This window comes from Peromyscus maniculatus, chromosome 20 (assembly GCF_049852395.1).
Source record: "Peromyscus maniculatus bairdii isolate BWxNUB_F1_BW_parent chromosome 20, HU_Pman_BW_mat_3.1, whole genome shotgun sequence".
Classification (NCBI taxonomy): domain Eukaryota; kingdom Metazoa; phylum Chordata; class Mammalia; order Rodentia; family Cricetidae; genus Peromyscus; species Peromyscus maniculatus.
In genome coordinates, this window is record NC_134871.1 from 45333249 (window position 1) to 45384759 (window position 51511).

The following is a 51511-nucleotide window of genomic DNA, read 5'->3' on the forward strand; positions in this document are numbered from 1 at the left end:
CACAGTGGATCACAGCCATCCGTAACTCCTGTTCCAGGTTATCTGATACCCTCTTCTGATCTCCCTGGGGACCAGGCACACATGTGGGAAATAAACATACATGCAAGGCAAAGCATTCATATAATAAAAGCAAATAAAGATATAAATGATAATAAATAAAATTAAAATAAAAATGAGTTTTTTCCCCCCAGATTTATTTTACTTTATGTCTATGAGTGTTTTGCCTACATGCATATATGTGTGCTACCTGTGACCTGGCACCCTTGGAAGTTAGAAGAGGGTTTTGAACCCATTTGAACTGGAGCTGTGGATGGTGGTTATGAGTCACCCTCTGAGAACAGCCAAGTGCTCTCAGCCTCTGAAGCATCTCTCCAGGCCCTGCTGCTTTGTCCTTGTAGCTTTCTTGGGCTGTCCTGCTCCCCACTTTAGAACTCTGCCAGCAGGAAAGCCATGACCACAGGAAGACCTTGCCCTTGAATCTTTTAAACTTGAAGTTAAAATAAACCATTTTCTCTAAAACAAACAAAACAAAGGTTGGGGATTTAGCTCAGTGGTAGAGCGCTTGCCTAGCAAGCGCAAAGCCCTGGGTTCGGTCCTCAGCTCTGGAAATAAAAAACCAAAACAACAAAACAAAAGCAAAGCCTCAATTCATTCAAGATAATGGGAATTCAGGCCACATATAAACAGATCCTGGCCAATTATCTGCCAGGGCAGTTGGTTAGCTAGTCCCTACTGGGGGGGGGGGCGACCCACAAGACTGAGTGGCACACAGGACATCATAAGAAGCAGATGGTTGCTGCTCGGCACACAATGAGGGTTCCATTAATACAGGCGCAAGTAGTACAGCCATGAACTAAAACAGAGAAGTTAGCTGAGGGGAAATGAGTTCCTACAAAATTCATTTTATTGTCAGAAATTCGTTTATTATCAAAAGACATGTATGCACTAAAAACCATAACTGCTGAGATGATTCAGTAGAATATGGAGAAAGGGTAAGCAACATCACACAACATACAGAAGGCAAGTCAAGACAGATCACATACAAAGTGCCCATATTTTAAGTGCGGAAGATCTTTGTGAAGTATGGTGGCTTACACCCACAATCCCAGTGCTTAAGAGACCAAGGAAGGAAGATCACCAGTGGGTTTGAGAGCAGTGTACACTGCATGGCCAGAGCTCATGGTACAGTCTAGAACATAATAAGAGCATGTATTAGAAGACCATTCCTTCCAAGTCCTTGCTCCCACTAAAACACACACACACACATACACACACACACACACACACACACAGACACAGACACACACACACACACACACACACACACACACACACACACACACACAGACACACAGACACACAGACACACAGAGATTGTAGTAAAAAAACAAACAAACAAACCAAAAAACACAAGAAGTCTGTAGAGGAAAAACAACAAAAACAGGGAAGCGATACATGGGAAAACAAAACCAGAAACCATAGAAAAAAATGAGCATAACCTAAAATTAAACCCTGATAAAGAAGAGATAGAAGTATACAGAGATGATGAATATCTACCTAAAGGACTAGGAATGCCCGGAAGTACCTTTGAGAAAGTAAAATAAAAATATTCAGCGCTTAGAGATGGAGAGAAACAATAAGCCAGTCTCTGGGTCAGGAGTGGCTCTCTGCAACAGCTGTAGGTAAGTGAGATTCTCATGTGTGTTGGGGTCAAAGAAGCCCTTGGTATCATCACCAGGATCTGCCAAAATGCTGTTCATCTCCTCATCAAAGTAGCCACGTTGGTAGGCCACATCCACGGGCACACGGTGGCTGTGTACGGGGTCGATGACGCCACCCGTGGCAATCTGAGCCTCCAGCAGGCGAATGCCATGATTCTTGACTATGAGGTCCCTCTGCATGGCCTGGAAGAGGGAGATCTGTTCCCCAGTGTAGGGGTCTGTGTAGCCAGTGACAGCGCGCTCAGCGGACAGCAGCTTCTCTTGGATCTCGCCACCCACCACGCCTGCTGCCACAGCTTCCCTCACAGACAGTCTGCGGTTGAGCACTGGGTCAATGATAAAGCCGGTGGCTGCCTGAGCCTCCAACAATACCAGGGCTGTGCCAGGCCTCAGTACACCCTTCCACATGGCCTGATAGATGCTCATCTTCTCCTGATGGCCAGGCTTTCCCCGGACGGGCACCAGGACACCCGCAATGCAGCTGGTTCCTTCTAGGTAGCGCTTGACAGAATCCATCTCAGTCACCTCTTGCAGGGTCTTGGTCCCTTGTGCCAGTTCCCGCAGGGTCTCGGGGTCTATGATCCCAGATGTTTGCATCTCAGATGCAGATACCTGGCGCCTCAGACCCCGGAAAGACACCCTGCTGAGCCGATCTTCTGTCTCCTCGATGACCTGGGTAAGAATGGTGATGAGGTCATGCAGACCCAGGGTACCAGCCAGGTGCTGGGCAAGGAGTTCCTCTCGGCGGGTCTCACTCAGGTATGAGGAGAATAGGACCTGCCACACTGAAACTGGCTTGCCACGGAACTGCCCACGCTGCACCTCCATGGTGGCGGCACGCAGAGCCTGCTCCTGATTCTGCCTGGCAATGTCCTCCACCTTGTCCTTGTCTGGGAAGGTGCCTGAGCATCTGGCCCCAGTCTCCTGTTGCTTAAGTGAGGCAACAGTCAGCTTTGGATTGGACTCCTGAGTCTCCTCGGCTTCCTCAATGATGGTGGTCAGTCTTCGGGTCAGCATGGGCAGAGTCAGGTTCCCAGAGCTGAACTGGGCCAGAAGATCCTTCCGGGTGTCCATGTTCACATAGTTGGATGTCAGAACATCCCAAACTGGCACCCCTTGTCCCTGGAGATGACCCACTTTTACCTCCATGGTGGCCTTACCCAGGGTCCCTTGGGGATCTACAGGTGGGCTGCCATCCTTGGTTCCCCGGGCCAGCAGTGAGATGAGGGTGGTACTCATATCCTGAACGGTGAGCCCACCAGCTTGGTAGCGGCGCAGCAGGTCCTGGCGCAGGCTCTCGGGCACCTCGCGGTAGAAGAGAAGCTCCCAGACAGAGATGCTTTGGCCCTGGAAGTCGCCTGTGCCTGGGGTCACTTGGGCTTCACGAAGGGCACGTCTCAGTTCCTCACTCAGCTGGTGCACAGTGGATCCCTTCTCTGCCAGCTGCAGCATGTAGAAACCAGTCTCTGGATCCCGCACGCAGCGCCGAAGCAGCTGTAGGTAAGTGAGGTTCTCGTGTGTGTTGGGGTCAAAGAAGCCCTTGGTATCATCACCAGGATCTGCCAAAATGCTGTTCATCTCCTGGTCAAAGTAGCCACGTTGGTAGGCCACGTCCACGGGCACACGGTGGCTGTGCACTGGGTCAATGACACCACCCGTGGCAATCTGGGCCTCCAGCAGGCGGATGCCATGGTCCTTGACGATGAGGTCCCTCTGCATGGCCTGGAAGAGGGAGATCTGCTCCCCAGAGTAGGGGTCCCTGTAACCAGTGACAGCGCGCTCAGCGGACAGCAGCTTCTCTTGGACCTCGCCACCCACCACGCCTGCTGCCACGGCCTCCTCCACAGAGAGTTTGCGGTTGAGCACTGGATCGATGATGAAGCCTGTGGCCGCCTGTGCCTCCAGCAGTACCAGGGATGTCCCAGGCCTCAGCAAGCCCTTCCACATGGCCTGGTAGATGCTCATCTTCTGCTGACGGCCAGGCTCTCCCTGGACGGGCACCAGGACACCCGCAATGCAGCTGGTGCCTTCCAGGTAGCGCTTGACAGAATCCATCTCAGTCACCTCTTGCAGGGTCTTGGTCCCTTGTGCCAGTTCCCGCAGGGTCTCAGGGTCTATGATCCCAGATGTTTGCATCTCAGATGCAGATACCTGGCGCCTCAGACCCCGGAAAGACACCCTGCTGAGCCGATCTTCTGTCTCCTCGATGACCTGGGTAAGAATGGTGATGAGGTCATGTAGACCCAGGGTACCAGCCAGGTGCTGGGCAAGGAGTTCCTCTCGGCGGGTCTCACTCAGGTATGAGGAGAATAGGACCTGCCACACTGAAACTGGCTTGCCACGGAACTGCCCACGCTGCACCTCCATGGTGGCGGCACGCAGAGCCTGCTCCTGATTCTGCCTGGCAATGTCCTCCACCTTGTCCTTGTCTGGGAAGGTGCCTGAGCTTCTGGCCCCAGTCTCCTGTTGCTTAAGTGAGGCAACAGTCAGCTTTGGATTGGACTCCTGAGTCTCCTCGGCTTCCTCAATGATGGTGGTCAGTCTTCGGGTCAGCATGGGCAGAGTCAGTTTCCCAGAGCTGAACTGGGCCAGAAGATCCTTCCGCGTGTCCATGCTCACATAGTTGGATGTCAGAACGTCCCAAACTGGCACCCCTTGTCCCCGGAGATGACCCACTTTTACCTCCATGGTGGCCTTACCCAGGGTCCCTTGGGGATCTACAGGTGGGCTCCCATCCTTGGTTCCCCGGGCCAGCAGTGAGATGAGGGTGGTACTCATATCCTGAACGGTGAGCCCACCAGCTTGGTAGCGGCGCAGCAGGTCCTGGCGCAGGCTCTCGGGCACCTCGCGGTAGAAGAGAAGCTCCCAGACAGAGATGCTTTGGCCCTGGAAGTCGCCTGTGCCTGGGGTCACTCGGGCTTCACGAAGGGCACGTCTCAGTTCCTCACTCAGCTGGTGCACAGTGGATCCCTTCTCTGCCAGCTGCAGCATGTAGAAGCCAGTCTCTGGATCCCGCACGCAGCGCCGAAGCAGCTGTAGGTAGGTGAGGTTCTCGTGTGTGTTGGGGTCGAAGAAGCCTTTGGTATCATCACCAGGATCTGCCAAAATGCTGTTCATCTCCTGGTCAAAGTAGCCACGTTGGTAGGCCACGTCCACGGGCACTCGGTGGCTGTGTACGGGGTCAATGACGCCACCCGTGGCAATCTGAGCCTCCAGCAGGCGAATACCATGGTCCTTGACGATGAGGTCCCTCTGCATGGCCTGGAAGAGGGAGATCTGCTCCCCAGTGTAGGGGTCCCTGTAGCCAGTGACAGCGCGCTCAGCGGACAGCAGCTTCTCTTGGACCTCGCCACCCACCACGCCTGCTGCCACGGCCTCCTCCACAGAGAGTTTGCGGTTGAGCACTGGATCGATGATGAAGCCTGTGGCCGCCTGTGCCTCCAGCAGTACCAGGGATGTCCCAGGCCTCAGCAAGCCCTTCCACATGGCCTGGTAGATGCTCATCTTCTGCTGACGGCCAGGCTCTCCCTGGACGGGCACCAGGACACCCGCAATGCAGCTGGTGCCTTCCAGGTAGCGCTTGACAGAATCCATCTCAGTCACCTCTTGCAGGGTCTTGGTCCCTTGTGCCAGTTCCCGCAGGGTCTCGGGGTCTATGATCCCAGATGTTTGCATCTCAGATGCAGATACCTGGCGCCTCAGACCCCGGAAAGACACCCTGCTGAGCCGATCTTCTGTCTCCTCGATGACCTGGGTAAGAATGGTGATGAGGTCATGTAGACCCAGGGTACCAGCCAAGTGCTGGGCAAGGAGTTCCTCTCGGCGGGTCTCACTCAGGTATGAGGAGAATAGGACCTGCCACACTGAAACTGGCTTGCCACGGAACTGCCCACGCTGCACCTCCATGGTGGCGGCACGCAGAGCCTGCTCCTGATTCTGCCTGGCAATGTCCTCCACCTTGTCCTTGTCTGGGAAGGTGCCTGAGCTTCTGGCCCCAGTCTCCTGTTGCTTAAGTGAGGCAACAGTCAGCTTTGGATTGGACTCCTGAGTCTCCTCGGCTTCCTCAATGATGGTGGTCAGTCTTCGGGTCAGCATGGGCAGAGTCAGTTTCCCAGAGCTGAACTGGGCCAGAAGATCCTTCCGGGTGTCCATGCTCACATAGTTGGATGTCAGAACGTCCCAAACTGGCACCCTTTGTCCCCGGAGATGACCCACTTTTACCTCCATGGTGGCCTTACCCAGGGTCCCTTGGGGATCTACAGGTGGGCTCCCATCCTTGGTTCCCCGGGCCAGCAGTGAGATGAGGGTGGTACTCATATCCTGAACGGTGAGCCCACCAGCTTGGTAGCGGCGCAGCAGGTCCTGGCGCAGGCTCTCGGGCACCTCGCGGTACAAGAGAAGCTCCCAGACAGAGATGCTTTGGCCCTGGAAGTCGCCTGTGCCTGGGGTCACTCGGGCTTCACGAAGGGCACGTCTCAGTTCCTCACTCAGCTGGTGCACAGTGGATCCCTTCTCTGCCAGCTGCAGCATGTAGAAGCCAGTCTCTGGATCCCGCACGCAGCGCCGAAGCAGCTGTAGGTAGGTGAGGTTCTCGTGTGTGTTGGGGTCGAAGAAGCCCTTGGTATCATCACCAGGATCTGCCAAAATGCTGTTCATCTCCTGGTCAAAGTAGCCACGTTGGTAGGCCACATCCACGGGCACACGGTGGCTGTGTACGGGGTCGATGACGCCACCCGTGGCAATCTGGGCCTCCAGCAGGCGGATGCCATGGTCCTTGACGATGAGGTCCCTCTGCATGGCCTGGAAGAGGGAGATCTGCTCCCCAGTGTAGGGGTCCCTGTAACCAGTGACAGCCCGCTCCGCTGACAGCAGCTTCTCTTGGACCTCGCCACCCACCACGCCTGCTGCCACGGCCTCCTCCACAGAGAGTTTGCGGTTGAGCACTGGATCGATGATAAAGCCGGTGGCCGCCTGTGCCTCCAGCAGTACCAGGGATGTCCCAGGCCTCAGCAAGCCCTTCCACATGGCCTGATAGATGCTCATCTTCTGCTGACGGCCAGGCTCTCCCTGGACGGGCACCAGGACACCCGCAATGCAGCTGGTGCCTTCCAGGTAGCGCTTGACAGAATCCATCTCAGTCACCTCTTGCAGGGTCTTGGTCCCTTGTGCCAGTTCCCGCAGGGTCTCAGGGTCTATGATCCCAGATGTTTGCATCTCAGATGCAGATACCTGGCGCCTCAGACCCCGGAAAGACACCCTGCTGAGCCGATCTTCTGTCTCCTCGATGACCTGGGTAAGAATGGTGATGAGGTCATGCAGACCCAGGGTACCAGCCAGGTGCTGGGCAAGGAGTTCCTCTCGGCGGGTCTCACTCAGGTATGAGGAGAATAGGACCTGCCACACTGAAACTGGCTTGCCACGGAACTGCCCACGCTGCACCTCCATGGTGGCGGCACGCAGAGCCTGCTCCTGATTCTGCCTGGCAATGTCCTCCACCTTGTCCTTGTCTGGGAAGGTGCCTGAGCTTCTGGCCCCAGTCTCCTGTTGCTTAAGTGAGGCAACAGTCAGCTTTGGATTGGACTCCTGAGTCTCCTCGGTTTCCTCAATGATGGTGGTCAGTCTTCGGGTCAGCATGGGCAGAGTCAGGTTCCCAGAGCTGAACTGGGCCAGCAGCTCCTTCCGGGTGTCCATGTTCACATAGTTGGATGTCAGAACATCCCAAACTGGCACCCCTTGTCCCCGGAGATGACCCACTTTTACCTCCATGGTGGCCTTACCCAGGGTCCCTTGGGGATCTACAGGTAGGTTCCCATCTTTGGTTCGCCGGGCCAGCAGTGAGATGAGGGTGGTACTCATATCCTGAACGGTGAGCCCACCAGCTTGGTAGCGGCGCAGCAGGTCCTGGCGCAGGCTCTCGGGCACCTCGCGGTAGAAGAGAAGCTCCCAGACAGAGATGCTTTGGCCCTGGAAGTCGCCTGTGCCTGGGGTCACTCGGGCTTCACGAAGGGCACGTCTCAGTTCCTCACTCAGCTGGTGCACAGTGGATCCCTTCTCTGCCAGCTGCAGCATGTAGAAGCCAGTCTCTGGATCCCGCACGCAGCGCCGAAGCAGCTGTAGGTAGGTGAGGTTCTCGTGTGTGTTGGGGTCGAAGAAGCCCTTGGTATCATCACCAGGATCTGCCAAAATGCTGTTCATCTCCTGGTCAAAGTAGCCACGTTGGTAGGCCACGTCCACGGGCACTCGGTGGCTGTGTACGGGGTCGATGACGCCACCCGTGGCAATCTGGGCCTCCAGCAGGCGGATGCCATGGTCCTTGACGATGAGGTCCCTCTGCATGGCCTGGAAGAGGGAGATCTGCTCCCCAGTGTAGGGGTCCCTGTAACCAGTGACAGCACGCTCAGCTGACAGCAGTTTCTCTTGGACCTCGCCACCCACCACGCCTGCTGCCACGGCCTCCTCCACAGACATTCTGCGGTCATGCACTGGATCGATGATGAATCCAGTGGCCGCCTGAGCCTCCAGCAGTACCAGGGCTGTCCCAGGCCTCAGCAAGCCCTTCCACATGGCCTGATAGATGCTCATCTTCTCCTGACGGCCAGGCTCTCCCCGGACGGGCACCAGGACACCCGCAATGCAGCTGGTGCCCTTGAGGTATTTTTTTACATCTTCATTTCTTTCGATCTGGTCTACTGTGGTTCTTCCTTCCTCCAGGTCCTTCAGAGTCTGTCTTGTGATGACAGCTGAGCTGAGCAATTCCTCTGCTGTGACCTGGGTTCGTAGTCCTCGGAACCAGAGCTGCCTGTTTTTTCCTTCCTTCTGTGCAATCATTTGCAGGATAACTTCTACCACTTTCTTCAGGGCCCGGGCTGTGTTCTCTTTGTACAACTTCACCAGTTCAATCTTTTTCTCCTCTGACACATACTCCGAGTTCAGCAGCTCCCACACTGATCGCCTCTGCCCTCTGTACCTCCCCACCGTCACCTCCACCTGCTCTGCCTCCAGAGCCCTTCTGGTGGCCTCGTCAACATACTCCATGTCCTTTTTGTCCTTGACCACTGGGAACAGAGCCCAGCCTGACTTCTCCTCCCTCTGGCACCTGTCCTGGAGCTGCTGGTACGTGACCTTCTCCTGGGTGTTGGGATCCACAAACCTTTTCCTCATGAGCTTCTGATCAGCTATGAGTACCACTGTGTCATCACCCAGACAGCCGCGCCTGCAGGCCGTGTCCAAGGGGACTCGGTGGTGGTGGGCAGGGTCAATGACCCCGCCTGTGGCCACCTGTACCTCCAGCAGCCTCAGGGCCTCCTCCCTCCTAACCAACTTCTTCTCCATGGCCTGGAAGAGTGGGATGGTCTCCCCTGTGGCTGGGTCTTTGTAGCCCTTAGCTGCCTTCTCGGCATTCAAAAGCCTTTCTCTCAGGTCTTCGCCCACCAGGCCAGCTGCTATGGCCTCGTCCACCCCCAGCCTCTGGTGGCTGCGGGGGTCCATGAGATACCCAGTAGCAGCCTGCGCCTCCAGCAACTGGGCTGCAAATCCTGCTGGGATGAGTTCTTCCTTGCTGGCCTCATAGAAGCTCATTACCTCCTGGGTGAGGGGTGCCGTCACCCCAGCAATGCAGCTGCTGCCTTCCAGGTAGGGCTTGACCTGCTCCAGCTGGCGGAGATCCCGGCACCCTCTGTCTCCACTGTGCAGCCCATCCAGGGTCTTCTTATCAAGGATCCCAGAGTTGAACAGTTCCGCAGCGGTCACGTCACCATGGATGCCTGCCACCTTGAATACTTGGTTTTGCTTCTCTGTTTCTTCCACGGTGGTGGTGATAACCTCCAGCAGTTCCTCTAGGCTTTTGTTCTGGGCTCTGTACTCCTGCAAAAGCTTCCTTTTCCTTCCTTCTGTGAAGTACTGTGACGACAGCAGGTCCCACACAGACACCGTCTGGCCTGCAAACTTCCCGACGTACATTTCCACGGTTCTGGATCGCAGAGCTTGTCTTGTGGCCTCGTCAACATACGCATAGTTTTCTCCCTTCTTTACAATTTCCAACATGTACAGGCCCGTCTCGGGGTCCTCCACACAGCGCTCCAGCAGCTGCAGGTAGGTGAGGTTCTCGTGCGTGTTGGGGTCGAAGAAGCCCTTGGTGTCATCACTCGGGTCAGCCAAGATGCGGTTCATCTCCTCATCGAAGTAGCCACGCTGGTAGGCCACGTCCACGGGCACACGGTGGCTGTGTACGGGGTCGATGATGCCACCCGTGGCAATCTGGGCCTCCAGCAGGCGGATGCCATGGTCCCTGACGATGAGCTCCCTCTGCATGGCCTGGAAGAGGGAGATCTGCTCCCCAGTGTAGGGGTCTGTGTAGCCGGTGACAGCGCGCTCAGCGGACAGCAGCTTCATATAGGTTTCCTTGCCAAACATCCCTGCCTGGAAGGCCTGCTCTACCGTTAGCTTCCGGTTCTCCACAGGGTCGATGATGTAACCGGTGGCTGCCTGGGCCTCTAGCAGCACCAGGGCTGTGCCTGGCCTCAGAATGTGCCTTCTCAAGGCCTCTGGGATACTCATCTTCTCTTTTGTACCCCGAATAAGGACCCCAGCGATGAAGTTGCCACCTTCCAGGGACCTCTTCACACTGTCCATCTCTGTCACCTCCTGGACCGTCCTCTTCCCCTGATTGAGCTCATCCAGCGTCTGCTTGTTGATCAGCTGGGACCTAAACAAGTCCCCAGCTGAAACCTGTTTCCGGAGCCCTTTGAAGGTGGCCTGTGGGGGCTGCTTCTCCGCAGCCTCCACCAGAGTGGTGACCATGCTGATGACCTGCCGCAGGGCAGCAGCCCGCCCGGAACAACAAAGTGCCACCAGTTCCCGCCGCTTTTCAGCTCCAACATACTCAGAGTGTAGCAGGTCCCAGAGGGACACGCTGTGTCCTTGGAACCTCCCCATGCTGATGGGCACCTTCATCGCCCTCAGCGCCACTGCGGTGTGGTCGTCCACCTCGAGCACAGTCTCCTGGGGCAGTGGTAGCAGCCACAGGCCAGTGTCAGCATCCAGCACGCAGAGTCCCTTGAGCTGCTGGTACGTCACCTTTTCCCGGGCGTTGGGATCAAAGAAGAGCTTGTTTTCCTCCTCAGGGGCAGTCAGCACCCGGCTTGTCTGCTCATCCAGGAGGCCAAGCTTGCAGGCCACTGCCTGGGGCAGGTGCACTCCATGGACAGGGTCCACAACACCCCCCGTGGCCAGCTGGACTTGTAGGAGAGGAAAGGCCTCACTCTTGGGGACAAGTCCCTTCTCCATGGCCTGCCATAGAGAAAGGGAGCCTCCCGAGTAAGGGTCTGAGTATCCTGTGACAGCTCTCTCTGCCTGCTGAAGCTGTTCACTCAGCTCCCGGCCTACCAGGCCGGCCTTCACTGCACCCTCCACTGACAATATCTGGTTGGTTAGTGGGTTGACGAGGAAGCCAGATGCCACTTGGGCCTCCAGCAGCTGCTGGCCCAGGCCTGTGGGCAGGAGGCCATCCCTTACAGCCTGGGCAATGCTCAACTTGGTCCCCGAGGGCTGCAGAAGCACACCGGCCACACAGCCTGTGCCCCAGAGGCAGGCCTTCAGAGCAGGCTGTTTGGCTACCTCGGCAGGTGATTCTATGCCCTGGGCCAATGCTTCCAGTGTCTCTTGAGTAATAATACCAGTATCTCGTAGCCAAATGGCAGGGACCTCACCCCGTGGGCCTGGCACAGTGATGCGGGCCTGGGCCAGGAGCTTTGCTTCGTGCACCCAGCTTTGCACGGTGTCCTGTAGCTGTGACACTGACATCTTCCCAACCCTCACATCCTCAAGGAAGCCCTTCCGCTGTTCCTCGGTAAAGTGGCAAGAGGTAAGCAGATCCCAGAGGGACAAACCATCCTCAGTGCCAGCTGATGCTTGCAGGGTCTCCTGGATCTCTGTGTCAGTGGGGATAACAGGAGCATCTTCCGTCAGGGGCAGGAGGTGAAGCCCGGAGGCTTTATCCTGGAGACACTGTTGCAGAAGCTGGGCGTAACTGGTGTGTCCCCGGCCATCAGGGGTGGGAAAGGTCTCAGGAGAGCTGGACAAGGCCACCTCCATCTCTTGATCAAGGCAGCCACGCTCGACTGCCACGGGCATGGGGAGGTGGAGGTGGGTTGTGGGGTCAATGACTCCTCCTGTGGACACCTGGGCCTCTAACAGGCGGGTTGCCTGCTCCATAGGAACAAGGCCCTTCTTCATGGCCCTGAACAGGGGCACCTTTTTTCCAGAAAAGGGGTCTCTGTAGCCAGTGATAGACTGCTCTGCCCGCTTCAGCTTGCCATATACCTCTGCCCCCACCACTCCCCTGCTCACAGCCTCATCTACTGACAGGGTCTCCATACCGCAGGGGTCTGTGATGGCTCCGGTGGCCGCTTGGGCCTCCAGCAAGGCCAGTGCTACACCAGGGGCCAGCAGCTTCTGCTTCATGGCCTGGTAGAGACTGACCCGCTGGTTGGAGGGCTGTAGCAGCACACCGCCCACGGTGCCTGAGCCCTGAAGGGACCTGTGAACATCATCCCTGTGAAGGAGGGAATCTGGGCTGAGCGCCCCGGTCAGCACCTGGTCCAGGAGCTCCTGGGTGATGATGCGGGCTTCAAAGAGCTGGTAGGCAGTGACCTGGCCCCTCAGTGCGGGCAACGTGACATCCGCCCACCTCTTCATCTCTTTCTCCAGCAGCTGAGCGACCTGCTCCAGGGTGACCTTGCGCTGCCGATAACGCCGCAGCAGCTGCCTCCTCTGGTCCTCTCTGAAGTATTCCGAGTTAATGAGCTCCCATGCAGACACTCGCTGCCCCCGGAACCGTCCGTATTTCACAGAGAGCAGTAGGTTCTGGAGGGCCTGCCGAGTGGAGCTATCTACCAGCTGGGGCCGTGTGCTGCTAAGCGGCAGGAGGTGCAGGCCCGTCTCGGAGTCGTGTACACAGCGCTCCAGCAGCTGCAGGTAGGTGAGGTTCTCGTGCGTGTTGGGGTCGAAGAAGCCCTTGGTGTCATCAGATGGGTCCAACAGGATAGAGTTCAGCATCTGATCGAAGTAGCCGCGCTGGTAGGCCACCTCCACGGGCACACGGTGGCTGTGCACAGGGTCGATGACACCACCGGTGGCGATCTGGGCCTCCAGCAGGCGGATGCCATGGTCTTTGACAATAAGCTCCCTCTGCATGGCCTGGAAGAGGGAGATCTGCTCCCCAGAGTAGGGGTCCGTGTAGCCGGTGACAGCGCGCTCAGCGGACAGCAGCTTTGCATATACATCAGGTCCGATGACACCAGCCCTTAGTGCCTCCTCCACAGAGTATCTCTTGTTCTCTTTTGGGTCAATGATAAAGCCTGTGGCGGCCTGGGCCTCAAGCAAGATCAGGGCAGTACCGGGTCTGAGGAGCCCCTTGCTACGGGCCTCATAGATACTGAGGCGTTCCTGGGAGTCAGGTAGCAGTAGACCTGCAATGCATCCTGTGCCCTGCAGGTACCTCTGCACCGAGTCCAGGCTGCCCACATCCTGGGCTGAGGTCTGTCCTCGTTCCAGCTGCTCAAACAGGTCCTGGTTGATTATCTCAGCCTCCAACAGGTCTCCCGGGGTCACCGTGTCCCTCAACCCAGCAAAGGTGACTTTGGCAGTGGCTGCGGCCTGCTCAACAATGGCCTTCAGCTCAGCGGCCAGCGCCTCCACTGACAGGGCCCCTTTCTGGAACTGCTGGGCAAGCATTGCCCTCTGTTTAACGGGCACTGCCTCAGAAAAGAGCACTTCCCAGAGGGATACAGGCCGGCCCTGGAACCTCCCTACAGAGACAGAGGTTGTGGCCTTGCTCAAGGCCTGTCGAGTACAGTGATCAATAAATGTGGGTCCCTGGGGTTCCTTTGCATGGGGCTCTCCAGGGAGAGGCAGGAAAGCCAGCCCCGTCTCTGGGTCAGTGACAGAGCGGGCCAACAGCTGTTCATAGCGAAGGCTGTCATGTGTGGTGGGATCTGAAAAGCTCATTGCCTGAGAGAGACGTTGCTGAGTCTCTTCATCCAGGCAGCCAAAGCGCAGGGCAGCCTCCAGGGGCAGCCGGAATCTGCGGGCGGGGCATACAAGCCCACCTGTGGCCAGCTGGGCGTCCAGGAGGCGCAGAGCCAGCGGCTGGTCCACAAGCTCCTTCTTCATTGCCTGGAAGAGGGGGATGCGGGAGCCGCTGAAGGGGTCGCAATACCCAGTTACTGCCTGCTCTGCAACCAGGAGCTGCTCATGGAGTTCTGGGCCAACCAGACCTTCCCTAACTGCCTCTTCCACCCACAGTCGCTGACCTGTGGCGGGGTGCACAAGGGTGCGGGTAGCGGCCTGAGCCTCTAAGAGTTGTAGTGCAATGCTCTTGGAGAGCAAGTGTTCCCCTGCAGCCTGGAAGAAGCTCTTCTTGTGGCCTCCAGGCAGCAGGACAACCCCGGCCAACCCTCCAACGCCCTCCAGATAGCGTTGCACCTCTGGGCGTGTGCCCACATCTGACACCACCAGTGTGCCCTCCTGCAGGCCGCGGACTGTCTCCTCATCCAGTACTCCTGCCTCCAGCAGCATGGAGGCGCTGGCTGCTCCCCCCAGGGTGTGGAAGGTGGTCTTCAAGGGCAATAGGAGCAGCCCTGAGCTGGGGTCTTGCACACACCTACCCAACAGCATGCTGTATGGCAGCTGTTCCAGGGTATTGGGGTCAAGAAAACCTGGGGCATCCATGCTGGGCTCTGACTCCACCAGGCTGAGCCATGTCTCCTTGTCTAAAAGGCCCTGCTGGCAGGCTACCTCTGGGGGCACTCGTACACCTTGGGTTGGGTCCACCAGGCCCCCAGTAGCTAATTGGGCCTCCAGCCATCTCCTCCCCAGGGTCTTATCCACAATTTCCTTCCTGATGGCCTGGAAGAGGGCCAGCTTTCCACCCCCATAGGGGTCAGGATAGCCAGTAACTGCACGCTCAGCAGCCAACAATTTCTCCTTTAGCTCCAGTCCCACCAGACCCTGCCTTAGGGCCTCAGACACAGGAAGCATCTGGCCCTGGGCGAGGTCCACAAGGCCCCCAGTGGCTGCCTGGGATTCAAGCAAGGCCAGCCCAAGCCCAGTAGGCAGGAGGCCCTGCTTCATGGCATCATAGAAGCTCTGGGTCTGCCCTGAGGCCTCCACGTACACCCCAGCAATACTTCCGGCTGTGGTAGGTGGGGCAGCCTCTGCTTGGGGCCTGGAATGGGTGCCGGCTCCCAACTGGTGCTTCATGATTTTAGGGGCAATGGGCTGCTCAATGCCGTTGGCAATCACGACATCACGGGGAGGGGGTTGGCCGTTCATCACGGACAACTGGTGAGTGCAGAACTTGCTGAAGGTTCACGTGTGACCTGTAGGGAAAAGAAAGACTCAGTCAGGGACCCTGAGCGGCTGGGCAGGTGGGAAAGATATGGTTATGGGAATCAGGCACAGGTCCATTTAAACTGAGAGAGTCCCGAATCCACGTCCAGATGTGAGGACGGGAGGACCCCTGAGCAGCCACAGAGGTCCATGGTAGCCAAGGGCCTTCCAAGGGCATGAGCAACTCTCATTGTTGGGGGGAGAACATCCAGACCTGTAAGTCCCTTCAAGAGGGATTAAGCCAGGCTGCCCAAAGAACTCAGTATGGTCACAGTTTTGAGATCAGGCTGTGCCCTACTTTGAAGTTACACCATATTGTACAAAACAGTGTTTTGTTTTTTTTCAGGTTGTGCCTTGCCCTAGGAGACTCCATTTTACAATTTGGCTTTTGCCATTTTGAGGGAAGCAGATTGCAGGCCCTGGGCGGATCCACAAACAGCACCATCTGTCTGTCAGGCACAGACTGGAATGACTTATTCCTGGGAGTAGAAAGGAAGGCACCTTGTAAATTTACCAGAGTGAACTGAGACTCTAGGCACACACGGGTATATTAAAACCATAGCAGGGAAACCAGGCCCAAGAACTTATCAGACACACCACTCTGAGAAAAGGGTATAATTCCCTCACCCAGGTCCCACAAAGCGATGGGCGCCTAACACTGTGACGACCTGGCCTCACATCAACCAGTCACTGGATATCAAGGACCGGCAAGCAGAGGATGCCCCAACTGTGGCTGCAGCTTTGGCTTGGCTCCACCCTCTGTCGTGGATGCGCCCTACTTGACTCCGTGCCCATCCATCTTTTTGTCCCTCAGGACCCAGACCTGAACCTGCCATTTCCTGGTTTTGGACCCTGCCTTGGCCTTTCCCCTTGCTGACTCGACAGCTTTGTTCTCAAACCCTGCCTACAGCAGGCTCCCGCCTGGTCTCATTTGGCATCTTATCGATAGACTCTCAGAACTTGGGGGACTCTCTCTGAATCCAGCTGCAGCCCCTTTATCTTGCATTCGCTCTCTAAACCACACATATACGTATAAATACATAAAGAGATTTACTTCGTGCTGGGTGACAGGCGATAAAAGTTGCTTTAGCAACTAAGATCGGAGTATCTTGATTGCCTCCACCTTGGCCAGATTGTGGAGTCAGTGGGATTATAGGGCAAATTCTTTGCATTTTGAAACTGCTGAGCCTTGTGGAATTTGTTGTCATTCACTAAATTTTGACATTGTAGAAAGACACAGACATGTTTGTCCACATTTCTGGCATAGTGTCCTCATAACACACAGGGACCTGAGGTCAGCCAGGAGCTCTACTCTCAGGACTCCCTGTGGATCATCTGGCCTCTACTCCAAGCCTCCAGGCTTCTAGTGCATAGGTCTTGGGGCCTTCCTAGTCACCCTCTTCCCCAGCCCTGCCTTAAACTCAGATGTGTGTTGGATCTTCATGCCTGCATGTGTCCTGGGTCACTTGGATCCAGACCTCTAAGCGTCTGCCAAGGCTTAGGGTTTTGAGCTGGGCTGAATTGATTGCCCAGAAAGGCAACTCAAAGTCCTAACCTGCTGGACACAACTGTAACCTTATTTGGAAGCAGGATCTCTGTGGATGTAACTAAGATGAGATCATCCTGGAGCCCTGCTGGCCCCAATCCAATGCACCTGGCATCTCTAGACGATGGCAGACTTGCTCAGGGAGAAGACAACCACCCTGTAAACGGAGCCTGTGCACTGTGCGCTCTTAGTCCACAGCCTCAGCACTGCCAGAACATTCTCTCTGCTTAGGAGTTCGTCCAGGCTGGTCCTTGCATGAACTTTGGGAGGGGCCTGTCTACCCCTCCCCAACCAAACACACATTGGTAATGTGGAACTTAACAGACTCTGAATCTGTCACTGAGGTCAGATTCCTCCTGTAACAAGATTCTGCTCTGTCCTCATGTGACCAACGAATCAAGAGATTCTTGGCCTGTCCTTGGACAGCTGGCTGTCGCTTGAGCCAGTCAGTCCTAAAGTCTCAGCCTGTTCTGTGTCCCTCTGGACACAGATCATCTAGTGCCCTTACACATCACCGCCCCCCCCCCCACACACACACTCTGTTCTTTAAGATGCTTCAATGGGTACAGCTGCCTGCTGGCTGCCCACTGGTCCATCTCACACCCATCTAAGTCCTCATGGCTTTGCCACGGCACCTCAAAGCTCATCCGGTCACTTCTCAGGCAGACTTCCTGCTCCTGTGGCCCAGGATTCTGCACCATGCACACAGGAACCCTCCATGTTATCATCAGCTACCTTCAAAGTTCCTCACCAATGTCTACACCACACACGAAATGGAGAAGACAGGGAAATGGGAGCAAGGTTGACGGGGTGGGCAGCATGGCCAAGGCGGGTGCACAGCCTATCCTGTGGATGATAAGTCAGGCTTTGAGATCACATGATTCGGTAGAATAGACACTGTCCAGCTTAGGGAGGCTTATGGGCAGATGGTCCCTCTAATCCCTTCGAGAATTGCCCTACCTGAGGGCCTGTGACAGGTTCAGCCCCTTGACTTGATTTGGGGGAGACTCTGCAGGCTATCAAGTCATGGCCCTTAGGGTTACTACTGAGATGGCATTCCAGCCACAGCTTTGGTAAAATGCCACTCTTCATTCCCTCCCTCAGGCTGGTCCTGAGCCTTCTGGGGTCGGGTAGGTATCCTAGTGCCAAGCTGCTGCTCAGAGTCTCAGGCCTCAGGCCTCCAACCAGGCAGATACCCAGACAGGGTCAGCAGTGCCCACCACCAACCTGCAGCAGAGCAGCCAGAGACCAGGCTGCCAGCATCGGGGCCACCGTTCAGCTCTTCAGGGGTGGGAGGTGTTTTCAGGGTGCAGTGTGGAGCAAGGAACAAGGGGTAAGATCACGAAAGACGGGGAGTGACCAGTTGGACAGCGGTGGAGGAAGACCCAGGCAGCTACATTGTTAGGGGCCCCAAATGAGACCAGTAAACCTCAACACGGCAGAACCCTTTGCCAAGGATACGTCCTGAGGCAGGGTGGTCAGGGCTCTAACGTGGGATGAATGTCTTGATTAATACATCCTAAACTCAAACCCATAGATTCCCTGGATGCCCATGAACTGTGAGAGAGTTCCTCCTCACAGTCAGTCTACATCCTGCAGTGGCCAATGCCTCCTGCCTCCCACAACTTAGCCTAGGGGTCCGAAAGGAGGTCCAGGAACCAACCCAAGAGGGTGGCAGGGGATGAGCTAAGAATCAGATTGGCCAGGGAAGGGTTTCCCAGAACAGGGGACAGACAGAACACAGTGGTAAGGACCCTTGGACGCATAAACCTTTACCAGGCTGACTCGGAAGCCCGTGGAAAGCTGTGCTTCTCTAAAGAAAGCAACCCAGGCTTTGGCAGTGTGCTTGTAGCAGAGACTGACCCCAGGGCTCCCAGGCTCGCCTTGACTTATCCATTAGGAAGGAAGTAGTAGGGGGCCCGCACACAGGACAACAAAATCCAGGTGCTGATGATGACCTGAGGAGTCTGAGGAGGGGCAGTCAGATGGGTCCAGCCACACAGAGTCCCAGAAAGAGCTAGAAGATCAGGTATCCCTAGACCAGGTGAAGGGGCTATCGACAGACTCATGAGTGAGTAAGATCCCAAATCCAGTGCCTGGGGTACAGCTGCCACCAGCCTCCAACTCCTGGACAAGAATGGACATCAAGTGAAATGGGTGTAAGGTCAGGCCAACTCTGGTGGAGGGGAGGTCACTCACTGACCATGCTTTGACAGTGACGTGGACCCTAGGACACCCACCAGCTCCTACAGCCTGAGAGTACTAGGGCCTCGTATCAGCCTGGGGTGGCCACAGGGCTACTTTATGGTTGTCTCATGTCTTTAGGGAGAATAAATTAAGGAGTTCCTTGGCCATGGAGGATGAGGTAAGCCTCATGGAGGGGGAAAGCCAAGAGGACAGTAGAACTGGCCATGGCTCTTTTCACTGTCCAACAGAAGCTGTGGCAGACAGGGTGTAGGGACAGCTGCTAAAGGCACAGCCTAGACCCTGGCTCCCAGGTGACACCCTGCTGTCTAGGCACCATCCCTAGGACATAGTATTTCTGTTCTAACAATTTATTTTATTTCATGTGCATTGGTGTTTTGCCTGCATGTATGTCTGTGTGAGCGTGTTGGGTCCCCTGGAACTGGAGTTACAGACAGTTGTGAACTGCCATGTGGGTGCTGGGAATTGAACCCGGGTCCTCCAGAAGAGCAATCAGTGCTCTTAACCACTGAGCCATCTCCCCAGTCCCAGTATTTCTATTCTAAAACATAGATCTCCCTAGTGCTGGGTCCCAGAAGAGCTGCTCCGGCCCAGGAAGCAAGGCCTAGGAACAGTGGCCTACTCCCTGGGAAAGTGAGTTCCAGGGTCCATAGAAAAAGGAACACTTGTGAGGGCAGACCTGACTGGCAGGGGAGAGGGGCCACTACACCATGGATGTAGCGGTCCTCGTTGCCACGTGGCGGCTGACAATAAATGAGAGTATACAGCTACTCTGGCCAAAGAGAAGACTCCCAGCGAAGAGGGTCTGGATGCCCCAGTGACCCCAACCAAACGGTTGCAGTGAGTCAATGGTATTTTTTTTTCTAGATGATTGGAAGAGATAACAAATGCCCAGCATGGCCTGAAAGCCACAACAGGACCAGGCCCATCCCACAGACTTTCTCCTCCTGCACTTCCTCAAGAAGGCACCCAATGGCATCGGAGGGACTGGTCCTGAGGCACAGTGTGACCATGGTAGACACAGGGGACAAGTTAGACAACACAGCAGGACCAGCCTCTCCCACCAACTTGCCTCCTGTCCCCTCCACGGCCGTGTCCTGAGACCACCCTTAATGACTCATCCCAGACTCTGCTTCGCAACATGGCTTTAAGGTACCTTTGTCGCCCACCTACGAAGCACTGAGTTGGAGGAAACCATGCATGTGCTGCCCAGGACAGGGAAGAGCACAGGGAGAGGCCCACGGGTGGTAGAGCCTGGGTCCCTGTCCCTTGACATGTGGCTGGATGAAGGGGGGAATCCAGGACAAGCCGTTTGCTGGCCAGCAAAGGTGGGACACAGAACCTTAGGGCGGTAGAAGACACAGAAACTGCCAGACAGGCATGGTCTTGAGTGGCTCCTGACCTGGTCACGGACAGCCAGCCCTAACAAGCATGCTCTGTGCGGAAGGGCAAGGCCCCGTGTGAAAAGCCAACACAAGCTTAAGCAAGCCGCTCGAGTTCACTGAACAAAGAGGAGATTCAGGGTGGGAAGCCACTGACAAAGATCCAGAGAGCGAGGACTCTGGGGAAGGGGTGGGGCCCAGAGACTGAGTCCTGGTGTGTGAGATGCAGCCTGTGGTTGGCAGCCACTCCCTGTTGGCTTGTGGGTGACCTTGGACCTGGTATGACTCTCCCTGGGCCCTGCCCCTTTCCAGGAGGGTAGGGGAGTAGACACTTGGCAACCGCAGTGGTTGCCTGGGAAGACAACCAGATATATGGGTCAAGAATTTGAGGGGTATACAGAGCTCCATCAAGAAGGGCAAGAGATCCAGGAAGTGTCAATAAAAGCAAAGGATCGGGGTCCCAGGTCTGTGACTGTAGTCGAAGTCCCCAAAAACTCCCCTGGCAAAAAGAGCTGTAAGTCCTTCCTGCCTCCCTAGAGGCCCACCACAGGCTACCCCAGCTGCCGAGAGGAAAAAGGGTCATTTCTGAGCCGGGTGGGGCAGCATCCCAGGGGCATCAGATACCACCTGTCACCACACTGAAGGGTGGGCTCTGCCCCCAGGCCATGACAAAGATAGGCACAAGGTCCTCCTCCTGCTGCTGCTGCTGCTGCACTGAGCTAGATCAGAAGAGAATGAGGAGGCCGGGCAGACTCAGCCCAGCGCACATGGCGACAGAAAACGTGGCCTCTGCCCCACTGTGAGCAGCACGAGGAAGGACATCAACTGTACCTTGCCCGAAAGACAGACGGCAACGACCCTGCGCAAGCTTGGCGTGAGAAGCGAGTGTGTGTGTGTGTGTGGGGGGGTAGGAACACAGCCCTGCCTCTTCTTCCCAGGGTCCTGATACCACCACCCAAGGGGCCATCCCTGTGGCTGCTCACCCTGGACAGCTGGTAGCTCCTCCTGGAGCCCGCATGGCCTCCCTCAGCCAATCAGGGCTGCCAGGAGCCTCTAGGTGGTCAGACCAATTGCCTCTCATAGGATTCCCCACCACTAACCTCACTTCTCGCAAAAGGGGTACAAGGAGTACCCCACCTTGCAGGGCGAAACAGCACACTACGTATTCTGCTGGAAACACTAGACACTCCCCCGCCACACACACACACACACACACACACACACACACACACACACACACACACGCCCCGACTTCACAGCAGCCTGGCAAGGGCCTCAGTTTCCCCACCCCAAGGGCTCAGGGGCTTCCCACCTCTAATCCTGAGCTCAGATTGCCCAGAAGTCTGGGCCCCTGGGTCGCTCACTATGTCTGCCTGGGGGGCCGCTGGCCTCTGGCTCCCGCAGGTGTTTCAGTTTCGTTTCCCCAACCTGCCCTTATTTTTCCCCACCTGCTGCGTGTGACAAGGGCTGGTGCGGCGGCGTCCGCGGTCTCTCTGCTCCCTCCACACCCGAGCCCCGCGCCACAGGCATTTAAATCTGCGTGGCCCCTCCTTATGGTGACCCAAGTCCCTTCCCCATTGAGGGCGGTGGGCGGGGCTGAGGCCCGGCTGGGCACGGACCAGACAGGTGGAGTGGGCAGGTGAGCGCGAACCATGGCACGGGGCGGGGCTCCCTCTGAGCGGCTCCTGCTGGAGAGGCTGCTGAGTTGCGAAGTCCCTCCCCTCCCTCCCTCCCTCCGCGAAAGTCACTGAACAAGAATTCAGGGCAGGCGCGGGTGGGGGTGGGGAGCCACCGGCTTCGGCCCTGTGGCTTTTGAATGGAGTTTGCAAGGGAAATGAAGGCCCACCGGAGAGAGTTTCAGTTCCCCAAACTCCGCTTTTATTGCTGAGGGCGCAAAGCCACAACCCCGCCCCGGGTGGCCCCCAGCTCCTGCTCAGTCCCTGAACGAGTTCTGCCGCTGTTTCTTGTCCCGGTCTGCGGGATCTTGGAGTCTTCGCCGTTTCTCCTCAGTGGGCTGCTCCGAGTGTTTGACCTTGTAGGAGCTGGGGTCTCTGTGTTCTCTGCCAATCGGCAGCCCTGTCTGAAAGGGGTGGCCAGGCTTCCTCAGTTCAGTTACTCCACCTGGGCTCAAAGGAGGTCCTCAGTCCATCGCGAGGACCTGATTCCTAGCTCCGAAGCCCATGCTAGCTCTCACCTTCCGAGACAGGGGTCTGCTGGAGCCCATTCGGATGGAGGTCCAGAGCCTCAGGGTAATGACTTCAGGGGCCGGCACACTAGGAGTCCAGCACAGGAATCTTTCGTGGATCTTCTGGCTGGTCCTCCCCTTGGCTGCTCAGAGATCCCAGGTCGCTGGGCCGAAGCGGATGCCAAACCGCTCCTACCCACCACCCACCTCCAGGCCCTGACGACTGGCATGTCCCTTCCTCTCCCCGCATCTCTCACCTCTGACTGGGTCATTTTTGATCAAAAATTCATCCAGAGCTGCCCAGCCACCTCCAACACGAACCATCAAAGCTCCTCTTGCCGCCTGTGGAGAACAGGGGTGTCTGGCCTTCCGTGTAGGGGTTGGGGGGCAGTTCCTGAGGCTCTGTCCTCCCCACTATCACCGGCCCACACTCACACCTGCTCACCAAGGCTCCTTGGACCTGGGGCCTGCCTCCGGCCACTGGTGTCCGTGTGCCTTCCGTGTTCCTGGCTCTGACCATGCTGTGTGGCTGCTTCTGGCCATTGGGGAGCCCTGGCTCCAACACGGCCGGGCGCTGGTGGTCAGGCCCACCTTTCCCCCAGGTATAGCCAGGCCAGCCTTGCCCATCCCTGTCCCGCTGCCCAGCTGCCGGGAAACTGTCCACAAGCTCCTACTGGGGAAAGTTTGAGTGCTGTCTGTGGCTTGGGGTGTGAAGGACACCCTGGGCCACTTTATTCCATGACCAAGGCAATATAGGTGGCGCTCCCACAAGACCCAAGGGTATGTTGGCCCCTTGCTGTGAGGTGACGCCAAGTCCCCCCCCCCTTTTTTTTTTTTTTTTTTTTTTTTGGTTTTTCGAGACAGGGTTTCTCTGTGTAGCTTTGCGCCTTTTCCTGGGACTCACTTGGTAGCCCAGGCTGGCCTCAAACTCACAGAGATCAGCCTGCCTCTGCCTCCCGAGTGCTGGGATTAAAGGCGTGCGCCACCACCGCCCGGCTCGCCAAATCCCTTTTACATGCCCAGGAGTGAAGAGAGTATGTATCTGTCTGCCCTTACCTGTTCCTGGTGGCCCTGTTCCATCAGTTCCCACTGGTCCCTTTTCTCCTGGTTCCTCTTGCTATGCTCTGGCTTCCTATGGCTCCAGTTCTCCATGATGACGTCTGCCCACCAAGGCCTCCAGCTCTGTTCTTCTGAAATCTTCCCCAGGAGGCAAGCCTTAGCTCTACTCCCCAGATCCCCAGGCGGCCCCTGGTCAAGACTGCTCAGAGTCAGTACCTCCCTTGGGGCTTGAGTCCAGCAGCATTTCAGGCTCAGGGCCCCAGGCATCTCCTCTAGCACCCAGCTCTGGGCTTGTACCGCCTACGTATTAGGGAGCAATGTTAGGGGACCAGAGGAGCCCATGCCCAAAACTGCCCACCACGCCACCACCTCTCCTGAGTCAGTGCCCCCATCCTCCAGAGCCTCTCAGCAGTCCCACCCAGAACTTTAGGCCTTCCAGCTAGCTCCTCCTAGAGATCAAATGGTCTCACTGAGGCAGTGGCCCTAGGACAGAGGGTCCAGGGCACTAACGCCAGTGTCATTAAGCTAACCCTGGCCTGGTCCACAGTTACTGCACAGGCCAAAGCCTCTGGCCACTGGTCCCACCTTGGCCCCCAAGGGTTCAGCCTGGCTCAGCCTATGGGAGCACGAGATCAGCTTCTCAACAAGGTGGCCCACAAGCAGCAGCATCCCTCCCAGGGGATGTATCCTGGAGAAGAGATGGACAGATATAAGCAGGGTAGCGGGCCAGTGTGAGTGGGGTGCGGACAGCTGGCATGCAGGCTCACCTCTCACAGGAGGGGCTAGACATGGCAGCCCGGCAGCCCAGCAGGTCCATCAGCAGGCCCAAGTGGCAGGTGCTCCCATAGCCAGCGTCTCCGCTTCTCCGTGGCCATGACACCACCAGGGTTTGCTGTCCCCAGAGGAACTCCTGCCATCAGAGTAGCCTGGTGTACGGTTGGCTCTCCCAGTGGGAAAAGCTGAAGGGGTGAAAGCTTTTTTCCTCTGTGTACCTCACATCTCCAGCCCTCTTCTTACTCCATTCACCCTGTACCCCACACCGCCCAGCACATTAGCAAGAAGACTGTATATGCTGGCCCAGTCCTTCTACCCCTGGGCCTCTTCAGTATGAGGAGGGCAGGCAGCCACACCCAGCGTTGTGCCAATGTTCAGGGCAAGGTGAAGAAAGCCAGCCAGGTCCTGTGGGTGAATTGTATTCATCACCACCACCACCACCACCACCCGTGTTGAAGTCCCAGCCTTTACTTAGAAAGAGGCAGTTGTATGTGTAACTAACGGTAGGGTGAAATCGTAGTGGAATGTGGGCACCAATATGACCGCTGCCCTTAAAAGGGGTGCGGGGGGTGGGGGGGCATTTGGGGACTGGGAAGATGGCTCAGTTGGTAAAGCGTTTGCTGCAAAGCATGAGGGCCTGAGTTTGCTCCCTAGCATCTATGTAAAAACCAAACCCAACCAATCAGTGAGGTGGCATGCCGGGAATCCCAGCACCAGGGAGGCAGAGATAAGACTCCTGGGACTCGGTGACCAGCCAGTCTAGACAATTAACAACTCCAGGTTCAGGGAGAGAGGCCCCGACTCATAAAATAAGGTGGAGGGCCCCACAGATAGCACGGCAGTTAAGAGCACCTGGTGCTCTTGCAGAGGACCTGGTTTCATAGGTCAGGCAACTCACAACTGCCTATCACTCTAGCTCCGGTGGATCTGGCACCTTCTTCTGATCTCTGTGGGTACCCATACGCATGTGTCTATACATACATACATACACACACAAACATGCATAATTAAAAACAAAATAAAGCCGGGCATCGGTGACACACGCCTTTAAGCCCAGCACTCGGGAGGCAGAGCCAGGCGGATCTCTGTGAGTTCGAGGCCAGCATGGTCTACAGAGCGAGATTCAGGACAAGCACCAAAACTACACCGAGAAACCCTGTCTCAAAAAAAAAAAAAAAAAAAAAAAAAAAACCAAAACGAAAAAACAAATCTTCAAAAACAACAGGTGGAGAGCGCTTGAGAAAGACACCAGATGCCAACTTCTGGCCTCTGCATGCATACATATAAACATGTACATATACAAAAGGGGACTGGGATTTGAACCCAAAATACCCAGAGGGCACAGGAAGAGGACACAGTGTAAATGGTAAGGAGAGAGAGACCCTTCCTCACAGCTTTCAGAAGCCAGCCCTGTCCATTTCAAACCTTCAGCACTCAGAACTTTGAGTCTGGGTATAACCACAGTTTCAACTCCCCCATTGGTGAGAGCTGGCTCCAGCGGCCTAGGAAACCATCAGAGTCCCAGGAATAGAAAGAAATCTGAGAACAAGCGAAGGAACCTAGAACTTCTGGGCGAACGGCAAACCTCGTGAAGGGTCTGGTGCTTCCCAGCCACTCCTGTGATACAGGAAAGGGGACCAGGTGGAGGCAGCGCCCACGCTTGCCTCTTTCTTCCAATAAACGCTGGACCGTCCCAGACTGTGCGCCAGAAGTAAGTCAATTTCTGTCTTGCTTCTGACGTATTTTCTTTCCAGCTGAACATAAATGGGACTCATTCACAGCACTGTTCTGATCTTAATTAAGAGCTCTGCTTGCTGGAAAAGGCATGTAGGTACGTCAGCGCCTACCTCTACCCCTACAGCCTAGAGGCTCGACAACGCCGTCCATAGAGGAGCCGCTGAGCAGTCGGGGATGGTCTGATCTCAAGCCCTGGCCCCACGGCGAGAGCTGTGGCCTTACATGGAGGTTTGGGGCTGTCAGAAGCTGGAAGCTGAGCCGTGAAGTCATCGCCAGAAATCTCTCCAGCTGGCTCTGTAGCCCCCACTGCCCTCCCCCGATTCTACTCTTCACTCCCAGAGTCCTCTGCCTCAGTTCCTCCTACCGGCAAATACTAGCTCAGCCTCAGAGTACTCTAGCTGTCTAGTGTCCCTGTTGTCACCTCTCCTCCCAAGGGACTCTGGGTGATACCTTCCTCCCCCTAGTCTTCCAAGGCACCTGCAAGGCTGGGTTCCAGTCACCCTCCGGCCTCAGCTCCTCAATGGCTGCCTGCTCCGCGAGGCCACACAAAATCTGCACGGCTGGCTCCCATATGGCCTTCGGCCCAGTGTCTTGCTCTTGAGTCTCTAACCAGTGCCCCTCCAGGAGCTTCGTGTCTGCCTGAAGCACAGCTAGAGAGAGACGTGACCACTTGAGAGCCCAGCCTTGGCAAGACCTTCACACTCACCCCACCCTGGTTTCTTGAGCGTGGGCCTGGTCCTGCCCTCGGGCCTGGCAGTGACTTCCCAAAGACTCCGGGGTACGCCCAAGGCCCTGGTGTACCTGAGGAGGGGCTCTGATCCCAGATGGTCCCCGTGGGTGCTGCTGCGTGACTAGAAGCTTCTGCCCACTGTGCCAGCTGTTCAAGCCGCTCTGCTAGCTGGGCCAGCTGGACACTCAACTGTGGAAGGAAACCAGCATTGTTCTAGACAGCCCTAGCCAGGGACAGAAAGTACGCACTCCCAGCCACTCTAGCTCCCTGCTACAGTGGGCTGCAGTCTCCTCAGAGGGCATGAGGTAGGTTGGAGGTCTTTCTTCTAGGTGAAGTCAAGGGGGTACAGACACCTGCTTCTGATCCTTGAGCCCCGGATGTGCCGAGGCAGACCCCTCCAGTTCAAGCTGGGCCTCCAAGACGCCTGGTGGTGAAGACTTGGAGGACACTGTCCTTTGAGCATACAGCAGCTTCTGTTGGGCACAGGCGACTTGTGACTCGGTCAACCTCACACGCTCCTGGAACTGATCCAGCTGCTGTCGCACCAGCTGAGCTTGGTCACCTGCAGCCAGAGCAAGAGGCCAGGGAGGAAACACTGACATTGAAGGGGACCTGGGGACCAGTGGCTGTTGTGGAATATTACTTTAACGTGTGTTACATTTGTTTATGCTGTGGGACATTTGTTTCAATGAAGCAAAGATGCATTGCATTCTTTTATGTTGCTTTTGCTTAACTCTGTGAAGCTGTGTTACTGTGCCTGCCTAAAACACCTGATTGGTCTAATAAAGAGCTGATCAGCCAATAGGGAGGCCGGAGACAGGATAGGTGGGGCTGGCAGGCAGAGAGAATAGAAGAAGAGGAGAAATCTGGGAAGAGGATTGAAGGAACAAGAAAAGAAGGAGGACATCAGGGGCCAGCCACCCAGCAACACCACCAGGCACAGAGTAAGAAATAATGAAAGGAATACAGAAATAGAGAAAGGTAAAAACCCAGAGGCAAAAGATAGATGGGATCCTTTAAGTTAAGATAAGCTGGCAAGAAACAAGCCAAGCTAAGGCCAGGCATTCATAAGTAATAGTAACTCTCTGTATATATTTATTTGGGAGCTGGGTGGCCAGCCCCCAAAAGAGCAAAAGGTTAAAAAAAAAAAAAAAAAACCAACAACAAGTAGCAGGGATGAGAGCATTAGAAGGGTGCTTGGGGATCATCAACAAGGACAAAGACATTGAGGCGTTGGACTCGGGGACTGGGCCCTGTATCTGGAAAATGACACAGATGTCTGCCCTGGGCTAAGGGTAGGCTTTTCTGTGGGCTCCCTGAGCACATCTTGGCTGGGGTGACTGGGCTGAAGTCCCCTTACTTGTGAGGAGCTCTGCCAGCCTCTGTCCAGTCTCCAAAACCCTTTCCAGATCCTCGGTACAGAACACAAGTCCTTCGCACACCTCCTGTGAGCAAGCACAAGCCACTGAGCTTGCGACAGTCCGCAGACTCCCACCCCCAAGCCCGGGTCATACCTGGAAGTACTGCAAAGATTCCTCAGGGCACTCGGGCCCTAGCTGCAGCTCAGCCAGTAGGTGTTCACTCGGGCCCAGCTTCCCCAACAGAGCCTTGCAGGCTGTTTCGAAACGCTGTGCTGCTGGGACGAGCTGCCCCAGGAGTCTCCACCTTGGGGCAGAGATGGGGGAGCTGTCCATCCTGCCCTTCCCGCCCTAGAACCCGCATGGTTCCCCGACCTGTGGCTTCACCTGGTTTCTGCCTGTTGTACCAGGCGGTGCCACTGTGCGCACAGCTCTGCCGGGCTCCCGGCCTCTTGTAATCTTGGCTCCATGCGCGGTGCACGTTCCCTCAGCAGGCGTAGGAGCAGCTACCAGACATGAGGTCAGAGGGCTTGTGTAGGTCTCTGGGGTCCCTGCCCATTCTCCCACTACTGCCCCCCCCTTTTTTATCCAGGAGGATCACTGGCCGTGGGAACATTAACAGGTATATGCATGCAGCCCAACCTGGGGTGCCAGATTCAAGCACATGGTAAACACCATTATTTGCCAGTGGCTTGACCTGAGGCTCAAAGGATGAAACCACCCCCCACCCCTGTCCCTATCTCCCGGCCCTGTACCTCCTGTTCCCGCAGCTGGGAAGCAGCCAAAGCGGCATCTGCAGCCAGGGGTCCCTGGGAGGCCTGCAGTTCCTCCATGCCATCCAGCCAGCTGCACAGCGTGTCCAGGGGTGCTAGGGTCGCCTGCAAGAAGGATGTACTTACCTCCTCTGGCCTCCACGTGGACTCCCCACGCTCTAGAGCCGTCCTTCCTCACCTGGGCCGGCTGCCGTCTTTGCCTGCAGGGCCCCCTCTCCACGGCCTCCGTCACCACTGTCTCTGTCACCACTGTCTCTGTGACCTCTGTCACCTGGACAGCACGGGAGCCCCACCAGGCCCAGGGGATCCCTGGTGGAAGTGGGCCCTGAGGAGCTGCGGCTGGAGAGAGATCGCCTCGGGTCCTGGAGCTGGTGTGGGTCCTCGGGTCTGTGTGTGAGCGGCTCCTCCTCTCTCCCAGGCAGCCAAGCCTCGAAGCAGGGTTTCCCATGGTAGATGCGGAGCAGGTTGCAGGGTTGTCCCGGACAGGAAGGGCAGCCCTACAAGGACAGAAGGACCCAAGTCAGGACCAGGGGACCCACAGGCCCACCCGCCCCCAGCTTGCAAGGCTGGTGCTGGGGACACCCCCTGGGACTGGGTAGACTGCCCTGGCCTGGGGGATTGGGGCGGGGGGACTGCTCTCACCTTTGTCTAGTTCCCTCAAGCCACTGCTCCACCAGCCCCAGCCAGTCCGGCCCCAGCACTTTTCTTCCTACTGTTTCCTGGGAAACCCAGTGCCCATCCTCAGTCATGTCGGTGGGGGAAGGGCAGCAAAGAGGAAGGGGCTTCTCGCTGGAGGTTCTGGCCCCTCCCCCTCTCAGCACAGGGTTGGGGGTGGGTGGGTGGGAGATTCAGGGAGCTCTCACTTCCCACTCAAGCCCCAAATAGGCCGCTCACATGGCCATAGGGCCGAGATCCCTTTGGGATTGGAAGCCAAAGAAAGGGGCCTGCTAATGAGTACCAGGCCTGCCCTGGGGATAACTAGGAGTTATAGGAAATGGGGGGGCATCAACACACACACTTTAGGAGGGGAGTGGAGAGTCATGGGAATTTTCCCACAGCTATGTGGCCCCCAGGGAATCCTGGACTACACCCTCTCCCAGTCACATGGCCACTCCACGGGACTCAGACAACCCCCACCCAAGACTTCCCGGCACCCTAGACTGGTCTGCTCTGTTTCCAGGAACCTCACACTTGCCACACAGTCCCCCACCTGAGCCTGGAATGAACCAGTCCTTACTCTAACCTGGCATCCCCACTAGATGGAGGAGCAGGAGGATGTGGATGCGCAGGGGACCTCCACAGGTGCATGGTGTATTTCCTGGACTGTGGACTCCAGCATGTGCCGATCCGTTCACCCTCTCCCCAACCACTATCGATTCTTCTACCAAGGAGTGGAATTTGTGCTCAAGAGACAAGCCAAAAGCTCTCTCACCTGCCCATGGTCATGCTGGTCCCAGGCCCTCCCTATCTGCTGACAGAGGTGACTTGGGAGTCCCTGGGGCCTAAAGCTGGCCCTGCCCCATCCACCCACCCCGAGCCTGTGACCACCCTCCACCCCCACCCCACCCTGAGACCTGCCCCTGCCTGGGTTCATCTTCGTCATGAGTTTGTGTTGCTGTTACCTTGGGAACTTTCCATGGAAAATGTTGGGTGAGGTGGGCAGGTTGACAGGCCAGGGCAGGCCATAGACGCACTGTGGGTGGATGGCTGGTGGACGCCTCTCCCAGGAGGGCTTGTCTGTCTCACACCCTAGGACGGCCCACCCTGTCCTGCCTGCTCTCGTTTTCTCAGCCCCCACCCCAGGCCAGGCACCAAGTATGTGCATTCCTCGGGGGAGCTTCAGTGGGCTGGAAGGGTGTGGTCCCACCACAAATCTGCCCACACCTGGCATGCAGACCTCACCCCCTCCTGCCTACCCTGCTTCAAGGAACCGTGGAGTTCCTAGGAACAGCTGCCCCATCCAGTCTCTGGGCCTGTAACCCAGATAGGGTGCCCCAGGTAGTCTGGAAGACCCCCTCCCCTTCTCCCCTTCTCCCCACTCATCTTGAGTCTCTGTAGCTAAGAGGGACTAGGGTGTCCCCTCCTCTGATACCTGGCTTGTTCTGCTGCCCAAGGAAGAACCAGGTCAAATTTCTGTACAAGCCTCCCTGTGGCTGCCCACGGCTGGGATAGTAGAGGCCCGAGTGTGGGGAGGTTCTGAAGCCTACTTGACATGGCCTCCAGCTTTTTTCACTTGCCCAGGTCAGGGTTCTATGCTGAGCTTAGACCTCCCGGACAAGAGTGGACAACCTCCCCAACAGGATCCTCCAGCCTTGTCACCACACTCCAGAGATGGTGGCAGCTTAGTGTACATGAAGCTCCTGAACTCCAGCAGCCCACGGCTGTGCGACTTGGAGCTTCTCCTCAGCACTGCCTCTCTGTGAGGCCCCTCTTCTCACATCTCTTTCCAAGAGCCCCTCCCTGGTACATTCACCCTGAGGTCATGGCACCCCACCCAGGGCCCCCCTCAATAGTGCCCTTTGCCCTGCTAGTTCCAGCTCTTAGGGGCCCACGGCCCTGTCGCTAGGGCAACCAGCTACAAGCACAGGGACACACACACAGGGCCCCACGGCAAGCTGAACCTGGGGTAAAGTTCAGATAGTTCTGGACTACAGAGAGGAATACAGGCTGCAACAGGTCAGCCACGCAGCCCAAACCAGTCCTGATCAGACCAATTCCCACGAGCGGACACTCACGGCTCTTCTGGTAGTGGCCAGAGGTCAGCCTGGACAGAATTGATATGACTGAGCCAGCTTCTATACACTTACTGGACCATGGATCCAGGGAACAGCGATGATGAGCTTGGGGAATCTCTGCTGGGCAAGAAGGCTGAGGTAGCCAGGGGAGTTGTCCCTAGGACTGTGGCCCAGGGATGGGTGACACAGGGGCCATCCGTCCTGTGCAAGGCTTCGCTATCAGGGTATCTGAGGCCCTGGAGGGGTAGCATGGGGTGGGCCCTAACAGAGCTGACTTGGAGGTCCCTCTGGACAAGGGTGTGTACATGGACACCAGTGGCTTGGCTTTGCAAGACACAAAACTTTCTAGGCAGGAAAGCATGATAAAAGAGTGTGGTGGTTTCAATGGCCCCAGTAGGTTCATACATTTGAATGCTTGGTCACCAGGGAAGGGAACTGTTTGAAAGGATTAGAAGGATTAGGAGGTGTGGCATTATTGGAGGAGATGTGTCACTGGGGGTGGGCTTTGGGGTTTCAAATGCCCACGTCAGGCCCAGTTAGCTCTCTCTCTTGGCCTGTGTAGCCTGTAGTTCTCAGCTACTGTTCAAGGACAATAAATGCCACCATGCTCCATGATGATAGTGGACTAAGCCTCTGAAACTGTAAGCAAGCCCCCAAATAAATGCTTTCTTTCATAAGAGATACCTCGGCCGTGGTGTATCTTCACAGCAATAGAAAGACAACCAAGACAGAGAGCAAAGTTTCTACATTTAGCTATGCATATGTTTTATGTTAGAAAAGCCTGGGCTGTTGCGGGGGGGGGGGGGGGGGGGGGACTGAGTCCCAGGTGGTTACATCCAGCCTGGGCAGCAGAAGCTCCTTAGCTCTTCAAGTTGGGGGACAAATGGCTGGCCACATGGTAAGTCTTAAGTGTTGTGGTCTCATGAGGGGTTGGCAGAACATAGGCTTTGACTGGTCGTAGAAACAAACAAGGCCAGGCAGCGGTGGCACATGCCTTTAATCCCAGCACTCGGGAGGCAGAGCCAGGAGGATCTTTGTGAGTTCGAGGCCAGCCTGGTCTACAGAGCGAGATCTAGGAAAGGCACACAGCTACACAGAGAAACACTGTCTCGGGAAAAAAAAGAAAAGAAAAGAAAAAAGAAACAAATAAGGCTAAAAGACAAAGATAGACAGACAGATAAAAATAAAAGAAAGAAAAAAGAAAAATTCCCTTAGAATGTCCAGTCCTAAGGGAAAGAGAGGCATGAGTACCCGGGGCCTTGGGCTAGCCTCCAGTCTGGTGAGCTAGAAACAGATTGATTCCCCAGGACCAGGCAGACCAAGATGCAGGATATCCAGAACTTTTACTCAGAAGTTCTAGAAAAATCTCATGGTCTCCCGGTGGCTTCGGCTGGGGCACCTGCTGTCACAGGCTGAACTCTGTCCTAAAAGCTATCTACGTTCAACTCCCAATCCTGGGAGTCTGACCTTATTTGGAAATGGAGTTTGTGCATTTGTCATCAAGCTGAGGTCATTAGAATGGGCTGCCATCCAATATGAATGTGACCTTGTGAGAGAATGCTGTGTGAATATGAGACACACCGGTAAGAAATGACTCCACGATGAAGCCAAGATGGAAGGACCTGCAGCCTCCAGCAAGGTGCCTCAGGCTTGGAAGTGACCACCAGAGGAAAGAATTCACCCTGACGTTCAGGGGGAATCACACACTAACCCCCAGAACTGAGGGAAAAGAGCATTGCTGTTTGCTCTGAGCCCCCATCTTGTGGTCCTTGGTTATGGTGGCCTCAAGACAACCTGACTGCATAGCTGTGAGCCAGTCATGATGACCAGGCAGGTGGCATCCCGTTGACTTAGTCCAAGTCAGGCTCTCTTTGGGGCTGCTGAGGCACCACTCCACCTCATCCAGCTCATCTCCAGGTAGAGGGGAGAGGTCCCCAGAAGAGTCCAAGTGAAAACAGTACCCAGGGACACAGATACCTGGCGGGTCAGGGCTCAAGGCTCCAAGCCAGGCTCCAGGACCAGCACACAAGCTTCCAACAAGGAAGTGTTAGAACACACAGAAGGCGAGTGTGCTATCAATGCCTGGACCATCTGCAGCTCTGTGGCTGGAGCATGTCTCAGCAGCCCCATTTCCACACCATCCCCCTTTCACCCCCATGTTTACAAGTCTATTTTATTTGTCTAGAAATCATAGCAGCCACGGTTCCGAAGCATCAGTGATCCGTAGGTAGAGCTGAGGGCAGTGCATGAACTCCTGCAAAAATTGCCAAGACACCACTTCAGTCTGTCCCTCCGCCCCCAGGGACCTTGGTGCACACTGTCTCCTGGTACACCTGCCCCCATAACACCCTCAGGCCCTGCAGATGAACACAGATGTAACAAAGTGTGCATAAGTTTAAGTCCCTGAGGGAGGACAGAGCTTAATGGCAGAGTGCTTTCCAAACAAGTACAAGGTCTTGAGTTCAATTCCAGCACCCTCCTTCTCTCCTACCCTTACAGTCCTGAAAACAAAAATTAAATTAAAAAAAAATCCAGCACTGGGAAGGCAGAGGCAGGAGGATCCTGGGTCTCTTGGTGGCCAGCCAATCTAGATGAATTGATGAGCTTCAGGTTTAATAAAAGACCTTGTCTCAAAAACTAAGGTAGAGCTGGGTGGTGATGGTGCACGTCTTTTTTTTTTTTTTCCCCTCAGGGTTTCTCTGTGGTGTTTTGGTGCCTTCCTAGATCTTGCTCTGTAGACCAGGCTGGCCTCTAACTCACAGAGATCTACCTGGCTCTGCCTCCCGAGTGCTGGGATTAAAGGCATGCACCACCACTGCCTGGCAATGGTGCATGTCTTTAATCCCACCACTCAGGAGGCAGAGGTAGGCAGATCACTGTGAATTGGAGGCCAGCCTGGTCTACAGGGTGACTTCCAGGACAACCAGAGCTGCACAGAGAAACCCTGCCTCAAGAAAAAAAAAAAAACAATAATAATAATATAAATAAATAATTAAAAAAATTTTAAATTACAAAGAAAAAAGATAGTGTGGTGGCATGTGCCTTCAATCCCAGTACTGGAAAGCAGAGGTGGATCTCTATGAGTTTGAGGGCAGCCTGGTCTATGTAGGGAGTTCCAAGCCAGTCAGGGCTATGTAGTGAGACTCTGTTTCAAAATAATAATAATAATAATAATAATAATAATAATAATAATTGGGACTGGAGAAGAAGAACACTGGCGGCTCTTTCAGAGGCCCTGGGTTCGATTCCCAGCACCTACATGGTGGCTCACAACCATCTATAACTCCAGTTCCAAGAGATCCGATGCATCTTCTGGCCTCTGCAAGCACCAGACATGCACATGGTACACAGACATCCATGCAGGCAAAGACACTGACACATGAATTCATAAAGATAGTGATTAAACATTTAAAATTATTTAATTAATTTTTTTTAAAAAAAAGGAAGTTCCCTGGGGCAGTTGGCGAAGAGCTGATGAACGTGAGGTTTACCAGCCCCGCCCGGCCCTGGACGGAGGCTGATTCAACCAACAGATGCTTCAAGCTGCCCTTCCCGCCCTCCCTGCCCCTCCCTGCCCTTGCCCCCACCCTGACACTGCTTTTCTGGTTTCACTTCCTAAGAGCTTTCACTGAGATCCAGACCTTCCCGTCACCTCCGTCATCTCCACTCCGGAGGCGGCGGCACCAGATGCTCAGAAGCTGCTTGCTTTGGGGGAGGCGCCTTTACCTCAATCGTCCAGCACTTTGGCTAAAACCTGTCTCCCCACTCCAGAGGCTCCGTTGAGACAGAGACATCTAGGTGTATCGACACAGACCTGTAATCCCAACTACGCAAGAGGCAGAGGCAGGTAGATTGCCAAGTTCAAGGCCAGCCTGGACAATTTATGGAGAGCCTAACGCAAAACAAAAAGTTCTCTCTCTCTCTCTCTCTCTCTCTCTCTCTCTCTCTCTCTCTCTCTCTCTCTCTCTCTCTCTCTCTCAGGCCTGGGGCTGTAGCTCAAAGGTAGAACACTTGTCAAGCATTCATGGGCCCTAGGTTCGGTCCTTAGCACAGCAAAAGAAAGGAAAGAGACCTTGAGCTAATTGTAGGGGTGTATGCTTGTAACCCCAATAACTGGGAGACTAAAACAGGAAGAAAAAGCATCCTGGGTGACACAGGAAGTTGCAGACTGGCTTGGACGCTATCTCAAAACAAACAAACTACCAAGATTCAGGCTTTGGAGAGGTTCCCATCACAGCTTCAGCTTCCTGTCTGTTGAGGTGTGGGTTCAGCCTTTCTGGGGATACCCACCAGACATGGGGATGCTGTACCACTCCCACCTATCCCACAGCAGGACCAAGTCCCACATACCTGGTGAGCCTCCCCCCCCCCCCAAGGTAAGGCTGCTGAGCCCAAAGGCAGAGAGAATCTCCCCCAGGACAAGGCTCCAAGATGCCCCTGGGCTCCGAGAGTCTTCATGGGCCTCAGAACAGCACTAGAGATCTGGAGAAGGCTGGAGCTGCTGTGGACCATGCCAGACAGGTCCACAGAGGGAGAGAACGGCACGTCTCCAAACCCTTGGCTAGAGCTGACACTGGGAGCTGAGAAAAATCACTGGACAGACAAACCCAACGGTGAGCTAGATCTTGTGAGCAGTGACGGTCATCTTAACTTCGGTCAGCAGATGCCCAGAGAGCAGGGGACATGCTTCCTCTGCCATTCCTGTGTCCTTCTCAGACCAGCAAGCGCTGAGCTGCCCACAAGGCCAAGGATTTTCTTGCTTTTTCTTCTGTTCCCCCAGATGCCCCCTGAGGACCAGAGCCCAAGTCAGGTAGGGAGCCTGGTGCCCTTCCACACCCAAAGAACCGCTCCATTTTCAGGTGAATCTGAGGAGACTCGAGATGCTTGAGAAATAAGACTCAAGGGCCTGAACAAGCAAGGCCCAGCTTTGGGTCTAGCTGCCTGATTCTACCAGAATGAGACCAGGAACTTGGAATTCTGGACTAGGGTTTGCAGTCAATGGCAGAGATCTAGTCAGTATAGGCCAGGCTGTCGCCTCCTGTACACCCACCCCAGCCCCAACACTGCCCCAGATACAGGTCATGGGGTGAGGGCTGAGGAATCACCAGAGCTCCCGAGGCTTCACAAAGTCAATCCAGCAGGCAGGCAGTACTTGGGCTTAGAACCTCTGAAACAGCAGCCTCCCTGCAGGCCTCCATCCTGCATGCCACAGGAGGGTGCAACTTGGTCCTGGTAGGGTGCTGTATGGGGCAGGTTTTCAGTTTCTGCCAGGGCACTCAGAAGCGGCCTCAGCCAGACTCCATGGCAGCTCCCCGGGGTTATGCGCAAGCAGGGCCTGGATCCTCACCACCACAGCTACCCATTTCATGAGCTCAGAAGCAACCCCTGGCTGACATCCTGTCATGGAAAGATGTCCCCAGCTCCTTGGAACCCCCTCAGCATAGGGACCTTCTTCATACCTGTGTCCACCGAAGTGTTCGCTATCACAAGCCTCTTGCCCTCCCAACCCCTGCATACGTGTCCAGTCCTCTCTGTTCTCTAACCTGAGCACAGGCGGCTGCCCAGGGTGGACATTCAGACACACTGCTTGAAATGCTGCTGGCTGCTTGGGTGAACGCGCCTGGTGGCCTCTGTTGGCATAATAGGGGACATCCTTCCAGCTGGGGGCAATGTGTTAGGATTAGGCATCTTGAATTGCCATCTCCATCACCTGGGAGGTGTGTCTATGCCCTGAGACTCCAGAGAGGAGTCAGAAAGGACAGTAAAAGCAATTGTACAAGGAGGTGGCCACTACTCATCTAACGAGCAAGCTCCCTGGGACCTGCTGGTGCCTGCGGTGCTGATTTCTCTGTATCCTGGAGTTCTGGTGCCTGTCCCCACCCAACTTATAAACCCAACATGGTATGACAGATGGCTTGAGAGGCCTGGCCTAGCTGCCCAGCTGTCTAGTTCATCTCTACTGAGACCCAGGAGCAGGAAAAGGACGTGCTAGGCTCCTGCCTGAAACATGATAGGGACTCCACACAGACCCTTTTTTTTTTTTTACAGGACACCAGAGCACTATAAGAGCTGTTCATCTGGACTTTGCTCAGAGGCCTAAGCCTGAGTGCCCTTACGGGATAGTGATACCTCTGAAGACACTCCCCATGCATGACTGAAGGGCTCCATAGAAGGTTTATTCCCTACCTTTAGATGAACATGGCGGCGGCGGCAGCGGCGGCGGCAGCGAGGTGTGTGTGGGGGAGCTTATGAGTTTCCCCTGTCTGTGTTCCTCATCTCCCATTCTTAGTTCAGCTTCAATCCTACAGGTCAAAAGAAGGCTCCTGAGGATTACTTGTCATGTCTACACACCAGACAGGAAGAAAAAGAAACTTCCCTCCAGCTGTATGGGGTAAGGGAACCCCTCCCCCCCTCAGCATATAACCTGGCAGGGCTGATGAAAATTCAGTGAGTTCAGAGGTCAGTATTCAGATGGAACTGGTCCTGGGGATCCCCAGACCACTACATTGCTAGCAAAGGTCCTGCGTGGCTTATCAGGGCAGCCTGGCTGGTAAAGGAGACTGGAAACAACCCACACAGACACCAGCAAGACTCATTAGAAGCCATGCATCTCCAGGCAGTGGTTGGCACACACCTGTATTCCCAGCGTTTGGGAAGCAGAAGCAGGTGGATCTCTGAGTTCAAGGCCAGCCTGGTCTATAGAGTGAGTTCCAGGACAGCCAGGGCTACACAGAGAAACCCTGTCTCCAAAAAAAAAAAAAAAAAAAAAAAAAGGGAGGAGGAGGAGGAGGAGGAGGAGGAAGAGCAGCAGCCATGGTTCATCCACATAGCCAAACTCTAGGCAGCTGCCGGAGGGATAAAGGGCTCTTAAGAACAGCTTAAGAAGGGTGGCCAGGTTCTGGAACCTTAAAGAAAACGAGGACAGAATTGTCATGGTGTACTACCTTTATGGGGAAGGAAATGTACTGTGGATGCTAAAAAGCCATAACCTTGGTGCCTAAAATAACAGAAATACATTCCTTCATGGCTCTGGAAGCCAGAAGCTCAAAATCAAGGTGTCCTTGGTTATATTCCCTTCAAATCTCTGAGTGGGGGGGGACACTTCTTTGCCTTTTTCTGGTTCCTAGTGGATCCAAAAGTTCCTCGGCTATGGGATCCCTCCAGTCCCTGCTCCACATCCTCGGGACAATTCTCTCCACCAGTGTCCTTTATTAGTAAGCCATGGTTTTCCACACGGCATCTAATTATTGCTACAACCTGCACCACTTAAGCATTGACCTGATCGGGCAGGGGGAATGAAAGAGGACAGACAGACACACATACAGAAAAGCTGGGATCCAGTGGGCTGGGAGGCTCTGATCGAGATGTGCCAGCAAACTCAGCGAATCGATTATAGCCAGCATGACCAAGGAGGAGCTGGGTTAGCTCATCGCAGCAGGGGGTCTGTGTAGGGGTGCAGTCTCAGGATGCTGTTCTCTAGGAGGAGGAAGCTGCAGTTGATAGTTCCTGTGTACCTGTCAACATTCACAGTCAGGCCAGCGCAAGGCCTTGTTCCCATGGGGCTAAGGTGCTGGGGTCCTTAATATGGTCTCAGTCATGTCAATAACACACATTCACTCAGGACTTCATCTGCTCCCTGGAGTCAACATTCAGACCACTGCAAGGAGGAAATACAAACAAGTGTTCATTTAAAAAGTCCCAGAAGGTATATATGTGTCATTTTCATTTGGATTCAACACTCAGATTTGCAGAAGACAAGGTAACTGAACGTTGATTGTTCAGTAAAGTCACTGGACTCATCTGAAGTACCCTGGCCCAGCTGCAGTGCCCTGGCCAAACTGCAGTGTGCTGGCTCACAGTGCCCTGGTTGACCTACAGTGCCCTGGTTGACCTACAGTGCCCTGGCTCAGCTGCAGTGCCCTGGTTGACCTACAGTGTCCTGGTTGACCTGCAGTGCCCTGGTTGACCTACAGTGCCCTGGTTAACCTACAGTGCCCTGGCTCACCTACAGTGTCCTGGTTGACCTACAGTGCCCTGGTTGACCTACAGTGCCCTGGCTCAGCTGCAGTGCCCTGGTTGACCTACAGTGTCCTGGTTGACCTGCAGTGCCCTGGTTGACCTACAGTGTCCTGGTTGACCTACAGTGCCCTGGTTGACCTACAGTGCCCTGGCTCACCTGCAGTGCCCTGGTTGACCTACAGTGCCCTGGCTCACCTACAGTGCCCTGGTTGACCTACAGTGTCCTGGCTCACCTGCAGTGCCCTGGTTGACCTACAGTGCCCTGGTTGACCTACAGTGCCCTGGCTCAGCTGCAGTGCCCTGGCCCAGCTGCAGTGCCTAGGCGCATCCTCAGTGCCTGAATTTCACCTGCAGGGCCCTGGCTCACCTGTAGTGCTCCTGGTTAGACCTCCGACAGTCTCTGATCACTCTCCACACTGAGTTGGTAAAGACGGTTGTCACAGCTTACCCAGCCCACACGTCTCAGGTCAATAGTATGGCACGGACATTACACCCATGGTTAAACCAGAGTCATAGCCCAGTTTGGCTCATAACCCCCCCCCCCCCCCCGGCCACAAAAGGGGGGATCTGGACTAAACTCCATTTGTCACCTGTTGGTGATAAACGGGTTAGATTTAGAACCCACTCCCCCAAAGATATGCAGTCCCTAACCTTCAGGCACCTCAGAGTGTGACCTTATTTGGAAACAGGGTCATTGTAACTAGCTGAAATGAGGTCGCGGTCATGAAGAACATGTCACTAATCCAACATGACCGGTGTCCTTATAAAAATACTGCTGTGTGCAGGTGGTGACCCAGAGGTGAAGGCATCACGTGACGGCATCCCAAGCCAAGGGCTGCCCAGGATCACAGCACCACCGGAAGCTGGAGAGGCTGGGGACAGATTCCCTCTCAGCCTCACCATGGCCAGCCATGTCTGACCTCCATCTCGATGTGGTTCAGGTGTGTGAGGTCATGTTTCCGCTGTGTGAAGCCTCCTAGCTTTGGGTGGTGGAGGCCTTTCCAGGCTCTACTGCACCACCAGTTCCAGCCCCAGCAGGTGGCTATGCCATGGGTTCAGCCGTGGAGTATGGGTGGGACTCTCCAGAGTGCCCCGGAAGACGAACAAAAGAAACATTGGAGGACGTGTGTGGCACCTCCTCCTCTTAACACAGAGCTGGGACTGTGTCTGACGAAGCCTGAGTATGTGACCCATCTCTAGCAAGTCCTCAGCTCTTGGAGAAATTCACTCGGGCCCCCAGGGATGCTCATTTGTTTTGGCTGTTGGGCCCACAACTGATGAGTCCCATGGGTTCCGACGCCCCTGACAGCCCCTCTTCTCCTGGTGGTCACTGCTGTCATACAAGTAAGTCTGTAACATCCAGGCTGCTGTCAGCCTGGTGGGCGGAGCCTCCCACCGGACAGCCTGGTGGGCGGAGCCTCCCACCGGACAGCCTGGTGGGCGGAGCCTCCCACCGAGATCCCTCAGCCAAGATGGCTGTGCACCTGACCCTGCAGAGTTTCCGCTGCCTGGTGCTGGGCTCTCCACTCCCTCCACTTTGTCCCCAGGCCACCCACTCTGCAAAGCCCGAGAAAGCCGTCAGTGTTTCCAGATGTGGCACCGAGTCGCCCCCGGAGCACTTATCCTGAGCACCTCATCCTCCATCACACATCTGAGCCCACATGACCACCCACCAATGCACCCACCAAGCAACTCTAGCAGCCAGAGGGGCCTGTGGATCCAGGGACCTCCTAATGGGACCCAGGGAAGTAGTGTCGGGGAGGTAAGTGGTTAAGGAGATGAGCAGCTCGAAAAGCCTTCGCCCCTGTGCTCATGGTCCCCTTGCCTGGCCTGAGGACTGTCCTTGAGGTATGTTGCTGCCACAGTCTGCGGTGACTCTGAAGAAGATCATGACCATAGAAACACTCAGGTGGGTGCCCAACTGTGACAACAGGCGTGGGTTGACTGTCCACCCCGGCCCCTACCCTCTAAGTTCCAGGGCACCCCTTTATTTCTGCCTGAGTATGCCCACAAGGGATCTAGGAGCCCTGATAATCTGTCTCACCTCTTTGACCCAGGCACCCTCAGGCCATGCGTGACCAGCAGTGTTCCCTGCTCCGCCAGACACAGGGCAGAGAGGGACCACAGAGAGAAAGGGATTTACTACTGTGAGCGACACAGACCTAAAGCCAAGACATCGGCACAGACAGCCAGCTTCCAAGAACGGAACACCGGAGAAAGAATTGATGCATGAGATGTGGAGAGGCTGGGCACAGGGGCCTTGGGGACCTAGTGAGCCTGGAGATCAGACCAGACAGAAGAGACAAGGCAGAGAAAAGCCAGGGCCATCCAGACGGCTCAGCAGGTAAAAGCATTTGTCCTGCAAGCCTGACAATGCAAATTCCATTCCTGGAGCCAACTTGTGCTTTAGGACACGTGTGTGTGCGTGCACGCGCGCGTGCCACACACACACACCAGCAACAACAATAACACAAAATTTAATAAAAAGATAAATATAAGTTTTTAAAAAGAAGAGCAGAGTAAGAAGCCCATGCCCAGGTGAGAGGAATCTCAGAGGCAAGGATACATTTCCCCAGGGAGTAGCAGAGGATGGAATCCTGCTTCCCAGCCCTGGAGGAAGGAGAGATCACAGGACAAGGTTGGGGGGGGAGGGTGAGGGTCAGGGAAGATGGAGCTGCACCCTGAGCCCATGGTGAAGCTGAAAAGCATCGGAGACAAGAGGGAAATTGTATGGGCACTGACGGCGAAGGAAGAAAGCCGGGGCGGAATCCATGGAGGTTTCACAGCAGCGGTGCGGAGCGTGGGAGACAATAGAGCGCTGTTCTGAGGCACAGACAGGAAAGAACTCCAGCCTTGGCCGGCTACACACAGCCATTCAGACATCATTCAATGCAAGGTCAGGATAATGACAATACCCCCAGACTCCAAGCCCTCCCAGGGTGCGAGCATTGTGGGGGTGACAGGAGGAGAAAAAGGCAGACCTGGGGGGCTCTGGGGGTGGGTCCCCGTGAGACCGGAGGGAAAAGAGACAGGAGGACTGAACTTCAGAGAAGAGTGTTCACACAGACCAGCCCTGGAAGAGCCTTGGGTTTGGTGGCCATCTTTCTCTCTAGGGGAACATGAGATGTTAACACGGGTGAAAAGGGAAGGTGGAGAAACAGACAGGAACACTCGTGAGCCTTAGGGGCAGCCAAGCTACCAACAGAAGGCCAGCCATTACTAAGTTAGCAAGAGAAAATACGATAAATCCACAGGGGAGGAGACGGCGTGGAAGTAAGATCGCACAGTGAGGTTGCAGAGTCGAGTCACAGAGCAGACACGCAGCGAATTAGACTAAAGTCACCCAAGGAAAATGACTTATCATATCCACCAACATGTCGCCTGCCTCTATTTGTTTGTTTATTTTGAGACAATGTCATTTGTAGCCCAGGCTAGCTTCAAGGATGACCTTAATTTTGTTTTTGTTTTTGTTTTTGTTTTTGTTTTTCGAGACAGGGTTTCTCTGCGTACGTAGCTTTGCGCCTTTTCCTGGAACTCACTTGGTAGCCCAGGCTGGCCTCGAACTCATAGAGATCCGCCTGCCTCTGCCTCCCAAGTGCTGGGATTAAAGGCGTGTGCCACCACTGCCCAGCAATGACCTTAATTTTTATTCTCCGGCCTCTGCTTCCCAAGTGCTTGTTTATTATTTGTGTGTGTGTGTGTGTGTGTGTGTGTGTGTGTGTGTGTAAGATGTGCAGGTATGTGCCTGTGACAGTCCACATGTGGAGGTTTTGTCCTCACCTCCTACCTTACCTGACACAGGGTCCTTTGCTGTTTTGGTACCTCGCACACCTGGCCAGCTGGCACCAAACTTCCCCCTGGCACCGCTTCCCATCTTGCTGGAGGACCACTGGGGCTCTAGAGAGCCCCTCCAGCAGCCTGCATGGTGTTGGTTCCGGGGATGTGAACTCGGGTGTGTGTGGCAAGAGCTTTACGCTTGTATCACCTTCCTAACCGCATGCCTGCAAGATGTGGTGCTGGGAATCCAACTCAGGCCTGTGCGTAGTCAGCAAGGACTCTTCCAACTGAGCCGCATCTCCAGCCCCAAGAACACTTTCAAATGAAAAAAAAAAAGGCATATGAACAGAAAGAAAATGGCCTTACTTCTTTTTTAATGTATTTTTGAAGATTTATTTATTTATTTATTTATTTATTTATTGAGTTTTCAATATAAGGTTTCACTGTATAACAGCCTTAGCTGTCCTGGATCTCGCTCTGTAGACCAGGCTGGCCTCAAACTCACAGAGATCCACCTGCCTCTGCCTCCCGAGTGTTGGGATTAAAGGCGTGCACCACTGCCACCCGGCAATTTATTTATTTTGTATGTATGAGTGTTTTACTCACATGTGTACCATGTGCATGCCTAGTACTCAAGGAGGTCAGAAGAGGGCCTCATATCCCTTGAACCGGAGTTACAAATAATTGTGAGCCACCATGTGGGTGCTGGGAATTGAACCCAGGTCCTCTGGAAGAGCAACAAGTGCTCCTAACTGCTGAGCCATCTCTCCAGCCCCCTTAGTTAATTTTGATGAATTAGATTAGAGAGTTGTTGGAATCAAACTTAAAAAATGGTCATGGTGGTTCACACATTTAACCACAGCACTCAAGAGGCAGAAGCCGAGGGGTCTCTGTAAGTTCTGGGCCAGCCTAGACTATATAATGAGTTCTAGTGAGACCCAGACCTGAAATAAATACAAAGGTAAACAAAGAAAAATCACAGAGTTGGAGAGATGACTCACTCAACAAACTCCCTGCAGAGAAAGCAAGGGTTTTGATCCTCAGCTCCCACAGAGAAAGCCAGGGGTGGGAGGTATGCAGCAGTGATAAGTCCAGCTCTGGGAGGCAGGGACAAGGGATCCCAGGAGGGGAGAAGGGCTTGCTTGGCAGAGATAGAGAGAGAGACAGAGACAGAGACAGACAGACAGAGACAGAGACAGACAGACAGAGACAGAGACAGACAGACAGACAGAAAGAGACAGAGACAGACGGATAGACAGAGACAGACAGAGAGAACAGCTATCCAAAGTTGACCTCTGGCCTTCAAGGGTACATATACAGGCCTGTTCACCCACACACATGCATGTACCTACACATGTGTAAGAGAGAGGTGGGGGGATCCACAAGACCGAGAGAGGAGGCTCACACTTTTGGCTGCTGATAAGAAAGACAATCACAGACTCTGAGTCCTGAGGCGTCTGTGCTCTGCTGAGAACTACTACACAAATTGAAAACATGAGAAATTCCAGCCAGGCGGCTCCCTGGAGACAGCTCCCAGCAACAGGCTGTCAGTGATGAGTGGCCCCGGGGTCCTGCAACAGACTAAGGAGCTTTGTTTCCAAGCTGTGACTTTAAACGTGTCTCCTTGCCCCAGCCTCCTCCTACGCTCTGCGATCAGTCACGGGGCTCATCCTGGATGTGCAGGTACTGCCCTCCAACTACCCTCATTTCCTCCAGAGACTGTTACGCAGTGGATGCAGGGGTCTTAAAGGAAAGGAGAGCTGTCAGGCTGCTGGAAAAGTACAGTCCTTCCAGCCCTGCCCTCTCCTTCCCGGGCTCCGAGGAAAAGCAAACAGCACACAACTCAGGATGTAAAAGCAGAGCTACACTGAGCACCTGAGCTTTGGGGGAAGTCACGTGATTTCCCAGAGGCTGATGGACCAACGAGACATGCCACAGGCAAGGCACACATGCTGCTGCCTCTGCGCATTTATCAGGCCACAAGGACATTTCAGTCACACTAGGTCAATATCAACTCGGGGGAGGGGGCGGGGGAACGATACATCTAATCCTAGCACTTAGACACATTTCTGTGAGTTTAAGGCCAGCCTGCTTTACACAGTGAGTTCCAGGCCAGCCAGAACTGCATGGTGAGGCCCTCACACACACACACACACACACACACACACACACACACACACACACACACACACCAACACCACTGACTGACCTCCGACAAAAAGGCAATTAATATTAGTATTAATAACCTCTCACAAGGAAACCTGTAGAGCAATGGCTGTAACTTGCATCCACACCTCCCTCTTCCCCCATTAGCAGGAATGCCAGCCTGAGTGTGTGGGCACACACTTCCCATGGTAAGCTGGAGAAACACAACTAGGTGTGAGTCAGAGTGGTTTGCCGCCCACTACCTCAGACTCCTTCTCACCAGCCCTTTAGTTAAGACACTAGCCCAGCAGTGGCCGACGCTTTGACTGTGGCAGGAGGAAAGCACCTCGGTGAGGGAGGGGCGACAGAGCAGAGGCCCGATTTTGAGGCACTCCAGGGGCGGCTCCACTTCCCTGCACACCTCTTCTGGAGGCACAGTGATAGAGGAGTAGACGTTCTTCTTTTTAAGCTCCTACACTCAGGGGTCTCTTTGTAGCGTCCGTCCAGCCCAGTCCCCACTTCACAGATCACACACTAGACACCATCAGGGGAGTGGTGGTGCACACCTTTAATCCCACCAGTCAGGAGGCAGAGGCAGGCAGATGAATCTCTGTGAGTTCGAGGACAGCCTGGTCTATACATCAAGTTCCAGGACAGTCAGGGTTACACAGCGAGACCCTGTCTAAAAAATTAAAAATTAAAAAAAAAAATTCTTGCATAGGAATCGTAGGAATTATAAAGCAAATTTTTAAATACTGAGGACCGAATAATGAAAGTATCACACGTATTTTGTGAAGTGCAGGTAAAGTCTTTTGAACGAATGTGGTGATTAAGAAACGTGTTATCAGGACAAGAGAAATTAAAAGCAAAACAGTTAAGAAGTGATGACTGACCTCAGCGGCACGGAGCAAACCAAAGAAACATGAAACAAGGATAAGAGAGGAAACCAGAGAAACATGACCTCAAAGACAATGTGAATAACTAAACCAAAAGCTAAGTCTTTAGAGGTTAATCGGTAAATGGCTGGTAAGAAGGATTATACAAATCAGAGGGACTGGAGAGATGGTCCAGCAGTTGAGGGCACCGGCTGCTCTTCCAGGGTCCCCGGTTCAATTCCCAGCACCCATGTGGCAGTTCACAACTGTCTGTAACTCCAGTTCCAGGGGATCCGACACCCTCACCCAGACATACATGCAGGCCAAACACCAATGCACATAAAATAAAAAATAAATAAATAAATTATAAAAATGAGAGAAAAAAGTGTAAAGTAAATCTAAGAATGGTAAAATTGGGAAGTAGGTATGAGTATAAACAAGACTTTTTTTAGGTAAGACACTCAAACATCATTCTAGATGCAATGGACACATTTAGAGATATGCAAAAAACAAATTATGAAAAAGAGCTAGAGGGCTGAAAATAATAAAGCATTTCCCTCTGTGAAGACTCCAGGCTCAGATCATATGAGGTTTTTGTGGTAAGATGCCTCTCTCTGCTAAGTTACCCCCAACCCCGCAACTAGAAGTTTAATATAGTCAAGATTCCTGCAAGGTCATGTGTCTAATAAGCTTTACAACAAATAGGATGTAGAACCCAAAGATGATGGACTGGAGGGATGGGTCAGAGGTTAAAAGCACATACAGCCCTTGCGGGGGTGGGGGGGTGGGGGGAACCTGAGTTTTTCTTTTTCTTTTCTTTTCTTTTTTTTTTTTGACCTGAGTTTTTGTACACGGGGCAACTCACAACCACTTGTAGCTCTAGATCCAGGGGAACTGATACCTCTGGCCTCTGCAGGTACCTACCATCATGTGCACATACCCGTAAGCAGATACACAGATATATGTAATTAAAAATAAAATAAATCTTAAAACATGAAGGTGCCTAGAGGGATGGATCGAGGTTAAGAGCATTGGCTGCTCTTGCAAAGGACCTGGGTTTGATTAATAGCCACTTGGTGGCTATTAACTGTCTGTAACTCCAGTCCCAGAGGACCCAACACCCCCTTCTGGCCTCTAAGGGCACCAGGCACACAAGTGGTACCCAGACACTGAAGACAGAATACCCACACACATAAACTTAGCACACAGAGGAGAATCCCTGTATGGTTTTTGCTGAGAAAAGGACAAACGCATCTCGGGCCCAGGTGGCATGTGAGACTTGGCCCTCCTGACTACATGGGAAATAGAGGAAGGGTCGTGTGCTCAGGACTTTATAAAGACGACTCTCGGCTCAACCAGCAAACCTGCCCTTGTAGGCTGGTGCCTGGCTTTGCAAGCCTAGAAGACAGACAGCCTCAATTTCACTTCTTTGGGTCTTTAGTGCTTTTACAAAGTGAGAACTGTTTATTATTGGGGATAATTCATGACCTAGACAAGACAGGTCTGAGATTTCAACCTGGTATTCAGAATACTGTACAATTTAAAACCTATGAGATTTTCATTTCTGGAATTTCCCACTAAATATTTTCAGTCTGCAGTAGAATATAAGCGACAGAAACCTCCAATCATGAAGCTGCTGGCCAGGGAGAATTCTGTATTCATTTCTTAAATTCTCACTTATTTATTTCTATTCTGACTTATTTATTTCTTTTTATTTGTATGAATGTTTTGCCTGCATATATGTGCACCACATGCATGCGGTACCCAGGAGGCCAGAAGAACGTGTCGGATCTCCTGGAACTGTAGTTACAGATGGTTGGGAGCGAGTCCTGGGAACTGAACTCCAGTTCTCTGGGGGAGCAGCCAGTGCTCTTAACTGCTGAGCCATCTCTCCAGCCCCTATAGTCTTTGCTTCTGTCTGTGTTTCAGTTTTCCACCAGAAAACCTTCAAAGAAATAACAAAATACTTGGCTTCTTATCCATCTGTTCCAATGGAGCTCAGCGTGCCAAGAGCCATGTCTCAGCTCTTTTTCAGAGAGAACTTACAGATTTGGTCTTAGCACAGTCACGGCTCTTTTTCTTGACTTAATCCTAAGTACTTCAGTCACTTGGGGACCTTCGGTCTCCTTTGCTTGAGCCATTTTGGTTCTTGGAAGGATTAACCAGGTGCCTCCCTAATCCACCAGAGAAGGCCTGCGGAGACTTAGGCATGGGTGTGCTGCCCGCTCTGGCTTGATCTTGATTTAGGGCTAGGATACAACAGGCTGCTGTCACTCAGCACATCCGTGCCTGGGAAGGAGACGCGGTTGTCTCTTCCAAGTTTATGCCACTGACGTTAAGTACTGGCTCCCTTCCTGTGTCAGCGTCCGACCAGCCCATTCTCGCCTGAGGGCCCTCGGGCTTTCTCTTTTTCCCTCCCCCGCTCTCCATACATCGTGCAGTTCACCCTTTTAAAGTGCACCGCTCCGTGGTTTTCGGTACAATCACACGGTTGTGCAACCACCACTACCACCACTATCTAATTTCAAAACATTTCCATTGCCCCAAAAAGAAACCCTATACCTTTGTTTTTTGAAATGGGTCTTGCTAAGCTGCCCAGGCTGGCCTCAACTGAGCCTCCCACCTCAGCCACCAGAGACTATCAGTGGGGCTACTGTGCCCAGCCCCTCCAGACCTTTTAACAATAATCCTCTACCCCCTGAAAAGCAGAGATCTATGTCCGGTTCCCACAGCTCTGCCTTCTCTGAGCATTCCATATTAATGGCATCATATAACACAGGCCATTTATGTTTGGTTTCTTGTTTGTTTGTTTGGGTGGGTGATTGGTTGGTTGGTTGGGCAGGTGGTTAGTTTTTTGAGACAAGGTCTCATGTAGCCCAGACTGACCTCAAACTCATTATACATCCAAGAATAACCCTGGACTCTTGATCTTCTTGCCTCTACCTCCAAGGTTTGTGCCACCAAGCATAGTGTGTGCATGTGCATGCCTGCCTGTGTGTGTGTGTGTGTGTGTGTGTGTGTGTGTGTGTCTGTGGTCTGGAGGATGGATCCCAGGGCCTTGCATGGTCTAGGAAAGAGCTCTAACATCAAGCTACAGCCCAGCCCTCCTTTTTTAATACTTATTTTCTTTCTTTTTTTTTTTTTTTTGGTTTTTCGAGACAGGGTTTCTCTGTGTAGCTTTGCGCCTTTCCTGGAGCTCACTTGGTAGCCTAGCCTGGCCTCGAACTCACAGAGATCCGCCTGGCTCTGCCTCCCGAGTGCTGGGATTAAAGGCGTGCGCCACCAACGCCCGGCTAATACTTATTTTCTTATTAGTTGCCATGGGATTTACAATTGGCATCTTAACTGATAACAGTTTACTTCAGATTATTATTTGAACCAACTGTACTTAAATAATAAACAGAAATGTCACTCATATGCAGCTCCATTTCTACCTCTTCTATGTTAGTATTGTCACAAATCCTACGCACACTGTATTACCAGCAACATAGTTTTATAATTACTGTTTATGCAACTGTCATTTAAATCAAATAGGCAGTAGACGCCTTGACCTCAGCTAGGTAAACATCATGATTATGCAAAGATATGATACTGTAGATAAAGAGTCAAAGCATGAAGGCTCATTCCTGTAATCCCAGCACTCAGAGGGTAAGGACAAGACACACAGAAATTCAAGATCACCTTGGGCTACAATACCAGTTTGTGTCCAGCCTAGGATACACAGGAGTTCATTTTAGAATAACAAGAGGGTTGAGGAGATGGTTCAGCAGGTAAAGGCATTTACCACAAAAGTCTGAGGACCTGAATTCAGTCCCCAGAACTCACACAAAGCCATCCTCTGACCCCCACACACATGGAATGGCTCGTGTGTACCTCCCCACAATAATAATTAACGTTTTTGGTGTTTGTTTGTTTGTTTGAGATAGTGTTTCTGTGGTGATTTTTGTGTACCCTAATAAACTTGCCTTAGGATCAAAGGACAGAGTCAGCCACTAGATTAGACATAGATGTCTGGCAGTGGTGACATACACCTTTAATCCCAGCACTTGAAATCTCATGCCTTTGTTTGGGAAGCACACAGCCTTTAATCCCGGGAAGTAATGTGGCAGGGCAGAGAAAGGTATATAAGGAAACAGGAACTCACTCTTTTTAGGCTGAGGATGTCGTAGAGGTAAGAACTAGTGGCTGGCTGCTCTGCTTCTCTGATCTTTCAGCTTTTACCCTGATATCTGGCTCTGGGTTTTTATTAAAAGACCATCTAAGATTTGAACAACAGGTTTCTCTGTGTAGCTTTGGCAATCCTAGAACTTGCTCTGTAGGTCAGGCTGTCCTTAAAATCAGAGATCTGCTTGTCTCTGCTTCCTGAGGGCTGGGATTAAAGGCGTGCCACATGACCACCACCCAGCTATAATTAACATTTTTAAATAGCAAAAGCAAACAAAAAAGGATGAGCTGTTTTATTTTATTTCTGTTTGTTTGTTTGCTTTACTTTGTGTTTAAGACAGGGTCTCACTATGTTACTCAGGCTGACCTGACCTGGATGGAACTCACTATGTAGAGCAGGCTGGCCTGGAACTTACAATGAGCTCTGCTTACCTCTGCCTCCCCAGTACCAGGATTAAAGATGTGTACCACATGTCTAACCTATTTTTTTAAATCAAGTAGGGAAAGGGGAGGTTATAAGAAAAAAGAAAAAAAAAAAAACCCTCACACTTTTTTAGTGTCTTTAAGATTTATTTGGGCCGGGCGTTGGTGGCGCATGCCTTTAATCCCAGCACTCGGGAGGCAGAGCCAGGTGGATCTCTGAGAGTTCGAGGCCAGCCTGGGCTACCAAGTGAGCTCCAGGAAAGGCTCAAAGCTACACAGAGAAACCCTGTCTCGAAAAACCAAAAAAAAAAAAAAAAAAAAAAAAGATTTATTTGTGTGTGTGTGTGTGTGTGTGTGTGTGTATGTGTGTGCACACACCCATGCACATCTGTGAATGCCACATGTGTGTGGATGCCTACGGAAGCCAGAAGAGTGCACAGCAGATGTTGGATTCCTCGGAGCTGGAGTTACAGATGGTTGTGGGTCATCAGACATGGATGCTGGGAACCAAACT

At 53.9% G+C, this 51511-nt stretch overlaps 2 protein-coding genes across 3 annotated transcripts; both read right to left on the reverse strand.

The window, feature by feature from the left end:
* Positions 1–884: 884 nt before the first annotated feature.
* On the reverse strand, positions 885–22478 carry Eppk1 (epiplakin 1). Of its 2 annotated transcripts, none has more exons than XM_076556159.1 (2): positions 22438–22478; positions 885–15100 (listed from the first exon to the last, which is right to left on the reverse strand). In XM_076556159.1, exon 2 carries the CDS (start codon positions 15051–15053, stop codon positions 1611–1613), a length of 13443 nt encoding a protein of 4480 aa, XP_076412274.1. In that variant the 5' UTR covers positions 15054–15100; positions 22438–22478; the 3' UTR covers positions 885–1610. The 2 variants fall into 2 exon arrangements, with proteins under 2 accessions (XP_076412274.1, XP_076412273.1); XM_076556158.1 differs by lacking the exon at positions 22438–22478 and adding an exon at positions 21692–21847.
* On the reverse strand, positions 22099–29703 carry LOC102929159 (uncharacterized). Its single transcript, XM_006989384.4, has 16 exons — positions 29502–29703; positions 29038–29356; positions 28842–28964; positions 28474–28592; positions 28243–28393; positions 28089–28173; positions 27082–27290; positions 26800–26917; positions 26476–26648; positions 24255–24397; positions 24073–24175; positions 23485–23787; positions 22874–23098; positions 22686–22770; positions 22438–22571; positions 22099–22323 (listed from the first exon to the last, which is right to left on the reverse strand). Exons 1-16 carry the CDS (start codon positions 29606–29608, stop codon positions 22177–22179), a joined length of 2544 nt encoding a protein of 847 aa, XP_006989446.2. The 5' UTR covers positions 29609–29703; the 3' UTR covers positions 22099–22176.
* Positions 29704–51511: the final 21808 nt, after the last annotated feature.

Excerpts from the sequence above, each read along its gene's own strand:
- Eppk1 (XM_076556159.1), bottom strand. The coding sequence starts at position 15,053 with ATGAACGGCCAACCCCCTCCCCGTGATGTCGTGATTGCCAACGGCATT.
- LOC102929159 (XM_006989384.4), bottom strand. The coding sequence starts at position 29,608 with ATGACTGAGGATGGGCACTGGGTTTCCCAGGAAACAGTAGGAAGAAAA. Across the intron at positions 28,593-28,841 it reads CCCAGCTGCGGGAACAGGAG|CTGCTCCTACGCCTGCTGAG; the intron begins GTACAGGGCCGG and ends CATGTCTGGTAG. Across the intron at positions 22,572-22,685 it reads CAAAAATGACCCAGTCAGAG|CCAAGGGGAGGACCAGCCAG; the intron begins GTGAGAGATGCG and ends ATCTCTGAGCAG.